We start from the raw sequence: 72089 nt of genomic DNA on the forward strand, positions 1-72089 counted from the left end.
AATGGAATCCGGAAGTGAGTAATATTCCAGTTGTGAGAGACTTCGCGGATGTTTTTCCTGGCGATGTACCTGGTTTGCCGCCGGTACGCGACATTGAGTTTGCTATTGACATCGTACCGGGAACAGGACCGATTTCGATTGCATCATATCGGATGGCACCTGCGGAATTGGTGGAGTTGAAGTCTCAACTTGAGGATCTTCTGTCGAAGGGATTTATCCGACCAAGCGTTTCACCTTGGGGAGCACCCGTCTTATTGGTGCAGAAGAAGGATGGGAAATCTAGACTTTGTGTCGACTATCGACAACTGAACAAGGTGACCGTCAAGAATAGGTACCCACTACCTAGAATTGATGATTTGATGGATCAACTACGAGGAGCTGCGATATTCTAAAAGATAGACCTGAAGTCGGGTTACCATCAGATCAGAGTAAAGACTGAGGATATTCAGAAGACGGCATTCAGAACTCGTTATGGACATTATGAATATCTAGTGATGCCATTTGGGGTGACAAACGCACCTGCCATTTTCATGGATTACATGAACAGGACCTTCCATCCGTTCTTGGATCGATTCGTCGTGGTGTTTATCGACGACATTCTGATCTATTCAAAGAATGCTGAAGATCATGAAGGGCACTTGCGCCAGGTTTTACAAGTGTTGAGAGAGACAAAGCTGTACGCCAACCCTTCTAAGTGTGAATTTTGGCTCGAAGAGGTAAAATTCTTGGGCCATGTGATCTCTAAAGAAGGTATAGCTGTGGACCCAGCAAAGGTAGAGACTGTGTTGTCATGGGAACGGCCAAGGACCGTGACTGAGATCAGGAGTTTTGTCGGTTTGGCGGGATACTATCGTCGCTTCATCGAGAATTTCGCCAAGATCGTTGGACCCTTGACTCAACTTACGAGGAAGGATCAACCTTTTGCATGGACCGAAGCGTGCGAAACTAGCTTTCAGACAATGAAGGAACGTTTGACGACGTCACCTGTACTCGTCCTACCGCAACCAGAGGAACCGTACGAAGTGTACTGTGATGCTTCGCATCAAGGTTTGGGATGTGTGCTGATGCAGCATCGGAAGGTGGTGGCTTATGCTTCACGACAACTGAAGACTCATGAGAAGAACTATCCGACTCATGACTTAGAACTCGCTGCTATTGTATTTTCGTTGAAGATCTGGAGACATCACTTATATGGATGCAATTTCACCATATTCAGTGATCACAAGAGCTTGAAGTACTTGTTCGACCAGAAGGAGTTGAACATGAGGCAACGACGCTGGATGGAATTTCTCAAGGATTATGATTTTACCTTACAATACCATCCTGGAAAGGCTAATGTTGTTGCTGATGCATTGAGCAGGAAAATGCATATCTCATCAATGATGGTTAAGGAGCTGCAACTGCTGGAACAATTCCGAGATTTGAGTTTAGATGTAAGGGTATCCGAAGGAGAACTGAAGTTCGGGATGATCAGGATTACCAATGGATTGATGGAGGAAATCCGAGACCAACAGTTACAAGATGAATTTTTACTCGGAAAAAGGAATTTGGTAATTCAGGGTAAGGACCCGGAATTCAAGGTAGGGAGTGACAATATCCTGCGATGCAAGGATAGAGTGTGCGTACCTAACAACCCTGACTTAAGGAGGTTGATTATGGACGAAGGTCACAAAAGCAAGTTGAGCATTCACCCTGGAATGAAAAAGATGTACCAGGACTTGAAGGTGAATTTTTGGTGGCCAGGAATGAAGAGACAAGTAGCAGAATATGTAGCTGCATGTTTAACCTGTCAGAAGGCGAAGGTGGAACATCAGAAATCTTCAGGTATACTACAGAGCTTGGATGTACCTCAATGGAAATGGGATAGCATATCGATGGATTTCGTCGTGGCGTTGCCAAGAACTCAAAAAGGATATGATTCGATTTGGGTAATCGTGGATCGATTGACTAAGTCGGCTCATTTCATACCTGTGAGGACCACGTACAACGTGGAGAAGCTATCAGAGATATATATAGCTGAGATTGTGCGACTTCATGGAGTGCCAACAAGTATCGTTTCCGATAGAGACCCGAAGTTTACTTCACATTTGTGGGGAGCTCTTCATGGGGCTTTGGGAACGAGGCTGAGATTAAGTTCTGCTTATCATCCACAAACTGATGGACAAACTGAGAGAACTATCCAATCATTGGAGGATTTGCTACGAGCTTGCGTGTTAGACAACAAGGGCAGTTGGGATACCCTATTGCCACTGATTGAGTTCACATACAACAACAGTTTTCATACGACCATAGGCATGGCACCGTATGAGGCTTTGTATGGCCGCAAGTGTAGAACACCTTTATGTTGGTATCAAGATGGAGAGAATTTGTTAGTAGGACCGGAACTTCTGCAACAGACGACTGAGAAGATCAAACAGATCAGAGAGAAGATGAAGGCTTCTCAGAGTAGACAGAAGAGCTATGCAGATCAAAGGCGCAGAACCCTGGAATTCGAAGAAGGAGATCATGTGTTTCTGCGAGTTACTCAGACTACAGGAGTAGGACGAGCAATCAAGTCAAGAAAGCTTACGCCAAAGTTCATTGGACCTTATCAGATTTCTCGTCGTGTAGGATCGGTAGCTTATCAGATCGCACTACCGCCTTTCCTATCAAACATTCACGATGTATTCCATGTGTCACAACTAAGGAAGTATATTGCTGATCCGACACATGTCATCGAGCTGGATGACATTGAGTTGAAGGATAACTTGTCTTTCGAGACACCGCCAATCAGCATTAGTGACACAAGAATAAAGCAGTTGAGGGGAAAAGAGATCGAGTTAGTGAAGGTTATTTGGAATAAGGACACCGGTGATGCGACGTGGGAGCTGAAGGAAAGGATCAAGGAACAGTATCCAGAAATTTTTACTGAACCATAAGTTTCGAGGTCGAAACTTTCTTTTTGGAGGGTAGTAATGTAAGGCCCAAGTTTTAAAGCTTTGGATAAGTGAATAAAATATAAGAGTTTATTTGATTAAGATAAATTTGTGAAGGAAAAAGGTTCAGGAAAAGTCCAGGAATTTATCGAAAAACCGATAAGAGTTATTGCACGATTAACCTACGCCTAACCCTAGGTCAAAGGTATTAGTGAATAGTTAATTTACACTTTAGAACACGATGGAAACTAATTCCAAAAACCTTCAGAGAAATGTTAGAATTTCTCTTTTTCGTCCTTAAACAAGTGGTTCGACGCGGAAACCTAGAAAGTACGAACGTCAAATTCCAATTCTCGGAAGTTTGCCGAAACGGAATCCCTGATAGTTCGAGAAACCTAAGATCGACAGACGATGAAGACTTTTTCTATTCGGAGCTTCAAATGAAGATTCCACCCGCGTTCTCCTATTTCTCTCGTTATTCCTAATCTTTCTTCAGAAGGAAGTTTTCTCATCCGATGATCACTGCAAAAAGTAGTTTTTCGGGATAAACCGACTTAAACCGACTCACACCGACTTTGTATCGTTTGATTTAATTCCAAGAATCCTGTTTTGAGTTCTGGAATTCTGTCGCCAGAACCTATCTTAGAATTCGCAGAGGAACGCGCAGGAAAAATCGGAATCGCAAAAAAATCATTTTTCCGCATTTTCCAAAACCTATAAATAGCTTGAAAAATTAGATTTTTTGCAAAAACTACCCATTTTCCCTCCCCAAACCCGCGAGCATCAAGAGAGAGAGAGAGATCCGGATCTTCGTTGTTTCTTGCCCGTTTGCTTCACCGATCGTTGCTAATCGAAGACCTTGAGGTAGGTAAACTATATCTCTCTTCCGATCGTCGTTTCTGTCGACTTCTCCTATGTCTTTCTGAGTCCAAAATTTTGAGGTTTTTGTAAAACTGTTCAAATAAGCTGATTTCAGCGTCTAAACTTCTTCCCTGCATGCTCCTGAGCGTGTTCTGCGGATTAGATTTTGTCAGATGTCGACGAAATGCCGCCGGGATCAATTTCTACCTTAAATACCCATTTTTCGGTAAAGTCGCAACCTTTAAGCTGAAATCTATCGACTTGGCTTAGTGCTAGTAGGATTTATCGTCATAAACGTCGTTGTGGACGTCTCCATCCAATTTGTTTTTCAAAAATCCAGTTTTGAAATTCTGAGCTAAAAATAATGACCAAACTACCCCTATATCAGTTTTCGACCCGAAAATTTTTCCGAGCTTTGAACCGTCTTAGTTACGGCTTATGTTAACCTAGGAACCAAGTTTGATCGAAGAAAAATCGACCCTCCCAATTAAGGGAAGTGGCCGAGAGCTATATCAAGGGGGGGGGGAGAATCCGATTTTTCGAAAACTTGTCTTAACGCGTTAGATTGTCGTACCAGGGAGTATGTAGTGTACCATGTAACCCTAGGGCTCTTTGATTGCAGAGTTTCTGACTCTTGGTGTTGATTTCTGTGATTTTTGCTTAAGGTTCTTTTGAGGAGATTCCTGGAGATCAAGGAGAAGAGCGTGAAGGACACTGTGAGGAGGAAGCTGGAAGACCCACCGGTGAGGGCTACTCTCTGAATTACTAGATAATGCTCTAGGTGTCGATGAAATTCGACTTGATTTATGTGTTATGCACTTAATTGCTAAATGTCTGAAATGATTTCGGAGGCTTCGACCGATCTTGTTGAGTAATTGATGCCATGACATTGTGTGCTAAATGATTCACATGCTACGTGCTACATGGTTAATTTAGGATGTGTTGGAATATGCTGTTTATGCTTATTGGTTGAGCTGTTTCATTTTATGCTATTCCACTCGTGCCTATGTTTCTGGAAAGTGAGAATTACGGGCAAGTCATGCCGAATTTTTATGAGATTTTGAGAGAGTTTGAAAGGACGAACGGAGTTCGGACCTGGTTATGTTTTAATGGATCGAGACCTTCTCAGGGAAATATTTGGGATTATGGGGTCTCTGAAAACTCATAGGAAGTATTATAGGATTAAATGAAATCTATTTTATCAAGGAAAATTCATAAGACATTAATCAATCTCTAAAATCCCTTGAACAATAATAACATCCTTAGGTAAGAGCTTAGAGCCCGAGTATTAGTTTTGGAAATATGAGAAGTGTCGTCGAGTCCAAGTTTTGAGAAACTTACGAGCTTTCGAGTATGTTGATACTCTTTTGCTCGATGAGCAGGTTATTGTTTGGCTATCTAAAGTTTAGCCGGAAACTATGAGTTTCCAAGTACTTCGGTACCTTTTCGCTCGATGAGCAGTTTATTGATTGGCTATCTAAAGTTTAGCCGGGAACCATGAGTTCCAAAGTACATTCTTTCTTCTTTGATTAATTCATTTTTGTCGCAGAATCGACATTTACCTTAGGGTATTCTTTTAGAGACATTAAGTTATTTAAAACACGTGGCGACGTGTCGGGTGAGGTCGGAGACGTTGTTTGGCTAATCACTTGCATTCATGCACTCATTTTGAGGTTAATACACGGTGGGATGCCGGACCTCGGTGGATTCCAAAATGGTCATAAGACCCGGATTTCCATATTTAGGACACTACGGTGGTCCTTAGTAGCAGACGGAATGGCAGACCTACGGGTTCACTGCTGATCTGACTACTTTTGTGTGGTGTAAGAGACACGCGAGCAGGAAGGTACCCACCGTGGCTGGTGTTAGGGCCGTCTCGTTGATGTCCATCCTTCTTCCGGAATGCATTTTGTTACCCAGCATTGCATTTCATGCAACATACATTCTGACTTAGTTGCTGAGTGTGATTGGTACTTGTTTATCCTACTTGAGGCATGCTAATTGTTATTATGATCTTTTACATTCATTGTGATATATGAAACCCTAGGATGTTATCCCTAAACTTATAAGCCTGAGAGGCGAATATTTATTATCATATATATATATCTAGTTTTATTATTTATATAATTCTTTGGAGTTGACCCTCGCGTCTGCTGAGTGTGTTTGGGCGGACTACGCCATTTGTCAGATGAGTATGGCGGATTGGTTTACGATGGTCAGCCCCTCGGGGGGGACCAGGTACGAGATGCTTGATCAGGACGACCCAGGTGCATGGGTGGTCGACCCCATAGGCCACCGTGCGACCTACACCGGTCGGATCATGGAGGACCGTGTTGACCGATTCGGACGCTTGACGGAGGGGGTGATGAGGAGACACATAGTGAGCTTCAACTTGCCGCTGGTGTGCATTGTGGACCCGGCGTGGGAGGACCACCACCACCACCATCATCTTCGGATGATGAAGACCCCTCTGAGGAGGTGCCAGTGGGTGGGACTTCGGCGGAGTCCAGTCCGTCTGCTGCTGTTGTCATCGAGGATCTTGTTCCGGGCCCCGAGCCCGAGAGGCCAGTGCAGGAGCGCATCAGGGTGGACAGAGAGGGTAGTGTTGTGTATGTCGACCTAGTCGTCCTGGATGCAGATTCGGACGACGACCGCGCTAGCATGTAGGATCGAGTGTTAGTGTGGGCTCCTCGAGTTAGGATTAGTGTAGGAGTAGTGTCGATGCTCTGACCGTCATGCTTTCAGTTTTGGGACAGGGTAGTTTCCTGCCGGTAGCTTTTTGTGTGGTTTTCTTATGAAGATCACAGAGAGCTGGTTAGACTTAGGAGGTCTTTCCTTAGGCCACTGGGCCAATTTGTTCTCAGTTTTGAGGTATGGTGTTGCGGACACAGGTTTACCTTGGTTTGTACATATTGCCTTCGGGCGTTACTTTCTTCCGTCACCCGTCGCTTGAGGTTACTCGCGATGTGGTTGGTACTAGATGGGCATGTATATATATGTAGTTGTATATTAGTTTTCTTTTATCTTTTGTTGAGGAGTTTATTTTCTTTCAGTCTTTAAATTTATTATCGGAAAAAAATAATTCATGTTTTTCCGCTTAAGTTATTCTTTTGGTTACTAAAGTGACGCCACCGAAAATCGGGGTGTTACAAAGGTGATCCACTTGCTCCTTTTTTGTTTTTGATTGTAGCTGAAGGTCTTAATGGATTGTTTCAGAATGCGGTAAGTTTGGAGGAATTCAAGGGGATTACAGTTGGCTCAGGAGGTGGTCTTGTAGTCTCTTTGTTGCAGTTTGCCGATGACACTGTTTTTCTGGGTGAAGCATGCATTAAGAATTTGGTGGTCCTTAAATGTGTGCTTCGTTGTTTTGAGTTGGTGTCTGGCTTGAAGGTTAATTTCCATAAGAGTAAACTTGCTGCTATTGCTACTGCTTCTGGTGTTGTTCAACAGTTTGCTTCCTTTTTGAATTGCAAGGTCATGTGTATACCTTTTGTCTACTTGGGAATTCCAGTGGGGGGAAGGCCAAGTTGTGCTAAAACTTGGGAGCCAGTGTTGAATAAAATTAGAAGTAGACTGTCTATGTGGAAACAAAAATTGATTTCTTTTGGCGGTCGTATTTGCTTGATTCAAAGTGTTCTTTCTGCTCTTCTACTTTTCTTTCTGTCATTTTTTAAAATGCCAGGTTGTGTGGTTCAGGAGTGCATTCTCCTAATGCGTGGGTTCTTGTGGGGTGGGAGTGATGGGGACCGGAAAATTGCCTGGGTAAGCTGGGACCAGATTTGCCTCCCTAAAGAGGTTGGCGGGTTGGGATTGAAAGACTTAGTTTTGTTTAATAAAGCTCTTCTTGGTAAGCGGATGTGGAGATGGAAGACTGAGAAAGATGCTCTGTGGTGCAGGATAATAAAAGCTAAGTATGATGATGGGTCTTTTATGAAGGAGTCTGCGTGATGGCGGGATGTGCAATCAGCTTGCTATTTGGGTGCAACGAATTGGTTTGATGATGGGGTTGCTAAAATAGTAAGGGGTGGGGACTCTACAAGCATGTGGCTGGAGGATTGGACTAGTGGTGGCCCATTCTGGGAGAGGTTTTACAGGCTGTATAATTTTTCCAGGGCTATGTTGTATGCTGTTGATATTGCTACACTTCGTGAGGGAGCTTGCGACAAGTGGACTTGGAGACCTTCTTCGGATGGTTTTTATTCTGTGAACTCTGCTTATGTCTTTTTGCAAGAACCAGCGGTTGGCCCACTAGAACGTGTGTTCAAATTCATTTGGAGCTCTTTTGCTCCTTCAAATGTTAAGGCATTCACTTGGCGTTGTGTGCTTGTTCATGTTCCTTCTATGGAGAATTTGCTCAGGCGTGGTATCATGCTGCAAAACGGGGCGGAGCTGTGCAAGTTCTGTTCGTCGCAGGTTGAGTCGGTTTCCTATTTGTTTCTTACCTGTCCCTTGGCGTCGAAACTGTGGCAGGACTGTTATCATTGGATTGGTTACCAAACAGTGCTTCCGGGGAGCATGAAGGAACATTTTTTGCAATTCCATTTCGGATGGAAGGAGCAACATCAGATGGGTATGTTATCAGTATGGTATGCAATGGTTTGGACTATTTGGTTGATTAGGAATGAGATTGTGTTCAGGAATGAGCAAGCTTGCTGGGCTAGTGCGTTGGAATTGGTGAAATGGCGGGCATGGCACTGGAACAAGGCGAATTTTAGGGGGTTTGGTTATTCTCTGTTTGAGTGGCATTCAAATCCTCTCATGTGTGTGACTTCCTCTTAATTGCTGTGCTGTTTTTTCTGCAATGTGGTGGGCTGTAGCTGTTGTTCCATTTGATAGTATTTGGCTATTTGTTGTGTACCGTGCAGCACTATGTTGGGCATGTGATGATGTTGGTTCATTTGCTCCTTGTCTTCGTGGCTGGGTATCACCTTTCTTGCTTTGATTGATTGGTGGTTTCTTAAGAGGGGAACCTTTGGGTAGCTGCTGTCGTGCTTGGTGCATTGTGTTTTTAGTTTTAATTCTGTTTTGTACTTTGCTTTGTTTTTAACATTCTTGTATTGGGTTGAAGTACCCCTTGTACTTCTTTATCAATACAAATTTTGCTTATCTAAAAAAAAACTACACCTTATTACTACATGTTTACAAAGTTATCGTTTTCTGGAAAGTGGGTAGTGGTTGTGATGTGAAGGCTTGTGAGGATAATTAGCTTCCTTATCAACCTTTTAAGGTGTGGTCTTGGGAAGGCTTGTGAGGATAATTGGCTCCCTATTTCCATGTTTCACATGTGTTACAATCATATTGAAAGGGAAACACTGGTCTGGAATGTTCCTCTGATTTGGAACAATTTTCTTCTCTTTGAGGCAACACAAAATTCCCAATTCCCTTGCTAAACATTGTGGGTCAGTGGTGATGAGGCTATTCACAGTTTTGAAATGGAATTGAAGGAGTTGTAACCGTCGTGATGATTGAGATTGCGAAGAAGAATTTCTCCTTAACGACTTGATCTTAGCTAGGTTTTGATGACGACAACAACATTAATAAAAAAGAAAAAGCTTCAAGACCATGAAGATTCGAAAGATTCAACTTTCATAGACAAGATTTATGACTTTCTAGTCATAGGTCTTTGCCTTTAAAAGTTCACTGAGTTTGATATTGCTTAAGACTCATAAAAACTTATATAATTAAGGGTAATTTTTTTTTTCAAATTAAAACATGAAGAAACCACTAAAATAGGCTTTTAAAATAAATCTGCAAGATTTTATTTAATGAAAGTAAAAAATTTGAGTATTCACAAATTAAGTTCACTAGGTGTTTACTGGGTAATTATAACAAGTTAGTAGCAGAGGGACAAGGGTGACTTGTCCCTTCTTAGTCACCCCTGAATTTTAGGAATTTCTCAACAATTTTTTTAAGTAGAGTTCTACGGTAGTACAACACCACTCTACCATCTATAGAGAATGAATGTCGTGTTTGTATTATCAAAAGCTAGAGAATACAAGTCTTGTGTGTGTATAATGTAAGACCCAAGATTTTAAGCTTAGGATCAGTGGAAGAGATTTCCATTTACGATTAGGGTTGATGTATTGTGAAGGGAAACCTGAACTAGAGTTTACCAAATGAAATAAATTTATGAAGGAGAAAGTTCAGGAAAAGTCAAAGGATTACATCATGATCGATAAAAGTTATAGTACGATCGTTATACGCTTAACCTAGGTCAGAAACCCTAGTATATAGCTAATTTTCACTTTTAGGCACGACGGAAGTTAATTCCAAAAACATCTTCAGAGAAATGTTAGAACTTCTCTTTTTCCATATATCACAATCGTTTCGAGGCGAAACTCTAGGATCTACGAACGTCCGATTCCAATCATCGGAAGTTTGCCGAAACCGAATCCCTGGTATTTCAAAACCCTAGAATTTCTCGACAATGAAGACTTTATCTATTCAGAGCTTCAAATGAATATTCTACACGCGTACACCCATTTCTCTTGATGATTTCAATCTTTCTTCCGAAGGAAGTTTTCTATTCGACATTCGATGCAAAAAGCAACTTATCGGGTAAAATAGTTTTATACCGACTATGCATTAGTTGCCAAAAATACAAGGAGACCTCTTTATAGTTTTGGAATTCTTTTGCCAAAACATATCTATTAATTCACGGAGAATGACGCCGGAAAAATCAGATTCGCGAAACTTTCATTTTCCCGCGAATTTCCAACCTTTATATATAGCAAAGAAAGGAAGAAAAACTCAAATTTTCCTCCATTTTCTTCATCAAGGCCGCGAGTTCTACAAGGGAGGGAGAAGAGAAGATTTTCTTCATCGTTTGCTTGATCGTCGATCAATCAGTTGCTACTTCAAGGCTTCGAGGTATAGTCGCTAATCTTTACCTCTGATCGCTTTTTCCATAGCTTTTCTGTAGAGTTTTCTGAGCGGATAGTTTATGGGTTTTTGCAAAACTATCCTGAATCTTTCATTTCTGATTCTAAACCTCTTCCTTATGCGCCCAAGATCACTTCTGCCGGGTTAGATTTTCCGTTATGTCGCCGGAATTCCGCCGGAATCAATTTTAGCCTTAAATACCCATTTTTGGAATTTTTGAGGTAAAGCTTCAACCTTTAGGCTAAAAACTATCGCCTTAGCTTAGTGTTAGTAGGATTAGTTGTCATAAACGTCGTTAGTAACGTCCCTGCAAAATTTGGTTTTTGGGATTTCAGTTTTGAAATTTCTAAGTTAAAAATCATTACCAAAATACCCCTGCGACAGTTTTTGATCCGATAATTTTTCCGAGTTCAGAATACCCTTAGTTACGGCTAATGAAAGCATAGGAACCAAGTTTGATCGAAGAAAAATCGAGCCCCACAATTGTGAAAAGTGGCCGAGCCCTATAGAGGAGGAGGGGGAAAATTCCTTTTCCGAAAACTTGTCCTTTCGCGCTAGATTATCGTACCTCGGAGTATGAACTACTTCGTGTAACCTTAGTGAGCATTGATAGCTTAGTTTCCGATAGATTTTGATAGAATTCTGTGGTTTTACTTTAAAGGTTCTTTTGAAGAATTTCCTGAAGATCAAGGAGCTCATTGTGAAGGAACGTTTGAGGAGAACGCTGGAATAACTAGAGGTAAGGGCAACTTACCTTACTAGCTAATGCTTTAGGTGTCGACGCATTCGACTTGATTTACTGTTTATGCACTTGTTTGTGTATGATTGGGAAAATGTTTTCTGAGGCTTCGGCTGACAATGTAGATGATGCATCTACTACTATGTTTTTGAGATTGACTTACATGCTATGTGCTATGTGGGTAATCTAGGATGTGTGGTGCATGATTTATATGCTAAGTGCTACGTGTTTAGTCTGAGATGTATTGTTATATGACATGTTTGATGACGGTGATGATTTAAACTATGTCTTGTACTCATATCTGTGATTTTGAGTAGTGAGAATAGCGGGCAGGTCATGCCGATTTTATTTTGAGAGTTTTGAGAAAGTTCGATAGGACGAATGAGATTCGGGCCTTGTTATGGTTTTTCATGGATCGAGACATTCTCTGGAGTCATTTGGGATTTGGAGATCCCGGGAACTTATAAGATTCGCGATAAGATTAAAAGGATATTATTTTGTAAAGAAAACTCATAAGACATTAAACAACCTCTAAATCTTCAAATAATGATAATAAACTCGAAAGGAAGCTTGGGATGAAGATCTTAGTTTTGGAAAACGAGAAGTGTCGTCGGATCCAAGTGTTGAGGAAGTTGAGAAGTAGTGAGTATGTTGATGCTCTTGTGCTGTTGTAGCAGCTGTGTTGTTGGGCTATCCGGGGGATAAGTCCGGGAAATTGATAGTTTCCGAGTATGTTGATACTCTTGCTCGTTGAGCAGTTTTGACCATCGGATGGAGATGAGTCGGATGATTTGGAGATCATCATGAGATAATGTTTATGCCTTCGGGTACAGTTTATGCCTTCGGGTAATTCGGACATCGACGGGGGATATGATCGACCGTGAGGTTAGGATCGACCTGTTGATTGTCGGGCATAGCGGAGGGAAAAGTCGACCCGCAGGGTTAGGACTGATCCGGCTATGTCAAGGTTGTAAGTGACACTCGGGAGTTATGGTCGACACCATGCCAGTGTTAGGACCGACTCAAACGTGCCCAGCCTACTCTTTCCGGAATCGTCGAGATTGACGTTGCATTGACATATCATGCACTCTAATTATATTCGTTGGGGATTTGGATGAGTAGATGTTGATAAATATCGTATGTGCTTTGATGATTGAATTGTACTAGAGATTTGATAACATGCTATGTTCAAACCTTAGGGTAGACAATGCAGAACTTATATGTATATAGACAACATATATATATATACCCCTTATACTTTATCTGGTGTCTTGTATTCTCTATCCTATATTCCGTAAGTTGACCCTTGCACGTGCTACCTGTGTTTGGGGGGCTATGTATGCCCTTTTTGTCAGATGTCGTTGGTGGATTCTTCCGTGATTCCTCGTCGTTCGGGGAAGACCCGGAGCGAAATGACTACTATTGAGCCTTCGACGTGGACCCGGACTTCATGCATGACCAGATGGGAGTCGATGATGGAAGTATGGGGGATGGGTGATTAGAGTCTATTAAGGTTGGGTGTTAGTGTCCTAGCTCTGACTTATTCTTATTTTTGAGGGCTTGTGTTGCTGACACTTGACCTAACATTTTGGGATTGTACATTTTGCCTACGGGCGTTACACTTTTCTACTTTCCGTCATTGGAGGTTACTCGTGACGAGGTCGCTATTTACAGCGGGGGATGCTATATATATTGTATATTAGTTCTGTTGCCTTTCGCATTTGGGTTTTATTTAATTCAGTCTTGTCTTAGTTATTATCAAAAAAAAAATATTTACGTTTTTCCGCATTAAGTTTACTTTTGGTTACTAAAGTGACGCCACCGAAATCGGGGTGTTACAGTGTATATATTAAGGCCGGCCCTGGGCCTGTGCAGGCAGACCCACAACCAAGGGCCTCAAAAAAGAAGTGGCCAAAAAAAAAATTCCCATTAAACTTTCCCAAAAAAAAATTTAGTAGTTTCATTCAAGACTAGTTTTGTACTTGTGTATTGAAGATGTTCACAATTAATAAGAGAGACATGTAGATACAAGTAACTTGATATTTATTGGTCATATTTAAGAGCTTAATTAGCATTGGTATGTGGAAGGTTTCCTTGGGTTCTTCTACCTAATTCACTAGATAAGTGGATATTAATTGGTGAATAGGGATGGCAATGGGTCTCGGACCCATAGGGTACCCGCAAAAAATACCCACTATGGGTAGGGTAAAAACCTGCTAGATGGGTATGGGTAATTACCCACAAAAAGTAGTGGGTATGGGTGCGAGTATGGATACTATAGTACCCAACCCGCCCCATACCCACACACATATATTATTATTATTATTTTGTAATATATTAAGTTATTAACAAATTAACTTAAATGCTTATAAAAAAACAAATTAACTTAAATTATAACTTTCAAACTTACTCTTTTTCTAAAAATATAGGTGAGTATTTAAGATATTGATAATTATTACTAATTTACTCCAACTTATTTTTTAAAGTAGTAATTTAGTAACCTACAATTTATGGCTGTATTATAAATCTAAAATTATAAATTTGAGTTATATCTTTCTCGCTTATTTTTAAAGTTGTATTTTTGTTTTCTATTAACAAAAATAGTGAAAAATTATATTTAGGTTAGCTAATTTGCGGGTAATAGGTTCGGGTACGAACATATAGGTACCCAGAGGGTACGGGTACGGGTACGGGCATTCAAGTTGCTACCCACGCGGGTATGGGGACGGGTACGAGAAATTTTTAAAAACGCAGGTATGGAGATGAGTACTATAGTACCCTACCCAGACGCTACCCATTGCCATCCCTATTGGTGAACCAATTAATTGGTGAAAATTTTGCTTCAAAAAATGCTACTCCCTCCGTTCCAAAACTATTGTAGTTTTAGCTTTTTCACAAAGTTTAAGAGTTCATTAATTAATGTTATAATTTGACTGAAACACCCTTATTTAAATAATTTGAAAGTTTAAGAGTTCATTAATTTGAATGAAAATAATTGGCCAGCTAATTGGTGAGAATTGTGATTGGTGGAAATAAGAGGTGATACTTGGGAGATACAATATTAAATGAGGGCATGAGTGGAAGATAATGAGATAAAATGCTTTGGATATGTAAATTAAACAACAATGGTTTTGGAACAAAACAAAAAAGCTAAAATTACAATAGTTTTGGAACGGAGGGAGTAGGAGAGAAGCTTTTTTTAAGTAGTTAATTTTTTTTTGGATAACATTGACTAGAATATGACGTTTTGTTTATGTTAGTCACATATTTTTTGAAGTTGTTGATGCTATTTACAATTTAAATAGATAATGTTCTTTAAAAAAAATTATTAGGGATCCATTTTTATTATTTACCTAGGCCTTCAAAATGTCGGGACCGACCCTGATATATATATACACGGTAACAAAAGGGTAAAATAACAAAAAGATAACTTCTACCTATACAAAAGCTAAATAATAAACTAATTCAAATTTAAAAATCAAATCATAGCTGTTACTTGTTAGGCTTAATTGCACTTTTGCTCCCTGATCTTTCACCTTTGTGCGATTTACCTCCCTCATCTTTAAAATGAGCGAATTCCCTCCCTCTTCTATTAATATGTGCGATTTAGGCCCTTCCGTTAGTTAGCCGTCCAATTACTAACGGCGGTTGCTATTTTCACCCTCCCTTTTACTAACCACACCCCCATATCAGAAATAAAAATAAAAATAAAAATAAAAAAAGGAGGTAAATTGCACAAAGGTGAAAGATCAGGGGGCAAAAGTGCAATTAAGCTAAAAAATAAAAAAATAAATTAAATAAATTAAATAAATTAATAGAAAATAAAAAAAAAACTGAAAAAAAATATTTTTATAAAAATCAAAGAAAAAATAATAAAATAAATGAAATAAGTTAAATACAAATAATAGAAAATGAAAAAACATTTTTATAAAATAAAAAAAAAAAAGCTGAAAAAAATATTTTTATAAAAATCAAAGAAAAAATGTTTTTATAAATTCAAAGAAAATAAAATATTTTTTTTAATTGAAGATAGAAATTTAAAAATAAAATAATAGAATAATTATTTTTAATTTAGTGTAGGTGGTGCAAATAGAAACAAATTCTTCTTTTATTTTATTTTTAAATTTCTATCTTCAATTAAAAAAAATATGTTATTTTCTTTGACTTTATAAAAACATTTTTTTCTTTGATTTTTATAAAAAAAAATTCAGTTTTTTCTTTGATTTTATAAAAATATTTTTTCATTTTCTATTAATTGTATTTAACTTATTTCATTTATTTTATTATTTTTTCTTTGATTTTTATAAAAATATTTTTTCAGTTTTTTTTAATTTATAGTTTTTTTTATTTTCTATTAATTTTATTTAATTTATTTAATTTATTTTTTATTTTTTTATTTTTATTTCTGATAAGGGGGTGTGGTTAGTAAAAGGGGGGTGAAAATAGCAACCACCGTTAGCAATTGGACGGCTAACTAACGGAAGGGCCTAAATCACACATATTAATAGAAGAGGGAGGGAATTCGCTCATTTTAAAGATGAGGGAGGTAAATCGCACAAAGGCGAAAGATCAGGGAGCAAAAGTGCAATTAAGCCTACTTGTTATGTTTACATCATCACCTACTTGTTTTTTGTTTTTCTTTTAACTAAACAAATATGTGGGACCCACCCTTACAAGTTACAATTTAAGAAAACATTAGTGTAGGAAAGGAACAAAAGCAGAAGTAACAGACAAAAGCTGAAGAAAAAAACAAGGCAAAGAGAAAAATACGTAATTGAATTTTGCTTAACTGAAAAAAAACTCAAACAAGGTAAAGAGAAAGAAAGAAACAAGGGATTTTGCTTAACTTGTGCAATTTTCTATTTTCTCTCTTACTCTTCACTTTCTCACGTATGGCTTTTTATGAATATTCAAATTTCATGATTTCAAACTCAAATTTATTGGTTCCAAAATTAAGATAAGGTAAGTGCTATTAACACACTCTCCAACATTCTTCATGTGATTGTTTCAATTTTAAAAAAGACAACACTTTTGTCTTATTTGTTGACTTTTCAAAAATTAAACCAATCACATGAAATGTGCTGGAGAAAGTGTTTAAAAGAGAGTAGTTCTATTTATGTTGCTTAATTGGTCTGATTATATGAGATTGAATTTGTGGTGCTTGTTTTTTTTTATAGGCTTAAATATGTTGGAGGTCCCTCTTAAATAGGGGTCCTTTGGTTAAGGCCCCTATAAAATTTTTTGGGTGGAATAAGCCCCTAATGTGAAAATAATATATAGTGATAAGCCCCTGCCGTGAGGTTACGTTTAATTTCTGATGATTCTGCAAACGGCACTGACATGGATTATATTTTGTGAAAATTATTCAATTAAAGAGGGTGTCACGTAAGTAAATGAGGGTTGAAAAAAATAAAAATAAAAATAAAATAAAAACCCAAGTAAAAAACCTAAGTACGTTTGGAGATTTTATTTTTTTATTCTTTTCAACCCTAATTTACTTACGTGGCACCCTCATAATTTCACAAAATATAATCCAAGTCAGCGCCGTATGCAGAATCCTCATAAACTAAACGGAACCTCACGGCAGGGGCTTATCACTATATATTATTTTCATATTAGGGGCTTATTCCACCCAAAATTTTTTGTAGGGACCTTAACCAAAGGACCCCTATTTTAGAGGGACCTCCAACATATTTAAGCCTTTTTTATAAGCAAATTTGTGGTGCTTGTGTTTTTATTGGAAAAATAAGTGATAAAAATTATGCACACAAAATATTTGTAAAAAGTCACCTTTATGTTTTTTCCTTCAACAAAGGGGCTTTTGCTGTCGTTGGGTGATAAGTATCAAATTTAATTAATTTCCTTGTCATTTTTTCTGGCACTTATCTAGGTTAGAATTGTGAATAGCTTTCAAATTAACCCTTAATTGGAATGATTTAGTTTGAAGAAGGTTTTGTGTAGAATTTAAGTATTAAATCCTAAATTTTGACGTAGGAGTGATATTTTACATGTATTTGCAAGGAAGGTAGTAAATACTATTCGAGAAGAGATTGGTCATGCAATTTTTTTTTAATTGTTGATGAAACCCGTGGTGAATCTAAAAGATAACAAATGACTCTTGTCATTAAATTTGTTGATAAGAACAGATATGTTAAGGAGCGTTTCTTGGATTATGATACATGTGAGAGATACTACTTAAAAGTGTTCGGGGCCAAGATATGATGGAGCTAGTAATATGCGTGGAGAGTGGTATGGTTTACAAGCTTTGATTCTTCAAGAATGTCCTTATGCATATTATGTACATTGTTTTGCTCATTAGTTACAACTTGCTCTCGTTGCTTCGGCTAAAGAAGTAGTTGATGTTCATGCTTCTTTCAAAACTTGAGTATGGTTGTCAATGTTGTAGGTTCTTGTAAATGCAATGATGAGCTGCAGACTGCTTATGAAAATGAAATTGCACTGCTTATTCTAGTAGTGCAAATCAAATTGGCACACTACAAAGGCCTGAAGACACTAGATGGAGTTCTCGCTTCAATTCAATATATATGTAATATTTTACGATTGTATAATGCAACAACTTTAGTTCTTGAAGACTTAACAATTGAAGGATCTATTTATTCTCAACGAGGCGATGCCACTTTGCTTTTGAAATCATTGAAATCATTTGAATTGGTTTTCATTTCACCTGGCATCTTCTCAAGGAAAAGGCTATTGAATAAAGGTGTTAGTTTCTTTTTATGGTGACAACGTTGTGAAGATCTGGAGGAGTCTGATGAGCACCTTTTTTGGGTTTTTTTGAGTAGAAGCTTGTGGTTTGTCTTGGCTTGGGCATATTATATGAGTCGCAGGCGCAAGTGGGATTCTTTCAATGTGTTACTGATTTCATTCTATTATGCACCACAACAAATAGTAGAGTGGGTGTTTGCTTTATGTTATCATCCGTGGAGAGCCCAAAATCTGTTTTGCTTTGAAGGAAGGATTCCGGTGTGCTCTTTGTTGCTTCCAAGGTTTCTTAGGAGCTCCATGACTACTAGAATCTGTTTTTCTTTCTTTTGTTTTTTGGCTTGGATTTGGTACATGTGTTTGATTTTGCCTCTTTTGTTTTAGGCTTGGTTTTATGATGCACTAATAGTGTAAATGCTACTTTTTTTACATCGGAAAGATAAATTACACCCACCAGAAATTGATCCCAAGACCTCCCCATACCCAACCCATATGTTACTAGCTCCTACCACTTGAGCTATCCTACGGTGACGCTGTTTATATTGACATCAAATCATTTTTTTGTGTCACATAAAATTATATTCTCAGTTACGTTACTTTTTTACTTTAATTAAAATAATAATTTATTTTGTCATGGTGGAATAAAATTGGATGTCGTTTGTGCTGCAAAGAAAGATTACAATGCATATAAATTGAATCTTAATTACTAATGGGTGGTTAGTTCAAGTGATACATACTTGATTCTCCTTAAGCAAGGTCTCGAGTTCGAGTATTTATAAATGGAAAAAAATCCCGCCACAATATGGATGTTCCGGCTCGAACATAACACCTATCTTACAAAAAAAAAAAATTAAATTCTTAATCAATTATAGAACTTGTCCTGTTGGGCTGTGGCAGCACTAAACAACCATGGGTCCATTACATTATGTTTTGTTTTGAGTTTTGAGTTTTGACACACTATTGTCGCCGCATTTCTCAGAGTTGTTGAATCCTTTCACCTTAATATACTAGAAGAAGCAGCTTGTTCGTATCTCTCAGCCCGTTGTTTGTCGGGGATTTCACTACTGTGGTAACGCTCCGTCCTGGATCTCTCTATCAGACTGCGGCATCGTTCTTGTGAGGGTTCAATGACCACGGGAAGTAGCTTCTCTTTATTCATAATCATAAGTTTTTTGTTCTTTCTTCTTAATTTATGGTTTGGTGTATCCATGTATGAAAAAATCTGACACTAATTTGGGCACCCTTTTCTTTCTGTAGCCAATCCATTGAGTCTGTGTATAGGTTTTGGACAGTAACTAATATGGATTAAAGAACGATAGACTAAGACCCAATAAGAGTGGGGCAAGGTGAAAGATGAGGTGCAGCTAAGAGGTCAAAGACTGGATTTCTTCCATCACGTTAGACTTGAAGACTCATTTTAAAAGGTTCAAGCATATTATGAATCTTCATTCTAAGTAGAGTCATAGATCAAGAAGGAAGTGGCGTGAAATCATGAATCTATAGATAAAGGTACATATGCATCTTAATCTTAATTCTTAACAACGTAGCACACAAGAAGGAGAACACTCTTTGAAGACCAAGCTGAAACGCATCCACATCAGACTTCAAAGAAGTTCAAGATAGGATGCTCTGATGATGATCTCTACCAGAATGTGCTCATTTGGCGTCAGCCACGACATCGACGCTAAATTTAGTTGATTTGGGTCAATTCAATTAACGCAAACCCGACGTAAAGAGCTAGAAAAAACTAATTAAACATTGAGTCAGCCGAGGCAACACAACATTTCGATGGATTAATGATCAGTAGCGTTGGTTAAAGCCATCGCTAAGTTCACCGACCAACTTAGCATCAACTCTCGAATGTGTAGCGGCGACTTAAGTGTGACACTACTTTTGCTAGTGAGCTTTGTAGCCAACACAAAGTTGTAAGTATACGGTTTCATTGCACGATGCCTGAGGCTTAGCGTTGGGTTGGCTTTGACAAGCTTTAATGCCACATCGTGCCCTAATGCAAGCAACACATATTTACGGTTAGCGTCGGTCTAGCCGACTCTACCTTTTATTGGTTTCTCCGTCCACTCCCATTATAAGCCTTCTTCTTTCTTCTCTGCCTTATCTCACAAACCCTCACCTTCGCCGCCGTCTCTACCCTTATAGTTACCATATCTGTTGCCGCCTATCTTGCACCGCTACAATTACTTTCAGTGTCGCTTCCACCGATCCTCAACTTGTCTACCACAACCTCTACTGTTGTTGTCTTTTCAAGTGTTGTCTCGCCGCTGCAATAGCCTCCGTTGTCATTGTAGTTGTCGCTGCGTGCCTTCTTTTCCTCGGCCGCAGCCGTCGTTATCGTCTTAACCAGTGACGTTTGGCCGTTGCCATAGTGTCTAACCAACTATCGTTGCTTCCATGTCCTCCACCATTGTCGTCTCTTTAGTTGTCGTTCGACCATTGCCATAGTACCTGCTTCCACTGATGACGACCCCGTTGATGCCTTCACATTTGGCATCATCTAACATGTTTACAAATATTCTGGTTGAAAAGGTTGACACTAAATATTTAGAAGAACAACCCTATAATGCTTTGCGTCGATGCTGATGCAAAATTTGGCGTCGGTGTCGCGGCGACGCTATAATGCGCCTTTCTTGCCGTGAGAAGGGGAAGAAGGGGAAAAAGGAGTACCAAAAGTGATGTGAAAGCCATGTAAGCACCATCACACTATTTGTCCTTATTTAAATTTGTTTTTAAGGACCAAATGATGCTATACAAAAAATTTAACCCAACACTAAGTTATTGTTAGACACAATGATAAAAACAAAGTTTATGAGATATTTTGCATTTGTCTGCAAGAAACTAATTTGTTCAAATTTAATTTGATATTTTTCTAATGCTTGTTATAGAAAACACACCATTTTAGCGCAGAAGAATAGTAATAGCTAGAGGGGGAAAAAGTACTTTCCTAGTGAAAACAAACGGTTGTTCCAAGTCATTATAGAAAAAACTAAGAGGTAAGCACACTTACTTCTTTTCACATTTATTTTTCTATCAATTTCTTACTTCTTTTTCTATCATATCATCTATTAAATCTCTTATTTTCTCTCTCTTTTCTTTCTATCTCTTTTCTCTGAACTCCATTCTAATTTTTAAAGAAGCGTGAATGAAGTGTATTGAAAAATTAACAACAATGATATCTTCACACTACAATTTCTCTTCCATCTTCTTTTAACTTGTTTCTTCCTATCTCTTCATTTCCTATCATATACACCTCATATCTTTCAATTTTCTCTCTTATTTTCGTATTTCTCTCCAATAGGTGGAGGTGAAGAGACATGAATAATTGATTTTCCAAAGGTTAATGAAGGCCAAGATCAATAGGAGCATAGGCATAACAATTGCATAAATAATGTGACACACATAGAGTACAATCAGATCATCATTTTACAAAAGCTACAAATCTTTTCAAAAAAAAAAGAAGCGACCAAATTCCTCATTGATTAGCAGCCTCATCATCATGAGTAACGTTATGGAGTTACAATGTTCTGTCCATGTCCAGAGCGAGCAAGATGGTATGTGCTTCAAAGACTCCATCTCTCTGTCCACTCAAGTATACTGCATTCATCAGATCATGAGACTCTTGTGAATTCTGGAAGGCTTCAATCCCAGCATCATAAAGCCCCTGCAATTCTTCACCTCTTCCTTTCAAAACAGCAGCTAGCTTTGTAACACCCTTGCACCCTTCTTTTCCACTCGAATTAGCAGATCTTGAGGGAGCCTCATCATCAGGAGTAACATGTTGTGGATCAGTTACTTTGTCCATGTCATCCAGAGCAAGCAATAGGGCATGTGCTTCGAGGACTCCATCCCTCACTCCTTGGAAATATACTGCACTCATCAGATCATGATCAGACTCTTGTGATTTCTGGAAGGCTTCAATCTCAGCATCATAGAGCCCCAGCAATTCTTCTCCTCTTTCTGTCAAAACAGCAGCTAGCTTCTTATGCTTCTTGCAACCTTCTTTTCCACTGTCTTTCTGCAAATCCAAGCCACTCAAAGTAGATTTTGAATTATTCCCTTGGTGCTGAGCAGACGTTGAAGATTCTCCTACCTCCATAGGGGACTTCATCTCTTCATGTCCCCCCCTCATACCCAACACATTACTCACTATTGCCTCTACATCCAGTGAGGGAAAGCTCAGCTTTGCTTCCTCAAGTCCGTTGATAATGCCATATTTGTATACCATCTTTTCTAGTTCAAGTTTTTCTACCTCAGACTCTGGGACTGGTGTCCCTTCAAACCTAGTAATATTACAGGCTGCAATATTCATGGTTGCTTCTATATCTAAAGTAGGAAAACTTTTCTTTGCTTCAACAAGTCCTTTCCTCATTCCACTTGAGAATATCGCCATTGTTGCTGCCTTATTTAACAAAGGGTCCAATATTGCCATTAGTTCCAAAGTGGGAAAGCTCAGCTTAGCTTCCTGGAGTGCATTGATAATTCCTTCTACGTATCTCTTCATTTCGGGTGTGGATAGTAGTTTCCCACACTCTGCAGGCACTGGTGGCAATTGGAACCTCATTCCCTTTTCAAGAGTTGCAGCCATAATTGTGTCAATATCTATAGTAGGAAACATGTTCTGAGCTTCAACAAGTCCATCCCTCATTCCCTTCAACAATATGACCTCCATCCTTCTTTCTTCCTCCTCCTGAGGATTGTTCCTCTGTATTTGTAGTACCTGATCTGAATTATTCCCTTGGTACTGAGCAGATGTTGAAGCTTCTCCTACCTTCATAGGGGACTTCATTTCTTCATGGGCCCTCATTCCCAACAACACATTACTCAATGTTGTCTCTACATCCAGTGGGGGAAAGCTTTGATGGCTAGAGCTTGTTGAAGCTTCTCCTCCTACTCCACCTCCTCCATTCACAGTGAACTTTAATTCTGCAAACCCCACTTTACTTAACACAAAATTCAGTATTGCATCTACGTCCAAAGTGGGAAAGCTCAGCTTTGCTTCCCGGAGTCCATTGACAACACCTACTATGTATGTCATCTGTTGAGGCGGCACTAGACCATCTGGGAGTGACCATGCAACCCTATTACCCTTATTTAAGGTTGCAATTAGAGTTTTCAGTATATCAAGAGCAGGAAAGCTTTTCTGTGCTTCAGAGAGTCCATCCACTATCCCCTCATGGAATATCGCCATCATAGGATCTCTTCTCTGTAAATTTATCACATGACTAGAGTTTGAACGTAAAGCTTCTTCTACATCTATAGGTCGATTAAATCCAGTATTTACAGGTACCAACGCGAGATCGCCAAAGTGAATTATCCTACCACTCTTATCTTCCTGAGCGTCTAAAAACTGTTTCAGTAGGGATTTATCATCTAGTGCTTTGCCTTGTGATACATCCTTAGCCTCCCTCGACATCTGCTCCAGATTTTGCAATAGAACATTCATTTGCTCCATAGCAAATTCTTTATCTTCAAAGTTATTATTTTCGAAGCCTCCCATTTGGAGCAAAGTATTTACATATGTGTCTTCTAGGCCCATCTCTTGTATCTTCTTCCTTATCTCCAACATAGGATCTCCACCAGTAGGTACTATTGTGGGTGATGATATGTTGTTGGCTATCATATCTGAGATATACCTTGGGTCAGGACACACGAACTGCACATCTTCCATGTTGGTTTCATTTTTGTACTCGAAAACACCCCAATTACTTAATGTCATGGTTGATGGGGCTTCATATGAAACCTGCACTTGATTCCAATCATGCACTAGAAATTCATCAAGGCCCTGCCACTCCTCTTCGCTGAACAAGAGTCGTAGATCGCAGACTAGTACATGTTCTGCTTCCATTCTGAAGCTGTAGCAGCCTTTGCGAGGCACACGTTTTCCATTGATGACCAGTTGGAGCTCAACAAGTTGATGCCGAGAATTTCTAGATGCTCCTTTCTCTTTACTAAACAACAGCGCTAAAGCAACAACAGGGAACTTCCCACGAGTCCAGAAACGTGGATTTCCTCGTTTGTCCCTCCAGTCAAACCAGTCTGGAATCTCAGTTGGGTGCATCACAACTTCTAATCCCGGTATCTCTTTTTTCACCTGTCATATAAGAAGAAGCTTCCACACTTACACTAAAATAAATAAGGAGAGAAAGAGAGAAATGAGAGATATGATATGTGACGTGATTGGAAAATAAGTTTAAAAACCGGTTTTTTGAATCTGAACCAGTTTGACAAAACTTAAAACAGTTTGGGAGTATAAAAAGTGGTTTGGTTCATATGAAAAAAACCATATGATTAGATTTGAATTGGATGTTGACTGGATTTTCAAAAATCCAAACTATGCACACCCTTACTAAGCACAAGCAATAAAGCAATAACATACCAGAAACCATAACATGTCTAATGTCTCTCTAGTTAAAGAGCAGCAGTCTCTTGCATCCACTTTTTGAATAGTAGATGGCAACTCTGAAATTTCTTCAAGCTTCTTGCAAAGATGGACATTAAGAATTCTCAAGCTTGTGCATTCAGGAATTTTCTGAAGCTCCTTGCACTCACTCACATCAAGACTTGTCAAGTGAACACACTCTTTAATGCATTCAGGGAGGGATACAAAGTTGTTATCCAATGCAATCAACTCTTCTAAGTTTGGAAAACATTTGAGAATTGCATCAAAATCTTCATCCGATAAACCACCACTTTCAAAATACAATGATTTTAAAGTTGAAGGACCATTGGCAGCTGCAGGGCTACGTGCAAAGTTTCTGAAGGATTCTCGAATGTTAGAACATCCTCCCAGTTTAAAAGTGACAACATTCTTTAACATGAATAAGCTATGTGGAATATATCTGAGTTTCCTGCAACCTATCATCTCTATAGAAGCAAGACCAGTAAGGTTACTGATAGAATCTGGCAGCTCTTCAACAACAGTATTTTTTATATCTATCTTCACTAACTGGTTCATCTTGTACACTATCTCTGGAAAATGTTTTAGTCTTGTGCATGAATTAAGGTCAAGGACTTCCAGAGATGGTAAATGCATGCTTCGCGGGAAATCTGTAAGCTTACCGCATCCAGCAGCACTTAAGTGAGCAAGTTTTTGGAGCAATACCACAGATTCATCAACCTTGATTAGGTTCTTGCAATAGTCAAGTCTTATTTCTATCAAATTTGGAACTTCAGACACACTAGGCATTGCAGTGATACATTCATTATGTGAGAAGTTCATGGTGGCCAGACTTGGAAATTTCTGCAAAAAGAAAAAGCCATCCAAATGATTAATAATTATTAGTATGTTTATGTGATTAACAAGTGAAGTTATTGTTAAATTTAAAACTGAAACAATAAGGATATATAGAAACAAGCTATTACCTGAAATGGCTTTTCCAGTGTAAGACAACTTCTACGCAAATTGAAGACAATGATTTTCTCCGGATTGAATTTTGGCGGGAAGGACTTTGAAGGGAACTCCTCCCAATCAAGCACCCTTAAATGATTTGGAAGATCTTTGGGCTCTGTTGAAAAGGACGTATTTCGAACAATGAGAATTCTGAGGCATTTCATCTTTCCAAAGGCGGTACCATTACACCCTACTTTTATTCGTTGGGGAGGATCAAGCATTACCCCTTCAATTTTATCACTTCCCTTCAATAAAGTTAATGAAAATAACATCAGTTCCAATTAGTTTTTCATATTGTCACCAATGACATATATAGACTACAATATATAAATAAATAAAAACAGAAGTTGATGATTCTTACCAAATCTCCAGTCAATACTTTAGTAACATCTTCATGCGACCATAACCTACTTCGTTTTCCAGGATTTTCTGGTGCCTCATCCCGAACAATCTCTCTACCCATATCTTGAATTAGGTCATGCATATTCAAACAACCATCTTCAAAAGTTAGGAGAGATTTTCTACCAAGTATATGAATATTTCGCAGTGCATATAGTTCCTTTAGTATCCTTTTAACATATTCTATTCTCTCCCCTTTGAAGAAGCAAGCTATATCCAAGAAAACTTGCTTGGCATTGGGCTCCAATCTTTCATAGCTTATTTTGAGAACGTCTTGAATCCGAGGATTCAGATTCATCTTGTATATATTTAATACACGCTCCCAATCTTCTTGACTTGATTCAGTGCGCAAATCGGAGCCTATGACTTCTAAAGCCAATGGAAGACCTTTTGCATAACATATTGCACGGGAAGATATATCTTCATAACCAATTTTAGGATCCTTATTCCCAAATGCATGATGACTGAAGAGCTGAAGAGATTGTTCATCATTAAGTTCCACCATCTTGTAAGACTTTTTAACTTGATGATGACGTAGCAAATTTTCATCCCTAGTTGTTATGATGATTATGCTACCCGAACCAAACCAATCACATCCACCTACCAAGTTATTCAATTGTTCTATATCATCAACATCATCAATAACCAGAAGAATTTTTTTCTTGTGAAGCCTGCGTTTTATTTCACGACTTCCTGCACTTGTACTGCCCAACTCAGTTTCTAGCACTTCAGACATCTTTAATAATAGAGTCTTCTGTAGATCTTCTGGGCCATTGGCTTTTTTTGATTTCTCTTTAACATTGGTAATAAAACTTGAGAATTCAAATTTGTCCACAAAATTGTTATACAAAGCTTTAGCAAGTTCAGTTTTCCCTATACCACCAAGTCCGTATATTCCCAGCATGCATACATTATCATCATCAGCCTTCACGTCTATGAGTGACTGCACCTCTTTCATGCGTTGCTCAAGTCCAAATGTGTGCTTAACATGAAGGCGTTTAGAAGCTATCTTAACATAAATCTGATTAACAATCTTTTCAACAAAAATTGTTTCAGACCTACAAGAATACAACACATCATTAGTTAAATTGCAGGATTTATTTCATTAGTGTAATAAGCGTAGTCACTCGATAAGAAATATAAAAACATAATTATTACATAAAATCAAAAAAAGATCAATGTCATTCTCAATAGATTTTTTTCTTCACAATGCAATAGTAAATATTACACATACCCTTATATAGTGATTTATTCATATTTTGACTTTAAGAAAAGATCATTGTCTGGAATTAACTATTGATATGTATAGAAAGAGTAGAGAAGAGAGAAGTTGAGTAGAGAGAATTAAATGAGAAATAAAGTACATTTAGAGGTTGTTTGGTAAGATAAAAAGAGAATAGAGATGGAGGGGAGAGTGTTACTTTTTGCCTTTAAAAACAATTATTTCTAATTTAAAACACCTTATGGCAGTTAGAAGTTAATTACTGGCGGTCTCAAACTGCTAGTAAAGTGCAATTGGGAGAGAGAAAAAAAGTCAAATAAAGTACGAAAAAACGTGATTTCTAGCGGTTTTGATCTAATTAGAGGTTTCAGACCGCAAGTAAAGTACGAAACTCTGAAAAAAAAAATCAAGCACTCACCCATCTCTCTCCAATTTGGAGACACCAAAAAAGTGGTGGGTCCCACCACTTTTTCTCCACCCTATCTTCCTCCTCCCACTCACCAAACACACATACTTCCTAATCTTTCTCTACCCAAACCTCCCTCTACCAAACAAAGCAGAAATGAAATGAGACATTGAATGTGGACTAAAGTGTAGTTTAAGCTTGTTCACCATGCGATGAGATTAGTTATAGCTTAGTAATTAGCCAAATCAGCATAGTTAGTTACAGCTTATCTGAGTTAGCATTGTTAGTTACTAGATGATAGTTATTCTGTAATAAGTTAGTTACTGATGAACAAACTATTAGAGATAAATAGGCATAATACGGGATATTCCTTTGTAATTATTCAACATATTTTGTAATATTCCTTAGCATATTTTGTACTTTTCCTATTGTAAATAACATTGTCTACCTCATGCACAATTTGTGGTGAGAGTTATCATATATTACATGGTATCAAGTTTTGGGCCGCCACCATTCTTCCATTCTCTCCAGCTGCTGCCTTAAAATACGCACCACGCGCCTCGAAATTCGTGTTGCGTCGCCTTGTAATCTGTGCCAAACAGCCGTCAGACACGTGCCTGACAACCACCAGATCTGTCCTCGGCGTCGCCGAAAAGCTCCTCTTGTTTTCTGTGCGTGCAGCCAAAACAGTCCTCGTGCTCCACGCCTCCACCGACAACCTGCTCTCTTTCCGTGCTAGCCGCCGCCACAGACCTCGTGCTCTGCGCCGCCCAATAACAAACTCTTTGCTTTCCATGCGCGCAGCGACAAATTACATTGGATTCCGTGCGCCTCCTTTTTCTTGCGCAAGATATTGCACGCCGTCAATTCTGTATAAGATATCGTGCGCTGCCGTTTTCCTGCACCATATTCCGCGTCGCCGTTTTTCTCCTCAAATTTCAGCGCCTTGACTTTTGAAGGTTGACCGAAGACTTTTGATTGTTGACCAAAAACTTTGACAGTTGATCGGAGACTTTGACCTTTGACTTTTTCCAGACATCGTTTACTGTTGGCTTTTCCAGTCGTTGTTGATCGTTAAGTTTTTTGGTCAATTGTTAACTTTTCCATCAAGCAGTTGATTTTTCCAGCCTAGTTGACTTTTTCCCTTTTCTACTTTGGTGCATATGATAACAGTGAAACTCAAACCTGATAATTTCCTTCTCTGGCGTAAACAAGTTACCGCTCTTCTTCCGGATCAAAACCTGTTTGATATGGTTGATGCAACAATTGATCTCCCGTCAGAGTTTGTGCTGCAGACTTTTGCACAAACTGTCTCCCCAACTTTGCGTAATGGTGTTCCCATTCCAAATCCTCTTTTTGCTCAATGGCAGACTCGCAATCATAATGTCAACAATCAACTTCTTTCCTCCCTGCATGAGGAGGCCTTATCTGAGATTGTCAGTGCAACCAAATATTCTGGCATTTTTTGGTCAATTGTCGACTTTTCCATCAAGCAGTTGATTTTTCCAGCCTAGCTGACTTTTTCCCTTTTCTACTTTGGTGCATATGATCATAGTGAAACTCAAACCTGATAATTTCCTTCTCTGGCGTAAACAAGTTACCGCTCTTCTTTCGGATCAAAACTTGTTTGATATGGTTGATGCAACAGTTGATCTCCTGTCAGAGTTTGTGCTGCATACTTTTTCACAAACTGTCTCCCCGGCTTTGCGTAATGGTGTTCCCATTCCAAATCCTCTTTTTGATCAATAGCAGGCTCGCATTCGTAATGTCAACAATCTGCTTCTTTCCTCCCTACATGAGGAGGCCTTATATGAGACTGTCAGTGCAACCACTACTCATGATGTTCGGAATGCTCTAAACTCTGCTTATGTTTGGCGTAGCAAGGCACATGAACTGCATCTCCGTGATGAACTCAACCTCATGCGAAGTGGTTCTCTCTATGTTTCTGAGCACAGACGAAAATTCTGCAACACTTGTGATCAGTTGGCGGCTATTGGTGCACATGTGGCTAATGATGACAAAGTTCATTGGTTTCTTCGTGGTCTTGGCCCCTCATATGCTAATTTTTCCACAAGTCAGCTTGATCAAGTACTCTGCCTTTATTTACTGATTTCTTTGTAAGGTCGAGAGCCATGCTATTTTTTAGGCTTTTCTTGAGGAATCAGTGACCCCTTCGCCCTGTTGTCTTCCATGCGAGTAATCAGACTCGCTCTTTTGGCAATCAGTCTTCCCATGGTGGTAACTGTGGAAATTCTGGTGGATGTTCCTGTGGTGGAAACCGTGACAACTCCAATGGTGTATCTCGTCAGCGTCGCAACAATGGTGGTTCTGGTCGCCATGGTTCCTATACTCCTCGGTGTCCAATGGTCCTTTGTTTTGTCCATTTGGTGATGTCTCAGATTCCTTGCCAGTTCCTCATGATGATACACCACCTTCGTCGGCTCCTGCTTCTACAACACCGAGAGCCACTCCTCCTACTGTGGCTCAGGCTCCGCCTGCTTCACCGCCGACCACATCTCCTGCTGTGGCTCAGGTTCCCCTTGCTCTGGTTGTTTCTCACCCGCGGACTCAATCTCAGAATGGTATTTTTCGGCTAAATACATGTAATGCCTTGGTTCATGCTTAGCTTATTGGTCTTCTCACTGCTTTGCATACTGTTACTGATCCAAAGGGATTCAAATTTGCTATGAAGCATCCTCACCAGTTGGCAAGCATGGAGGATGAACTTTCTGCTCTTCATAAGAACTGCACTTGGACTTTGGTTCTTCGTCCTTTGACTACAGATGTTGTTGGCAGTATATGGTTTTTTCGCAGAAAATTCAAAAGTAACGGGGTTGTTGAGCGCTTAAAAGCGTGTTTGGTAGCTTAGAGTTTCACGCAGATTCCAGGGTTTGATTACTCCCTTACTTTCATTCATGTTGTCAAAGCGACTACTGTACGCCTTATTTTATCTTTTGTCGTGCTTAATGGTTGACAGCTTCATTAGTTGGATGTAAAAAATGCTTTCCTTAATGGTCATCTCACTGAAACTGTTTATATGGAACAACCCCCTGGTTTTGTTGATAGTCATTTCTGGACTTATGTGTGTCGATTGAACAAGGCTCTCTACGGCCTCAAACAAGCGCCTCGTGCTTGGTTTCAACTATTGAGCTCGTTTCTCATGAGCTATGGTTTTGTGTGAAGTCGGGCTGATCTATCCTTGTTCTTCTTCTACAAAGGACGTATCACTCTATATCTTCTCGTGTATGTGGATGACATCATTCTTACTGGTAGCAATCCCTCTCTTCTGACTCAGTTTATTGTTCGTCTCAATGCTGAGTTCGCCATTAAATATTTGGGTAAGCTTGACTACTTTCCTGGTCTTGAGATCACTTTGACTGTTGATGACTTGTTTTCGGGATAGGCCAAATATGCTCATGATTTTACTTCCCGTGCTATGATGCTTGAGGTCAGTCATGTTTGGACGCCCGTGGCTGCCGGTTCTCATCTTGTCATCTTTGGTGAGGCTTACTCCAATCCTACAAACTATCGCTCTTTGGTTGTGGCCTTGTTGTACATGACTATTACTCGTCTTGACTTATCTTATGTTGTTAATATGGTGAGTAAGTTTCTTCAGGCTCCAACTGTTGACCACTTTCAGACTGTTTAACGTATTATCTGTTATTTATGTGGCACAAAAAACATTTCAATCTTACGTTTCGTCGTACCTCTTCCCCCGCTGTTTTCTGTTATAGTGATGCTGATTGGGCTCGCTGCATGAACACTCCTCGCCCTACTTATGACTATGCTATTTTTCTTGGTGATAACCTCTTGTCTTGGAGGGCGAAGAAACAACCTATTGTTGCTCGCTCTAGTTGTGAATCTGAGTATCGAGCTATGGCTAATACTGCTTCTGAGCTAGTTTGGTTACTTAATCTTCTTCACGAGCTTCGTGTTCGGTTGTGGGAGACTCCTCTTCTTATCAATGACAACCAGAGTGCTTTGTTTATGGCTCAGAATCCTGGTCCTCATAAGCATGTCAAACACATTGATTTGGATTGTCACTTCATTCGCGAGTCGGTTGCCTCCGGTCAATTAATAGCTCGCTATGTCCCTACTTCACTCCAACTTGCTGATATTTTCACTAAGGATTAAGGTGTTGCCTCGTCCGTTGTTTGAACTTTTTAGTTCCAAGCTTCAAGTTGGTCTTAATTCAATGCTAAGCTTGACGGGGGTGTTAGAGATAAATAGGCATTATATCCTACGTGATATTCCTTTATTATTATTCAACATATTTTGTAATATTCCTTAGCATATTCTGTACTTTTTCTATTATAAACAATATTGTCTACCTCACACAGAATTTGTGGTAAGAGTTATCACATCTTACACTAACATTCAGACTTCAGAAGAAGAAGAATGAAAATCTGTTCTCTTTCTTTTCTTCAAGCTGTTTTACAACTTCGTTGATCTTCTTCCATTTATGGGTTTCAATTTAATTTTATGGTATTAGAGCTTCGATGCTAGGACTTTTATTCATGATGTCGTCGAGACCACAAGGTTCTTAGAATAATCAATAACAAAAGGAAATGATTCCATCTGATCATCCATTGAAAAATGCTTCAAGCCACTACTATTTTCCTCCATGAATTCAGTTCTCAAAGGATCGAATTACCATTTTAGGCACTTCTATGAAGAGAGCGACTATCGAAATGAACAAGTAGAGATTCCTCGATGGCAGCATTTAGGTAGCGTTTGGAAACATAACAGAACAGGACATAATAGAACAGAACAATACGGGATGGAACAGGACAATAATGTCATGTACACTGTGTTTGGTAAATACATCACGAACAGATCAGAACCATAAAGATAATTACACATATACCCCTATTATTTATTGTTTTATTAAGCTTTTAAAATTGTTTTCCATTGAATATTGTTTCGTATATACTGTGTATATTATTTTAAAGGCTAAAAAGCATTTTTGACCCCTGATGTTTTAAGTTTGTGCAAATTCTGCCCTACTCTATTTTTGTCGACGTTTCTACCCCTCATGTTTTCAAACAGTGCATCGTCTACCCCTCTGTCAGTCAGACTTTCTCAGGAGAGGTTCCTGAGTGGATTGGAGAGATGAAGAGGAGTATATGAAGTTGATGATGATCAAAGAAATGATATAAATTAAATTTGCTTGATTTATATATCAATTATGTATGTAACTGAATTGGTTAAATGCATGTTTTGCTACTTACAAGTCTTGAGTTTGAATCTCTCATGCCCATTTTTTCTAATTTCACTTGTAATTTTCACGTGGCAGGTCCAAAAAATATTTAAAAAATCCACATCATCTCATTCTGTTAGTTTTTTAACGTCTGACTGACGGAGGGGTAGACGGTGCACTGTTTGAAAACATGAGGGATAGAAACATCGACAAAAATATAGTAGGGGAATAATTTGTACAAACTTGAAACATCAGGGGCCAATAGTGTTTTTTATCCTATTTTAAATGAACTTTTTATTCAAAATTTAGATTGATTATAACATTTGAGAAGGAAAAGATGATTAGGTTTTTCTTCTCCCACACAAAACGTGCAAGCCTGCAACAACAGCTTTTATGGTTTCTACACTTTTCATGGCTATTTTCTCTCACAGCCGTCGGCAAGCTCCCATCGCATGCAATCAATCCGCCACGGCGCCACCGGACCTCCACCACGCCGCGACCAGTGATCACCGCGACTAGGGACCATCACGCCCAGTGGCCAGATCTGCCGCCGTGGATGCTCAGGCCACCGCGCGTCCCTCTTCCTTCGTGAGAGCACTGGTGTACAAAAATGCAATTTGTTTTTTGTCCCAAGAAATAAGACATTGAGCAAAATGAATGCAGAAAAAAAAAACAGAAAGAAGACGTAACAGATAAGGGCTTGATGAGAAACAGAGGAGAGGGAAGGGTAAAGATCAGGAAATATGAGAATAGGTTGGGGTTATTTCTGTCTTTTTAAAATTTTTAATAAGGTGTTTCGTTCCGTTCTCTTCCGTTCCACCTTTTTCTATGGAACCAAAGTGTACCGTTCCTAAAGCTTTTTGTCTCATTCTGTTCCATCTTAAAAACATGACAAACACGGAACGGAACCAATATGTCATGCTCCGTCCCGTTCATATATGTCTCATTGATGAAAGCTCTGTAGTCATTAATGCAACTGAGGTTAGGAAGCCTTATGCATCACATTGATCTTATGGAAGAGGTAAACCTACAAGGGTTTGTTCCTTTTGTGGTTGTGTTGGCCATACTATGGAGGTGTGCTATAGAAAGCACAATTTTCCCACAGGCTCTAAGCTCACGTCAAGTTCTTCTAACATAAATGCAGTTGATGTGGAAATTGAGTAGAATCAGGTTCAAGGTTCATTGGATAATCATCAGTCAAACTTTCCACCCTCCCTGCGCGGCCAACCCCTCATCTCGTCCCTCTTTCCTCACTTCCCTTGACGTACCTTCTTTCACGTGCGTTTTCAAGGGCCTAACATCCAGGGATTTCTCTTCCCTTCTACAGTGGTTGTTGGTCGTGGGAATTTCCTCTATGGCCTCGCCCTTCAGGTACCTCTGTGTCGGCCTCAATCCTTTGTACACATTCATCATTCGCGTGCCTCTCATCGACCTTTGCTATGCTCTTCCTGTTCAGATCGGTGCTTGATGTTTCACAGATTTATGCTGGGATTGTTTGGGGTCGTGATGGTGGGGCATCAGGGGTTGAGGGAGGGTGTTACAGGTTTCTCCTCTATGTCATGATTCTGGCGCGGTGGTTTGTTGGTTATGGTGGCCAGTGATTTTTGGATTTGCTTTGGGCTTTATTTCAAAGGCATCGGTGATGGAGTGGTGTTTCGTGGGGTTGAGGAATGGTCCATGTCGTGTTGGAAAAAAGCTAGTAGGGTACGACGATGCGGCTTATAGGATTCTGTTTAGTTGAACTGTTCGTCACATCTTGTTTCACAGTGGAGGTCGTTGAAGCTACGGTTGCTTTCTGTAGGACTGTTGGGACTTCTCTTTGAGAATTGTAGTTGCGGCCTGAGATGGTTTGAAGGTTTTGATGGGGATGCCGTCAGTTGTTGTTTGTTGTATGGCCGGTCCAGTTTTTTTTTGTCTTTCTTAGTTTTTATTATTTGTATGTTTTTTATATGATTATTTGTTTATATGTTTATTATATAATATGTGTATATTTATAAAAAAATATATTTGAATAAGAAAGAGTTTTAAGTAACTTTTGAATAAATATTCATCAAAGTGAACAAATATAATCATAAATTTTGAAAAAAATATTGACTATATTATAATTTATGAATGTTAAATTAATGCTATAAGTTATATGCGTTGTATTTATTATTTCTTATACATTTTTTATATTGATACACTATAATATCAAAGAAAAAAAGTTAAACAAAAAATCCAATCAATCCAACCATATATATTGGATCAGATTGAATCCAACCCATATATATTGGATCGGTTCAAATTTGAATTTTGAGATAAATGTATTAGATGATAAAATTATAAAACCGATGAAATTCAATCAGATTGTTTTTCCCTTCAAACAGAACTAATTCATTCCGCGAACACCCTATTGAAAGGAGTTTTTTCTCAACTCCTATATATTTTTGCTTTTAAAAAAAAAATTATAATGAACATGAAACTTATGTACCTATTATGTACCAAAAAAACTTATGTACCTATTGGAAGCATGGTGCCCAGATATTTGACATATACCATTCAAAGCTAGTCTCCATGTTTCGACTTTCTCGGAGCTTTGGCCAAATCTCTCCTCGTGGGCAGTCATTGCTTCAGCGTAGTTCGCAGTCTGATGTCGTACGACGGTCGGCTCAATGAGGTAAAAAATTGGAAAAACATGTTGTTCATAGCCAATCCTCCTTGAGTAAATCTTGTAAAGTTCATCAAGACAACGCGTGGAAGACGCGTAATTCACACAAAACACAACAATTAAAACCTTGGATTCTTCAATGGCTTTGGAAACAGCAGGTGAAATAACATCCCCTGCCTCCATTATCTCATCATCAATGAATGTTTTGATCCCCTTCTGCATCAGCTCTTTAAGAAAACATTCTATAAAGGTGTCTCGTAAAACTTCACCTCTAAGACTGATGAAAACATCATAGGTGAAATTGTGAGACTTACCTGCCATAATGAGAATTAAACAACTCCTTATTAATGATCTTCTCCTGTGCGTACGTATGCGTGGAGGATTTGGGTAATGGTTTTAAACTGGTTGGGCAAGTGTTCTGTTTCTCCAGAGGTGAGGATGAGGTTTTCTTTTTTGTCAATGGAAGTGAGATTGAGGAGATAAGGATGAGGTTTTCTTTTGAGGAGATAAGGATGAGGTTTTCTTTTTTGTAGTAGAATTTTGAGGAGATAAGGATGAGGTTTTCTTTTTTGTCAATGGAAGTGAGATTGATTGATAAAAAGGGGACAAAGGCCGAGCCCACAACGGAAGGAGACAAGCTGCACTGCTAGAGCAAAATACACAAAGTCTGGAAAAGTATCACTTTGAGAGAGGCTCTAGTTCTCGCCTCCAGTCTACAGCTGGGCAAATGCATCTTTGCTTCTGACTGCAAGGAATTGATCTCCTTAGTCACCTCCTTCAAAATGGACTGGTCTATCAGTGCTATCCTTCTTGACATACAGGAGCTAAGGAGCTGACTTAGTGAACCTAAATTTGTGTGGGTTGGAAGAGGGTCTAACTATCAAGCTCACCTTGCTCAATCAAATTATTTTGGATCCCAAAGACACGGTAGAAGGTAAAGCTAGAAGGTTGCTTCTGAGTTGGTTGTCCTTTCCCTCCCCTCACTAGTCCTAGTCTCCTAGCCGTACGATGAGCTCCAGTATGAGTAGATGGTTGCTTTTAATTTTCTCTGCTTTAACTATTATGTCAGGTGGCGTAGGGGCCACCTTGCATTAATGCTTGGGCCCATGTGCCATGTACTGCCACTTTCCCAAAGCAACTATTAAGTCTCGATCGGTGTAATGATTCATTCATATGTACCTTGCTGAGTTGCTTTCTGCAAAATGTTCAAACACATGGATGGTATTATTGTTGGAAAATATAGCAATAGATCATGCAGAATGCCTTTTCTTTTTCACTGGAGTCTGGAGTTTACCTCCCTAAATTTGAAATGCATGTGTGATGGGTGTTTGGAGAGTCATGAGAGAGAGATCATATTACCATGCATCAAATCGATCAATGCATAATTAACTAGTATTTAGGCAGTTGACCCGTGCGATACATGAAGAATTTTAATTCGAATCAACTACTAATCATTATCATTGACTATAGATGAGGATTGATATATATGGAATACATGTATTTTTTACTGATCATAATTATTTTCTATTGATGTTTTTACATATCATCTTCAGTTTGGACATTAATTAGATAATTTTCCAATATCAATTGTGCTTCACGCTCTTTGTGTGTTGTTTGGCACAATCTTGCATGTAAATGGCAAGGAAATAATTTGCACAAATAGGTGATCTTGTAGGTGTGATCTCAGGTGCAATCTTGCATGTAAAACTTAAACAAAAATTCATGCCAAGTTGTATATTCATAGAGAGAGAAAATCATGAGAACATTTCTCTCATCCTAGAGACAAAAACATCAGACACAAAATACAATAGACTATTGAATTCCCCTACCATTTAGATAAGACTTAGAAACTACACATTTCCAGTATTCAAAATCAACAGTAAAAGCAACTCAAGGAAGTGATCAGAATCAAGTATAGTTACTCCAACCAAGATCAATTGAATACCTGCATCAATAATCACGGTTGACATTAGTTTATCTCCTAGAAAATGATATATACACATGGAATCAGTCATACTCCTATGAAATAAGTTAACTAAATTACCATGAAATGAATTAGTTTTACCTATTGTCTACAATCTCCATAAGTATTGCAATAATATGCCCTCATAGAGTCTACAACGAATCCAGATAAACAGATTGAAGCCAATACCCACTTGAAACTGATTTAGCTTAGATAATTGCTCAGTAATGAACATGACTGCAAGAGCTTAATGACTTATGCAGTTTGCAACTAAGTAACCCCATGACTACTAACATTTAGTACATGTTATTAGGAATATGCTCCTTATGGTCTAAATTTATTTGCAGGGAAGCTGTTTTAACTTGTTAGCCAGATTTTTCTTGATACAGGATAGAGAAAGTTATACTTTACATAAAAATGCCTTTACATGAAATGTTTTGGGGAATTTAATGTTAGAAATTTGAGAATGAGTGATATATGTGTTTTGGTAAATAACTTATTAAGTGTTTATTGCCTAAGCTCTTTTCACATAAGATATTACTCATAAGCTAATCTAAGAAACTTATTGCAATAGGCCTAAAATAGTTTATAAGTGTAAGATCAAGTTTTGATCTAGTAGTACAACTCTATGTTTTGATGATTACAAGTTAACCTTTTGATATGAACAATTGTGGTACTCTAACGTGTTTTTCTGAGTGTGCTATTTACAGGCTCTGACCCCTATTCAATCTCACACAAATCAGAAGCACTGTGCTTAAAGAGTGTCCCAAGCAACGCTTTCGCATTCACCATGTTCAGTATGAGCAGTGGAAAAGCTTCAGAAGTTCTGAAGTTATACAAACTCTGATGTGGACTCAGTCACTAGAAGTTCTGAAGATCCAGAAGTTCAGACAACCAAGAAACACTGAAGGTTCAGATGTTCTGAAGGTGTAGAAGACTCTGAAGATCCAGAAGCTGAATAGTGGAAACTCTGATGTCCAGAAGCAAGAAACTCTGAAGACCATGTACTTCCCTCTGAGTTCAGAATCAGAAGATACAATGGTCAGAGGATCTATGCTTTCCCTTTGACTCTGATCAACCGGCTTCACAAGTTCCAACATGAAGCATTCCCCTGATCAGAAGTCTCCTAGGTTTAAAGGTCAAGTCGCTATCCAAGTACAAAAGCAACTGTACCTTCCTGACGACCTACCTAACAGTCTCAGACACAGCAGAAGCTGGAATTTCCAGAACTGCCCTCCAACGGTAGCATTTCCATGCAGCGTTCAAACCCTAATCCTTGGAGTATAAATAGAGGCTGAATATTGAAAGATGCGGTTGGAAGAATTTACACAAGCACAAGCTATATTCAAAAACCTCCGAGCATTCTTTCATCTGAAATTCATTGTGTTTACTATCAGCTTTTTAGAAGCAAATTTCTTGTAAACATTTCTTTGATAAACAGTTTGTTTAGTTCCTTTAGGAGATCAAGGTTGATCGGATCCTAGAGAAGACTAAGAGAGTGAATCTTAGTGTGAGCTAAGTCAGTGTAATTGTTAGTCACTTGTAGGTTTCAAGTGCAGTTGTAACTCTTGCCTGATTAGTGGATTGCCTTCATTCTAAGAAGGAAGAAATCACCTTAACGGGTGGACTGGATTAGCTTGAGTGATTTATCAAGTGAACCAGGATAAAATCCTTGTGTGCTTTTCTATCTCTTATCTTTAGCACTTAAGTTCTCGAAAGATTTGTCAAAATCTTTAAGGTGGAAGCTTTATCTTGAAAACGCTATTCAAACCCCCCCCTTTCTACCGTTTTTCATACCTTCAATTGATATCAGAGCGCAAGTTCTGATTACCACACCTAACAGTGTTCAGTGATCCGGGCCGGTGTGAAAAACAATGGCTGCCACCACCAGTGAAACTCAAAGAGATGGTTACAATGCAAAGCCTCCCATGTTCGACGGTCAAAGGTTCGAATATTAGAAAGATAGACTGGAAAGTTTCTTTCTGGGTTTCGATGCAGATCTCTGGGATATTATAGTGGATGACTACGAGCGTCCAGTTGATGCAGATGGCAAGAAGATCCCAAGGTCAGAGATGACTGCAGATCAAAAGAAGCTCTACTCACAACATCACAAAGCAAGAGCAATTCTTCTAAGTGCTATTTCTTATGAAGAGTACCAGAAGATTACAGATCGTGAGTTTGCAAAAGGCATTTTTGAATCTCTGAAGATGTCTCATGAAGGAAACAAGAAAGTTAAAGAATCAAAGGCATTGTCTTTGATCCAAAAGTATGAATCCTTCGTCATGGAGCCAAATGAGACCATTGAAGAAATGTTCTCCAGATTTCAGTTGCTTGTAGCTGGAATACGACCTCTCAACAAGAGCTACACAACAAAAGATCATGTCATAAGGGTTATCAGGAGTCTTCCTGAAAGCTGGATGCCTTTAGTGACTTCAATAGAGCTCACGAGAGATGTTGAGAATATGAGTTTAGAAGAACTCATCAGCATTTTGAAATGCCATGAGCTGAAGCGTTCTGAGATGCAAGATCTGAGGAAAAAGTCTATAGCCTTGAAATCCAAATCTGAAAAGGCTAAGGCTGAGAAGTCAAAGGCTCTTCAAGCTGAAGAAGAAGAATCTGAAGAAGTATCAGAAGATTCTGATGAAGATGAGCTGACTCTGATCTCCAAGAGACTCAACCGCATCTGGAAGCACAGGCAGAGCAAGTACAAAGGCTCTGGAAAGGCAAAAGGAAAGTCTGAATCCTCAGGCCAGAAGAAGTCCTCACTTAAGGAAGTCACATGCTTTGAGTGCAAAGAATCAGGGCACTACAAAAGTGATTGTCCAAAGTTGAAGAAGGACAAGAAGCCAAAGAAGCACTTCAAGACAAAGAAGAGTCTGATGGTGACATTTGATGAATCAGAGTCAGAGGATGTTTACTCTGATGGTGAAGTCCAAGGACTCATGGCCATTGTCAAAGACAAAGGAGCAGAGTCAAAGGAAGCTGTTGACTCTGACTCAGAATCAGAAGGAAATTCTAACTCAGACGATGAAAATGAGGTATTCGCTTCTTTCTCTACCTCTGAACTGAAACATGCCTTGTCTGATATCATGGATAAGTATAACTCTTTATTGTCTAAGCATAAGAAGCTGAAAAAGGACTTATCTGTTGTTTCCAAGACTCCTTCTGAACATGAGAAAATTATCTCTGATTTGAAAAATGATAATCATGCTTTGATCAATTCTAACTCTGTGCTTAAGAACCAGATTGCTAAGTTAGAAGAAATAGTTGCTTGTGATGCCTCTGACTGTAGAAATGAATCTAAGTATGAAAAGTCTTTTCAAAGATTCCTGGCTAAAAGCGTAGATAGAAGCTTAATGGCTTCAATGATCTATGGCGTAAGCAGAAATGGAATGCATGGCATTGGCTATTCTAAACCAATTAGAAATGAGCCTTCTGTGTCTAAAGCTAAATCTTTGTATGAATGCTTTGTTCCCTCTGGTACCATATTGTCTGATCATTTACCTGCTAAAGCTGTTAAAACCCCTCTTAAAAAGGGATCCTTCTCCATGTCTAAATATCATGCAAAAATTCCTTTACATTATCATGTTGAGAAACCCAAGGTGACCAGAACCTCTGGGGTAACTAACAAGAGAGGACCCAGAAAGTGGGTACCTAAGGACAAGATTATCTATGTTGCAGATATCCTTGATAGCTCCACTGAAACACCAATCATGGTATCTGGACAGTGGATGCTCGCGTCACATGACGGGAGAAAGGCGTATGTTCCAAGAGCTAAAACTTAAGCCTGGAGGCGAAGTTGGCTTTGGAGGAAATGAAAAGGGTAAAATTGTTGGTACTGGTACTATTTGTGTAGATAGTAGTCCATGCATTGATAATGTGTTATTGGTAGACGGCTTAACACATAACTTATTGTCTATAAGTCAATTAGCTGACAAGGGTTATGATGTTATATTCAATCAAAAGTCCTGTCGGGCTGTAAGTCAGATCGATGGCTCTGTTCTGTTTAACAGCAAGAGGAAGAACAACATTTATAAGATCAGATTATCTGAGTTGGAGGCTCAGAATGTGAAGTGCCTTCTTTCTGTTAATGAAGAGCAGTGGGTATGGCATAGACGGTTAGGGCATGCCAGCATGAGAAAGATTTCTCAGCTGAGCAAGCTAAACCTTGTCAGGGGCTTACCCAATCTGAAGTTCGCTTCAGACGCTCTTTGTGAAGCATGTCAGAAAGGCAAATTCACTAAAGTCCCTTTCAAGGCAAAGAATGTTGTCTCAACCTCAAGGCCGTTGGAACTTCTGCATATCGACCTTTTTGGACCAGTGAAAACTGAGTCTATTGGTGGCAAGAGATATGGGATGGTTATCGTTGATGACTATAGCCGCTGGACATGGGTAAAGTTTCTAACCCGCAAGGATGAGTCTCATGCTGTGTTCTCTACCTTCATAGCCCAAGTGCAAAACGAGAAGGCTTGTAGGATTGTGCGTGTCAGAAGTGACCATGGTGGAGAGTTTGAGAATGACAAGTTTGAGAGTCTGTTTGATTCCTATGGAATTGCACATGATTTCTCTTGTCCCAGAACTCCTCAACAAAATGGTGTTGTTGAGAGGAAGAACAGAACTCTTCAGGAGATGGCTAGAACCATGCTCCAAGAAACTGGCATGGCTAAGCACTTTTGGGCAGAGGCAGTAAATACAGCATGTTACATTCAGAACAGAATCTCTGTGAGACCAATTCTGAATAAGACTCCCTATGAATTGTGGAAGAACATAAAACCCAACATTTCTTATTTTCATCCTTTTGGTTGTGTTTGTTATGTTCTCAATACTAAGGATAGATTGCATAAATTTGATGCTAAGTCTTCTAAGTGTCTATTACTTGGTTATTCTGAAAGATCTAAAGGTTTTAGATTTTATAATACCGATGCTAAGACTATTGAAGAGTCTATTCATGTTAGATTTGACGATAAGCTTGACTCTGACCAGTCAAAGCTAGTTGAGAAGCTTGCATATATGAGCATAAATGTTTCTGACAAAGGCAAAGCTCCAGAGGAAGCTGAGCCAGAGGAAGATGAACCAGAAGAAGAAGCTGGTCCCTCTGATTCACAAACTCTGAAGAAGAGCAGAATCACTGCAGCTCATCCTAAGGAATTGATTCTGAGAAACAAAGACGAACCAGTCAGAACCAGATCAGCCTTCAGACCCTCTGAAGAGACCTTGCTTAGTCTGAAAGGATTGGTGTCCTTAATTGAACCCAAGTCCATAGATGAAGCTCTTCAGGACAAGGATTGGATTCTGGCCATGGAAGAAGAATTGAATCAATTCTCCAAGAACGATGTTTGGAGCTTAGTGAAGAAGCCTGAGAGTGTCCATATAATTGGAACAAAATGGGTGTTCAGAAACAAGTTGAATGAGAAAGGAGATGTAGTCAGAAACAAGGCAAGGCTAGTTGCTCAAGGCTACAGTCAGCAGGAAGGAATAGACTACACAGAAACATTTGCTCCAGTAGCAAGACTAGAAGCAATCAGACTGTTGATCTCTTTCATAGTGAATCACAACATAGTTCTTCATCAGATGGATGTAAAGAGTGCCTTACTAAACGGTTATATATCAGAGGAAGTCTACGTTCATCAACCCCCAGGTTTTGAAGATGAGAAGAAGCCAGACCATGTGTTCAAATTGAAGAAGTCACTCTATGGTCTGAAGCAAGCTCCCAGAGCATGGTATGAGAGACTCAGCTCATTCCTTCTGGAAAATGAGTTTGTAAGGGGTAAAGTAGATACAACTCTCTTTTGCAAAACTTATAAAGATGATATCTTAATTGTGCAAATCTATGTTGATGATATAATATTTGGCTTTGCTAATCAATCTCTATGCAAAGAATTTTCTAAGATGATGCAGGCTGAATTTGAGATGAGTATGATGGGAGAACTAAAGTACTTTCTGGGAATACAAGTTGATCAAACACCAGAAGGAACATATATCCATTAGAGCAAGTACACTAAAGAACTTCTGAAGAAGTTCAACATGCTGGAATCTACAGTGGCCAAGACCCCAATGCATCCTACATGCATCTTGGAGAAAGAAGATACTAGTGGTAAAGTATGTCAGAAGCTCTATCGTGGTATGATAGGATCTCTTCTATACTTAACTGCATCTAGGCCTGATATATTATTTAGTGTTCATTTATGTGCTCGTTTCCAATCAGATCCAAGGGAAACCCACTTAACTGCTGTTAAGAGGATTCTAAGGTATCTGAAAGGCACCACTAACCTTGGCTTGATGTATAAGAAAACATCAGAGTATAAGCTTTCAGGTTATTGTGATGCTGATTATGCTGGAGATAGAACAGAGAGAAAAAGCACTTCTGGAAATTGTCAATTTCTGGGAAGCAACTTAGTCTCATGGGCAAGCAAGAGGCAATCAACCATTGCACTATCAACTGCAGAGGCAGAATATATCTCAGCAGCAATATGCAACACTCAGATGCTCTGGATGAAACATCTGTAAGATCAAGTTTTGATCTAGTAGTACAACTCTATGTTTTGACGATTACATGTTAACCTTTTTGATATGAAAAATTGTGGTACTCTAACGTGTTTCTCTGAGTGTGCTATTTGCAGGCTCTGACCTCAACTCAATCTCACACAAATCAGAAGCACTGTGTATAAAGAGCGACCCAAGCAACGCTTTCGCATTCACCATGTTCAGTATGAACAGTGGAAAAGCTTCAGAAGTTCTGAAGTTATACAAACTCTGATGTGGACTCAGTCACTAGAAGTTCTGAAGATCCAGAAAGTCTGATAACCAAGAAACACTGAAGGCTCAGATATTCTGATGGTGTAGAAGACTCTGAAAATCTAGAAGCTGATTAGTGAAATTCTGTTGTCCAGAAGCTAGATACTCTGAAGGCCATGTTCTTCCCTCTGAGTTCAGAATCAGAAGAAACATTGATCAGAGGATCTGGGCTTTCCCTCTGACTCTGATCAACCGGCTTCACAAGTTCCAATATGAAGCTTTCCCTTGATCAGAAGTCTCCTAGGTTTAAAGGTCAAGTCGCTATCCAAGTACAAAAGCAACTGTACCTTCCTGACGACCTACCTAACAGTCTCAGACATAGCAGAAGCTGGATTTTCCAGAACTGCCCTCCAACGGTAGCATTTTCCATGCAACGCTCAACCCTAATCCTTGGAGTATATAAAGAGGCTAAAGACTGAAAGAAGCGGCAAGAAGCATTCACATACGCGCAAGACAAACTTAAATTCTTCTAAGCTTTCTTTCATCTGAAATTCATTGAGTTTACTATTAGCTTTTTTTTGAAGCAAATCTCTTGTAAACAAATCTTTGATAAACAGTTTGTTTAGTTCCTTTAGGAGATCAAGGCTGATCGGATCCTAGAGAAGACTAAGAGAGTGAATCTTAGTGTGAGCTAAGTCAGTGTAATTGTTAGTCACTTGTAGGTTTCAAGTGCAGTTGTAACTCTTACCTGATTAGTGGATTGCCTTCATTCTAAGAAGGAAGAAATCACCTTAACGGGTGGACTGGAGTAGCTTGAGTGATTTATCAAGTGAACCAGGATAAAATCTTTGTGTGCTTTTCTATCTCTTATCTTTAGCACCTAAAGTTCTCGGAAGATTTGTCAAAATCTTTAAGGTAGAAGCTTTATACTGAAAACGTTATTCAAACCCCCCCTTTCTACCGTTTTTCATACCTTCAATTGGTATCAGAGCGCAAGTTCTGATTACCACACCTAACAGTGTTCAGTGATCCGGGCCGGTGTGAAAAACAATGGCTGCCACCACCAGTGAAACTCAAAGAGATGGTTACAATGCAAAGCCTCCTATGTTCGACGGTCAAAGGTTCGAATATTGGAAAGATAGACTGGAAAGTTTCTTTCTAGGTTTCGATGCAGATCTCTGGGATATTATTGTGGATGGCTACGAGCGTCTAGTTGATGCAGATGGCAAGAAGATCCCAAGGTCAGAGATGACTGCAGATCAAAAGAAGCTGTACTCACAACATCACAAAGCAAGAGCAATTCTTCTAAGTGCTATTTCCTATGAAGAGTACCAGAAGATTACAGATCGTGAGTTTGCGAAAGGCATTTTCGAATCTCTGAAGATGTCTCATGAAGTAAACAAGAAAGTCAAAGAATCAAAGGCATTGTCTTTGATCCAAAAGTATGAATCCTTCATCATGGAGCCAAATGAGTCCATTGAAGAAATGTTCTCCAGATTTCAGTTGCTTGTAGCTGGCATACGACCTCTCAACAAGAGCTACACAACAAAAGATCATGTCATAAGGGTCATCAGGTGTCTTCCTGAAAGTTGGATGCCTTTAGTGACTTCAATAGAGCTCACGAGAGACGTTGAGAATATGAGTTTAGAAGAACTCATCAGCATTTTGAAATGCCATGAGCTGAAGCGCTCAGAGATGCAAGATCTGAGGAAAAAGTCCATAGCCTTGAAATCTAAATCTGAAAAGGCTAAGGTTGAGAAGTCAAAAGCTCTTCAAGCTGAAGAAGAGGAATCTGAAGAAGCATCAGAAGATTCTGATGAAGATGAGCTGACTCTGATCTCCAAGAGACTCAATCGCATTTGGAAGCACAGGCAGAGCAAATACAAAGGCTCTGGAAAGGCAAAAGGAAAGTCTGAATCCTCAGGTCAGAAGAAGTCCTCACTTAAGGAAGTCACATGCTTTGAGTGCAAAGAATCAGGGCACTACAAAAGTGACTGTCCAAAATTGAAGAAGGACAAGAAGCCAAAGAAGCACTTCAAGACAAAGAAGAGTCTGATGGTGACATTTGATGAATCAGAGTCAGAGGATGTTGACTCTGATGGTGAAGTCCAAGGACTCATGGCTATTGTCAAAGACAAGGAAGCAGAGTCAAAGGGAGTTGTTGACTCTGACTCAGAATCAGAAGGAAATCCTAACTCAGACGATGAAAATGAGATATCCTTGATAGCTCCACTGAAACACCAATCATGGTATCTGGACAGTGGATGCTCGCGTCACATGACGGGAGAAAGGCGTATGTTCCGAGAGCTGAAACTTAAGCCTGGAGGCGAAGTTGGCTTTGGAGGAAATGAAAAGGGTAAAATTGTTGGTACTGGTACTATTTGTGTAGATAGTAGTCCATGCATTGATAATGTGTTATTGGTAGACGGCTTAACACATAACTTATTGTCTATAAGTCAATTAGCTGACAAGGGTTATGATGTTATATTCAATCAAAAGTCCTGTCGGGCTGTAAGTCAGATCGATGGCTCTGTTCTGTTTAACAGCAAGAGGAAGAACAACATTTATAAGATCAGATTATCTGAGTTGGAGGCTCAGAATGTGAAGTGCCTTCTGTCTGTTAATGAAGAGCAGTGGGTATGGCATAGACGGTTAGGGCATGCCAGTATGAGAAAGATTTCTCAGCTGAGCAAGCTAAACCTTGTCAGGGGCTTACCCAATCTGAAGTTCGCTTCAGACGCTCTTTGTGAAGCATGTCAGAAAGGCAAATTCGCAAAAGTCCCTTTCAAGGCAAAGAATGTTGTCTCAACCTCAAGGCCGTTAGAACTCCTGCATATCGACCTTTTTGGACCAGTGAAAACTGAGTCTATAGGTGGCAAGAGATATGGGATGGTTATCGTTGATGACTATAGCCGCTGGACATGGGTAAAGTTTCTAACCCGCAAGGATGAGTCTCATGTTGTGTTCTCTACCTTCATTGCTCAAGTGCAAAACGAGAAGGCTTGTAGGATTGTGCGTGTCAGAAGTGACCATGGTGGAGAGTTTGAGAATGACAAGTTTGAGAGTCTGTTTGATTCCTATGGAATTGCACATGATTTCTCTTGTCCCAGAACTCCTCAACAAAATGGTGTTGTTGAGAGGAAGAACAGAACTCTTCAGGAGATGGCTAGAACCATGCTCCAAGAAACTGGCATGGCTAAGGACTTTTGGGCAGAGGCAGTAAATACAGCATGTTACATTCAGAACAGAATCTCTGTGAGACCAATTCTGAATAAGACTCCTTATGAATTGTGGAAGAACATAAAACCCAACATTTCTTATTTTCATCCTTTTGGCTGTGTTTGTTATGTTCTCAATACTAAGGATAGATTGCATAAATTTGATGCTAAGTCTTCTAAGTGTCTATTACTCGGTTACTCTGAGAGATCTAAAGGTTTTAGATTTTATAATACTGATGCTAAGACTATTGAAGAATCTATTCATGTTAGATTTGACGATAAGCTTGACTCTGACCAGTCAAAGCTAGTTGAAAAGTTTGCAGATTTAAGCATTAATGTTTCTGACAAAGGCAAAGCTCCAGAGGAAGTTGAGCCAGAGGAAGATGAACCAGAGGAAGAAGCTGGTCCCTCTAACTCACAAACTCTGAAGAAGAGCAGAATCACTGCAGCTCACCCTAAGGAATTGATTTTGGGCAACAAAGACGAACCAGTCAGAACCAGATCTGCCTTCAGACCCTCTGAAGAGACCTTGCTCAGTCTGAAAGGATTGGTGTCCTTAATTGAACCCAAGTCCATAGATGAAGCTCTTCAGGACAAGGATTGGATTCTGGCCATGGAAGAAGAATTGAATCAATTCTCCAAGAACGATGTTTGGAGCTTAGTGAAGAAGCCTGAGAGTGTCCATGTAATTGGAACGAAATGGGTATTCAGAAACAAGCTGAATGAGAAAGGAGATGTAGTCAGAAACAAGGCAAGGCTAGTTGCTCAAGGCTACAGCCAGCAGGAAGGAATAGACTACACTGAAACATTTGCTCCAGTAGCAAGACTGGAGGCAATCAGACTGTTGATCTCTTTCTCAGTAAATCACAACATAGTTCTACATCAGATGGACGTGAAGAGTGCCTTCCTAAATGGTTATATCTCAGAGGAAGTCTATGTTCATCAACCCCCAGGTTTTGAAGATGAGAAGAAACCAGACCATGTGTTCAAATTGAAGAAATCACTCTATGGTCTGAAGCAAGCTCCCAGAGCATGGTATGAGAGACTCAGCTCATTTCTTCTGGAAAATGAGTTTGTAAGGGGTAAAGTAGATACAACTCTCTTTTGCAAAACTTATAAAGATGATATCTTAATTGTGCAAATTTATGTTGATGATATTATATTTGGTTCTGCTAATCAATCTCTATGCAAAGAATTTTCTGAGATGATGCAGGCTGAATTTGAGATGAGTATGATGGGAGAATTAAAGTACTTTTGAAGGTGTGAAAAACGACTAGAAGGGGGGGGGTTGAATAGCGTTTTCAATATAAAAACTTTCCCCTTAAGATTTAAAGTAAATCTTTTCGGTTTCTCTACGATAGATGGTGCAGCGGATAAAGATAGAGAGAAGAGAAAAGCACACAAGTATTTTATCCTGGTTCACTTGATAAATCACTCAAGCTACTCCAGTCCACCCGTTAAGGTGATTTCTTCCTTCTTAGAATGAAGGCAATCCACTAATCAGATAATTGTTACAACTGCACTTGAAACCTACAAGTGACTAACAATACACTGACTTAGCTATCACTAAGATTCACTCTCTTAGTCTTCTCTAGGATCCGATCAACCTTGATCTCCTAAAGGAATCACCACTAAGATTCACTCTCTTAGTCTTCTCTAGGATCCGATCAACCTTGATCTCCTAAAGGAATCACCACTAAGATTCACTCTCTTAGTCTTCTTAAGGATACTGACCTACCCGGTCCCTTAAGGAAAATCAAACAACTGTTTGAGGTTGGTGTTTACAAAGGTTTGCTTCTAAATAAGCTGAGTGTAAACTAAATAAGAATAGATGAAGAAAGTAGATGCTTGAATCTTTTCTTGTATTGCAGCTCTTGATCTCTCGCTATTTTTCTTTCTTCTTTTCTTCAGCCTTTTATAGTCCAAGGTGCAAAGGATATTTCTGTTGAGAGAATATGACCGTTGGAGGGCATTTCTGGAACTTCCAGAACCTGCAGTGGCTGAACCTTGGTAGGTAGGCATTTCAGAATAGTACACTGCTCTTGTACTTCTCGATAGAGACCTTTGCCTTTAACCATTGACTTCTGATCAGAGTAATGCTTCGTGTTGGAACTTGTGAAGCTTGGTGATCAGAGTCAGAGGGAAGCTTGGATCCTCTGACCTTCGTTACTTCTGCTTCTGGACCTTCAGAGCTTCTGAACCTTCAGAGCTTCTGATCTTCAGATCCTCTGATCTTCAGATCGTCTGATCTTCAGATCCTCTGATCTTCAGAACTTCTGATCCTCTGATCTTCTGATCTTCTGATCTTCTGATCTTCAGATCCTCTGATCTTCAGATCCTCTGATCTTCAGATCCTCTGATGAATATATCTTCTGGTGTCAGAATCAGAACCTGTTTGTCAAAACACTCAAGACAAACATTAGAGTATCATAGTTGTTCATCCACAAATAAATACTTGTTATCATCAAAACCTAGAGTTGTACCACATGATCAAATCTTGATCTTACAATCTCCCCCTTTTTGATGATGACAAAACCATGTATTTTGATGAACAACTCTAAACAAATAAACTGAATACACTCAGAGTATAAGGTATCAGAGTTAAAACTTATCCTGATGTGTATGGTTTATCTTGCTCCTTCTGAATCCAAGACTCGTGCTTGATTCTGAGCTAAGCTCCCCCTGAATCTAATACTTAATATCAACGTTAGTAATATCTAGATTCTGAGCTAAATAAAATAGGAGTTGTCAAGATACTATAAGTTCTCCCCCCTTTTTGTCATAAGCAAAAAGAATGAAGGTGGAGGGAAAAAAAATAGTAAGAGCATAAGACGAAATACTCCCCCTCAGAAGGAATACCAAGGGATACTTGGCTTCTGATTAGCATATCTTCTGATGAGAGCAGAAGTGTGGTTCTGGTGACATCTCCGTTCTGGACAAAATTTCATCTTTAGATACTTCAGAATGAGAAGCTAGGAGCCTACTCTTCTTTTGATGACGCAAGTCAGAAGTTGTAGTAGCATCTTCTGATGTTGTTGCTTCTGGTTCGACAAGTTCTGAGTCTTTGTTTCTTTCTGAAACGGTCATGCTCATCTCTACAAGCTTTTTCAGCTAGCTTTGACTTGACCAAATCTTACTCTACTGATGCCTCCAAGATTAACTTCACCTTCAGGTTCAAGTTTTGGATCTTGGGACATATGCCTTTCTCCCATCATGTGTTGCTTGCATCCACTGTCCAAGTTCCATGGTTGGAGTTGCGATGGACCTATTGAAGATATCTGCAACATATATAATCTTATCCCTAGGTACCCACTTTCTGGGTCCTTTCTTGTTAGTTAGCCCAGAAGTTCTGACAACTTTGGGTCTTTCAACAGGATAATGTAAAGGAATATTTGCATGATATTTAGTCATAGAGAAAGATCCCTTTTTAAGAGGGTTTTTAGCAATTTTAGCAGGTACAGGGTCAGGCAATATGGTACCAGAGGGGACAAAGCATTCATACAAAGATTTAGCTTTAGGCACAGAGGGCTCATTTCTAATTGGTTTAGAATACCCAATGCCACGCATTCCATTTCTGCTCATGCCATAGATCAATGAAGCCATCAAGCTTCTATCTACGCTTTTAGCCAGGAATCTTTGAAAAGATTTTTCATACTTAGATTCATGCTTACTATCAGAGGCATCGCAGGCAATAACTTCTTCTAACTTAGCAATTTGATTCTTAAGCACAGAGTTAGAATTAACTAAAGCATGGTTATCATTTTTCAAATCAGATATGATTTTCTCATGTTCAGAAGAAGTTTCAGAGGCAGCAGAGAAATTCTTTTTCAACCTTTTATGCTTAGTCAAGAGAGAGTTATATTTATCCATAATTTCAGACAAAGCATCTTTAAGTTCAGAAGTTGAGAAAGAATCAAATACCTCATTTTCATCGTCAGAGTCTGGATCTCCTTCTGATTCTGAGTCAGAGTCAACAGCTTCCTTTGACTCTGCTCCTTTGTCTTTGACAATAGCCATGAGTCCTTGAACTTCACCATCAGAGTCAACATCCTCTGACTCTGATTCATCAAAAGTCACCATCAGACTCTTCTTGGTCTTGAAATGCTTCTTTGACTTTTTGTCCTTTGATGAGCCTTTGAATTTGCTCTGCCTGTGCTTCCAGATGCAGTTGAACTTTCTGGATATCAGAGTCAGCTCATCTTCATCAGAATCTTCTGATGCTTCTTCAGATTCTTCTGCTGCTGCTTGGAGAGCTTTAGCCTTTTCAGATTTGGATTTCAAGGCTATAGACTTCTTCTTTTGATCTTGATGTTCAGCACGCTTTAGTTCATGACATTTTAGTATGCTGATGAGTTCTTCTAAACTCATATGCTCAACATCTCTTGTAAGCTCTATTGAAGTCACTAAAGGCATCCAGCTTTCAGGAAGACTTCTGATGACCCTTATGACATGATCTTTAGTTGTGTAGCTTTTGTTGAGAGGTCTTATTCCAGCTACGAGCAACTGAAATCTGGAGAACATATCTTCAATGGATTCGTCAGGTTCCATTTGGAAGGATTCATACTGCTTGATTAGAGACAACGCCTTTGTCTCTTTCACTTTCTTGTTTCCTTCATGAGACATCTGCAAGGATTCAAAGATGCCCTTGGCGGAATCACGATCAGTAATTTTCTCATATTCTTCATATGAAATGGCACTTTGCAGAATAGCTCTTGATCGATGATGATCTCTGAACTCCTTCTTTTGATCTTCACTCATCTTCTCCCTTGGGATCTTTACACCATGTTTATCAACAGGAGGGGTGTAACCATCAACAACAAAATCCCAGAGATCAGGATCAAAGCCAAGAAAGAAGCTTTCGATTCTGTCTTTCCAGAAATCAAATCTCTGACCATCAAAGATAGGTGGTCTTGCACTGTATTGATATTTGCTTGTAGTAGTGGTGGCATCCATGAGTTTTTCACACCGGCCTGGATCTACTGAACACTGTTAAGTGTGGTAATCAGAACTTGCGCTCTGATACCAATTGAAGGTGTGAAAAACGACTAGAAGGGGGGGGGGTTGAATAGCGTTTTCAATATAAAAACTTTCCCCTTAAGATTTAAAGTAAATCTTTTCGGTTTCTCTACGATAGATGGTGCAGCGGATAAAGATAGAGAGAAGAGAAAAGCACACAAGTATTTTATCCTGGTTCACTTGATAAATCACTCAAGCTACTCCAGTCCACCCGTTAAGGTGATTTCTTCCTTCTTAGAATGAAGGCAATCCACTAATCAGATAATTGTTACAACTGCACTTGAAACCTACAAGTGACTAACAATACACTGACTTAGCTATCACTAAGATTCACTCTCTTAGTCTTCTCTAGGATCCGATCAACCTTGATCTCCTAAAGGAATCACCACTAAGATTCACTCTCTTAGTCTTCTCTAGGATCCGTTCAACCTTGATCTCCTAAAGGAATCACCACTAAGATTCACTCTCTTAGTCTTCTTAAGGATACTGACCTACCCGGTCCCTTAAGGAAAATCAAACAACTGTTTGAGGTTGGTGTTTACAAAGGTTTGCTTCTAAATAAGCTGAGTGTAAACTAAATAAGAATAGATGAAGAAAGTAGATGCTTGAATCTTTTCTTGTATTGCAGCTCTTGATCTCTCGCTATTTTTCTTTCTTCTTTTCTTCAGCCTTTTATAGTCCAAGGTGCAAAGGATATTTCTGTTGAGAGAATATGACCGTTGGAGGGCATTTCTGGAACTTCCAGAACCTGCAGTGGCTGAACCTTGGTAGGTAGGCATTTCAGAATAGTACACTGCTCTTGTACTTCTCGATAGAGACCTTTGCCTTTAACCATTGACTTCTGATCAGAGTAATGCTTCGTGTTGGAACTTGTGAAGCTTGGTGATCAGAGTCAGAGGGAAGCTTGGATCCTCTGACCTTCGTTACTTCTGCTTCTGGACCTTCAGAGCTTCTGAACCTTCAGAGCTTCTGATCTTCAGATCCTCTGATCTTCAGATCGTCTGATCTTCAGATCCTCTGATCTTCAGAACTTCTGATCCTCTGATCTTCTGATCTTCTGATCTTCTGATCTTCAGATCCTCTGATCTTCAGATCCTCTGATCTTCAGATCCTCTGATGAATATATCTTCTGGTGTCAGAATCAGAACCTGTTTGTCAAAACACTCAAGACAAACATTAGAGTATCATAGTTGTTCATCCACAAATAAATACTTGTTATCATCAAAACCTAGAGTTGTACCACATGACCAAATCTTGATCTTACAACTTTCTGGGAATACAAGTTGATCAAACACCAGAAGGAACATATATCCATCAGAGCAAGTACACTAAAGAACTTCTGAAGAAGTTCAATATGCTGGAATCTACAGTGGCCAAGACTCCAATGCATCCTACATGCATTCTGGAGAAAGAAGATAAAAGTGGTAAAGTATGTCAGAAGCTCTATCGTGGCATGATAGGTTCACTTCTATACTTAACTGCATCTAGGCCAGACATATTATTTAGTGTTCATTTATGTGCTCGGTTCCAATCAGATCCAAGGGAAACCCACTTAATTGCTGTTAAGAGGATCCTAAGGTATTTGAAAGGCACCACTAACCTTGGCTTGATGTATAAGAAAACATCAGAGTATAAGCTTTCAGGTTATTGTGATGCTGATTATGCTGGAGATAGAACAGAGAGAAAAAGTACTTCTGGAAATTGTCAATTTCTGGGAAGCAATCTAGTCTCATGGGCAAGCAAGAGGCAATCAACCATTGCACTATCAACTGCAGAGGCAGAATATATCTCAGCAGCAATATGCAGCACTCAGATGCTCTGGATGAAACATCAGCTGGAGGATTATCAGATCCTTGAGAGCAATATCCCAATCTATTGTGATAACACTGCTGCAATCTCATTGAGTAAGAATCCTATCTTGCATTCAAGGGCAAAGCACATTGAGGTAAAGTATCACTTTATTAGAGATTATGTACAGAAGGGCGTACTTCTTCTGAAGTTTGTTGATACTGACCATCAATGGGCAGATATCTTTACAAAGCCCTTAGCAGAGGATAGATTTAATTTTATTCTGAAAAATCTGAACATGGATTTTTGTCCAGAGTGAAGATGGATCAGAACCTCTGACTATGATACTTCTTGATCAGAAGATGTCTAGTCCAGAAGGTAACTCAATCAGAGTGTGTGGACCCATTGGTACTGACTCTGAAGCTGAGACAGCAACACGTGTATCAGTATTTCTGATGCATAGTTCCTTGTGCCCGTATGACAGTCTGTTATGATTGCGTGTAGATGTGCTTCTCTCCTATGTGTGATGTGTGTATTTACTGTTACTATCTATCTTTAATTTTCAACCGTTGATTTTAAATTGCTTTTTGAATCAACAACGGTTATTTGTCAAAACCCACTATACACACACGATCTCTTTCACTTCCGGTTTTTACTCTCTCTCTCTCTGCTATCTCAAAACCGCTTATCCTCGTTTTCTCTCTCGATCTCTCTTCATCTTTCAACCTTCATCTTCTACCTAAACCTTCAACCGCTTCAAAAATGGTGAGTCAAACCAGAAGAGCTACTGCAGATGCAACCCAGTTCCCTCATATGGTAGTTGGTCTAGCAACAGGTCAAAGGGAACCTGAGAATCCGTCTCAAGATCTAGGTCAAGCTCAAGAGCAGATTATTCCGATTGCAGAACGGGGTTGTGCCGTTCACTGCGTATATGCTCCTGAGGAACTTCAAGTCCTGGCAGAATGGAGATTCGACCTCGACAACCTGGCTACAAATGGGTATGATCTTCGTCCTGAAGTCCAAGTTCAAGGTTGGGGAAATTACTTCAACAGACTTCGAGGACCGGTGTATGATAAACTGATCAAGGAATTCTGGAAGCACGCCGACTGCGATGATACTCAGGTGGTATCTCACATTCTTGGAAGAAAGATCATCATCACAGAGAAGTCTTTCGTGAATTTGCTGGGTGCAGACACTGCTTTTGGGTATCGTTTCCAATTCACGGAATCGAAGCTGAAACCCAAGACGAAGGATGAGACCAACAAGGCCCTGTACACCAATTACAAACCGGGCAAGACGAATTACAAGGTAATGGACCTTCATCCCAAGCTCAGGATCTGGCACAAGATCTTGCTCCACTGCATAAACCAGAGACCAAAGGGCAGTTCCCCAGACTACATCAACTTCAACCAGAAGGCGATGTTGTTCTTCATCCAAGACCATAAGAAGATCTGCCTTCCCTACTTCCTGTTCTCCTACTTGAAGGAATGTATCCGGAAGTCTCGTACCACTGCCTCCATCAAGTCCGCGATCAAGTATATTCCCTTCGGGAGACTTTTGTCTGATCTCTTCATTGAGAGTGGCCTCATTCAAGATCTGATAAATGCTGGATGCACAGAGGATCTGACCACCATTGCCAGTGATGTCTTCACGGCAAATTCTCTAAAGAAGATGGGCCTAATTAAGAAGAAGATTGCTCCTGCCCATGAAGACACATCTTCTGAGATCAGAAGTAGAAGGATGCCTCTGAATGACTACCCTCTGTGGACACAGGCAGACAATCCTGACGCCATTAGGTGCTATGTTGAAGACCTAAGGGCTCAAGGATTCGAAATTGATCTCGATGATTTCTTCAGCAGACTGCCGCCAGCTCCAGAGTTTCCTTCTCCTCCCAAGAAGAAAGTTCAGAGGAAGATGATCCTAGAAGAATCTTCTGAGGAATCAGATGTCCCTCTGATCAAAAAGAAGAAGGCTGGTCAATCCAAGAGAAAGCAAGATGAAACCAGCAAGCCTGATGATGGTGATGATGGTGATAATGAGGATGGTCCTCCTCAGAAGAAGAAGAAGCAGGTTAGAATTGTGGTGAAGCCTACTCGGGTGGAACCAGCTGTTGCAGTGATCAGAAGGACTGAACCTCCTGCCAGAGTGACAAGATCATCAGCACATTCAAGTAAGTCTGCAATTGCTTCTGATGATGAATTGAATTTATTTGATGCACTCCCCATATCTGCCATGCTCAAACACTCTTCAAATCTCCTCACTCCTATTCCTGAATCCCAACCAGCTGCACAAACCACCTCTCCATCACATTCCCCAAGGTCTTCATTTTTTCAACCTTCTCCTACTGAAGCACCTCTCTGGAATTTGCTCCAGAACCAACCCTCTAGGTCAGATGAACCAACCTCTCCCATTACCATTCCATACAACCCATTAACTTCTGAACCCATCATTCTTGAACAACCAGAGCCTACCCAAACAGAACCTAGACCCAGAACCTCTGATCACTCTGTCCCAAGAGCATCAGAACGTCGGGCTCTCAGACCCACGGATACAAACTCTTCCACAGCCCTTACACCTGTATCCTTCCCAACCAATGTTGCTGACTCTTCTCCCTCCAATAACTCTGAATCCATTAGAAAATTCATGGAGGTCAGAAAAGAAAAGGTGTCTACTTTAGAAGAGTATTATCTCACTTGTCCAAGCCCTAGGAGATATCCTGGCCCTAGACCTGAACGTCTAGTTGACCCAGATGAACCTATCTTGGCCAATTCTTTACATGAGGCAGACCCTTTGGCTCAACAAGCTCACCCTGCCCCAGACCAACAAGAGCCTATTCAACCAGAACCTGAACCAGAACAATCTGTGTCTAACCAATCCTCGGTTAGATCACCCCATCCTCTGGTTGAAACTTCAGAACCTCACCTTGGAACCTCTGAACCCAATGCTCAAATGTTTAACATTGGCTCTCCACAAGGTGCCTCTGAAGCTCACAGCAGCAATCACCCAGCCTCTCCTGAAACCAACCTCTCCATAATTCCTTACACTCACCTCCGACCCACATCTCTCTCTGAGTGCATCAATATTTTCTATCATGAAGCCTCTTTGATGCTACGCAATGTGCACGGTCAGACTGACCTAAGTGAGAATGCTGAACATGTGGATGATGAGTGGAACAATCTGGGCACTTGGCTAGTGGCTCAAGTTCCAATTATGATGCAGCTCCTGCATGCAGAGGGAAGTCAGAGGATTGAGGCTGCAAAGCAAAGGTTTGCTAGAAGGGTGGCTCTTCATGAACAAAAACAGAGACATAAGCTTCTTGAAGCTATTGAAGAAGCTCAGAGAAAGAAAGAACAAGCAAAAGAAGCTGCACGTCAAGCAGCAGCTCAAGCTGAACAAGCCCGATTAGAGGCAGAACGAATTGAAGCTGAGGCTGAAGCCCTTAGATGCCAAGCACTTGCACCAGTAGTGTTTACTTCTGCTGCTTCTGCTTCCATTCCAGCTCCTTAATCTGCTCAGAATGTTCCTTCCGGTTCTACTCAGTCAAGCTCATCCAGACTCGACATCATGGAACAGCGTCTTGACACTCATGAATCCATGCTAATTGAAATGAAGCACATGATGATGGAACTTCTGCGTCGAACTGATAAACCCTAGTTTTAGGATCTCTTCGCCTTTCTTTTTCTTTAACGTTGTTTTATTTTTGTTAACTTCTGTTTCTTTTTATTTATTTATTCTACTTTGTTCGTTTGTGATTATCTATGCATATCTATATATATTTTTGTCACATGTGTTTGCAAAAATCTTTTTATTCATACTCTCTTTATGTTTACATCATACATTCTTTCCATAGAGTCTAGAATGGAGAATCCCTCCTCATTCTTCTACACTCCTGGCGCTGCTCTGACCTATCCTTCTCCAGACGCTCCAGTGCATGCTGGATGTTGTTGAGCCTGTCCTTTAGCTCATCCCTCTCCAGAATCTCTTCTGCAGTCTTGAGTTTCTCTTCCAAACTCTCTTTTTCTTCCAGCAGCTTGAGTTCAAGCCGGCTGAGTTCTTGCACCTCCTCCACGAAGGCAAGAAATTCCCTCAAGTTTCTCTTCAACTCTGGACGCAGGTCCTCCTCCAGCAGTGTCCGTGTTAGCTCCGAGATGGTCGTTGTACCCTCTGGATGCCTGATGTTAAGGAACAAGTCCTCCTCGAAGGCCTTTTTCCTCAGCTCTCCTAGTGCTACGTTGTATGATGCCATTTTTCTTCTGAAACTTATTCGCGGTGTGAAGCTTACCTTTCTCTCCATCGCATTATATAGGGTTCACTTTCTCTCTGAAAGTTAATGCTCCTACAGTTTCTCGAGGTTAAATTCTTGGTAACTGACCCTTCTCTTTACTCCCTTGACCGGTGGTAAACGTTCTTCTCTTGCATTAACTCTTCTATTCATTTCGCCTAACTCTGATTCTTGCATCGTTTTCATTTTCTTTAAACTTAGACCTTCTCTAAGGGGGAGTACCCTGTACTTCAAACTAAGTTTTTCACACCCCAAGCTTTTTGCTTATGCCAAAAAGGGGGAGTAAACCCAGTTTTTGATGTGTAAGATGTGTTAGTGTGATTTATTTTTTCTCTTTTGGAGAATTTAAGAGTTCCACCTTCATGACCATAAATGTGTCACTGGGCAAATACAAGGAATACATTTCACTTCTTCTGAAGTGATTCCAAGTTGACTCTGATACCCAAGACTCTGATACCTTGTCCGTGACTCTGATTACTTATGCGCTCTGATTACTCGATTTTCATCTATGTCATAAGTTTTTCACTCTGAACTCTTATATCATTTAGCTCAGAATCTAGACCTTACTAATGTTTTCATCAAGTATTAGATTCAGGGGGAGCTAAGCTCAGAATCAAGCAGTGACTTGAATTCAGAATGAGCAAGATAAACTATTCACTTCAGGATAAGTCTTATTCTATATCCCTAAACTCTGAGTGAATTCAGTTTAATGTTTAAGAATTGTTCATCAAAAATCTTAGTTTTGTCATCATCAAAAAGGGGGAGATTGTAAGATCAAGTTTTGATCTAGTAGTACAACTCTATGTTTTGACGATTACATGTTAACCTTTTTGATATGAACAATTGTGGTACTCTAACGTGTTTCTCTGAGTGTGCTATTTGCAGGCTCTGACCTCAACTCAATCTCACACAAATCAGAAGCACTGTGTATAAAGAGCGACCCAAGCAACGCTTTCGCATTCACCATGTTCAGTATGAACAGTGGAAAAGCTTCAGAAGTTCTGAAGTTATACAAACTCTGATGTGGACTCAGTCACTAGAAGTTCTGAAGATCCAGAAAGTCTGATAACCAAGAAACACTGAAGGCTCAGATATTCTGATGGTGTAGAAGACTCTGAAGATCTAGAAGCTGATTAGTGAAATTCTATTGTCCAGAAGCTAGATACTCTGAAGGCCATGTTCTTCCCTCTGAGTTCAGAATCAGAAGAAACATTGATCAAAGGATCTGGGCTTTCCCTCTGACTCTGATCAACCGGCTTCACAAGTTCCAATATGAAGCTTTCCCTTGATCAGAAGTCTCCTAGGTTTAAAGGTCAAGTCGCTATCCAAGTACAAAAGCAACTGTACCTTCCTGACGACCTACCTAACAGTCTCAGACATAGCAGAAGCTGGATTTTCCAGAACTGCCCTCCAACGGTAGCATTTTCCATGCAACGCTCAACCCTAATCCTTGGAGTATATAAAGAGGCTGAAGACTGAAAGAAGCGGCAAGAAGCATTCACATACGCGCAAGACAAACTTAAATTCTTCTAAGCTTTCTTTCATCTGAAATTCATTGAGTTTACTATTAGCTTTTTTTTGAAGCAAATCTCTTGTAAACAATTCTTTGATAAACAGTTTGTTTAGTTCCTTTAGGAGATCAAGGCTGATCGGATCCTAGAGAAGACTAAGAGAGTGAATCTTAGTGTGAGCTAAGTCAGTGTAATTGTTAGTCACTTGTAGGTTTCAAGTGCAGTTGTAACTCTTACCTGATTAGTGGATTGCCTTCATTCTAAGAAGGAAGAAATCACCTTAACGGGTGGACTGGAGTAGCTTGAGTGATTTATCAAGTGAACCAGGATAAAATCTTTGTGTGCTTTTCTATCTCTTATCTTTAGCACCTAAAGTTCTCGGAAGATTTGTCAAAATCTTTAAGGTAGAAGCTTTATACTGAAAACGTTATTCAAACCCCCCCTTTCTACCGTTTTTCATACCTTCAACATCAGCTGGAGGACTATCAGATCCTTGAGAGCAATATCCCAATTTATTGTGATAACACTGCTGCAATTTCATTGAGTAAGAATCCTATCTTACACTCAAGGGCAAAGCACATTGAGGTAAAGTATCATTTTATTAGAGATTATGTACAGAAGGGCGTACTTCTTCTGAAGTTTGTTGATACTGACCATCAATGGGCAGATATCTTTACAAAGCCCTTAGCAGAGGATAGATTTAATTTTATTCTGAAAAATCTGAATATGGACTTTTGTCCAGAGTGAAGATGGATCAGAACCTCTGACTATGATACTTCTTGATCAGAAGATGTCTAGTCCAGAAGGTAACTCAATCAGAGTTTATGTACCCATTGGTGCTGACTCTGACGCTGAGACAGTAAACGTGTGTCAGTTTCTCTGATGCATAGTTCCCTGTGCCCGTGCTGACAGTCTGTCATAATGTGTGTTGATGTGCTTCTCTCCTGCATGTGATATGTGTATTTACTGTTACTATCATGTCTTTAATTTTTAACCGTTGATCTTAAAATGCTTTTTGAATCAACAACGATTATTTGATAAAACCCACTATACACACACGATCTCCTACACTTTCGGTTTTTTACTCTCTCTCTCTCTTGTATTTTCAAAACCGCTTACCCTCGATTTCTCTCTCGCTCTCTATTCATCTTCAACCTTCATCTTCTACCCAAAACCTTCAACCGCTCCAAAATGGTGAGACAAACCAGAAGAGATACTGCAGATGCAACCCAGTTCCCTCATATGGTAGTGGGTCAAGCTACAGGCCAATTGGGTCCTGAGAATCCGAATCAAGATCAAGGTCAAGCTCAAGAGCAGATTATTCCGATTGCAGAACGGGGCTGTGTCGTTCACTGCGTATATGCTCCTGAAGAACTTCAAGTACTGGTAGAATGGAGATTTGACCTCGACAATCTTGCTACAAATGGGTATGATCTTCGTCCTGAAGTCCAAGCTCAAGGCTGGGAAAATTACTTCAACATGCTTCGAGGACCAGTGTATGACAAACTGATCAAGGAATTCTAGAAGCACGCCGACTGCGATGATACTCAGGTGGTATCTCACATTCTTGGAAGGAAGATCATAATTACAGAGAAGTCTTTCGTGAATCTGCAGGGTGCAGAAACTGCTCGTGGATATCGCTTCCAATTCACTGAATCGAAGCTGAAACCCAAAACGAAGAATGAGACCAACAAGGCCCTGCACACCAACTACAAACCGGGCAAAACTAATTACAAAGTGATGGATCTCCATCCCAAGCTCAGAATCTGGCACAAGATTCTGCTGAACTGCATCAACCAGAGGCCAAAGGGCAGTTCCCCAGATTACATCAATTTCTGCCAGAAGGCAATGCTAGTCTTCATCCAAGACAAGAGGAAACTCTGCCTCCCTTTCTTCTTGTTCTCTTACCTGAAGGAATGTATCCGGAAGTCAAGGACTACTGCCTCCATCAAGTCCGCAATCAAGTATATCCCTTTTGGGAGATTGCTGTCTGATCTCTTCATTGAGAGTGGCCTTATTCAAGATCTGGTCAATGCTGGATGCGTAGAGGATTTGACCACCATTGTCAGTGATGTCTTCACTGCAAATTCTCTGAAGAAGATGGGTCTAGTCAAGAAGAAGATTGCTCCCGCCCATGAAGACACATCCTCTGAAATCAGAAAAAGAAGAGTCCCTCTGAATGACTTTCCTGTGTGGACCCAGGCAGACAACCCTGAAGCAATCAGGTGCTTTGTTGAGGATTTGAGGAATCAAGGCTTTGAGATTGATGTTGATGAATTCTACAGAATGCTTCCTCCAGCTCCAGAATTTGACTCTTCTCCCAAGAGGAAGGTTCAGAGGAAGATGATCTTAGAAGAATCCTATGAGGAATCAGAAGTCCCTCTGACCAAGAGGAAGAAGGCTGGTCAATCCAAGAGAAAACATGATGAAACCAGCAAGCCAGATGATGGTGATGATGAGGATGGTCCTCCTTCTCCCAAGAAGAAGAAGAAGCAGGTCAGAATAGTGGTGAAGCCTACCCGGGTGGAACCAGCTGCTGAAGTGATCAGAAGGATTGAAACTCCTGCCAGAGTGACTAGATCATCAGCGCAATCAAGTAAGTCTGCTGTTGCTTCTGATGATGATTTGAATTTATTTGATGCACTCCCTATCTCTGCCTTTCTCAAACAATCTTCAAATCCACTCACTCCCATTCCTGAGTCCCGACCAGCTGCACAAACCACCTCTCCACCACATTCCCCAAGGTCTTCATTTTTTCAACCTTCTCCTACTGAAGCACCTCTCTGGAATTTGCTCCAGAATCAACCATCTAGGCCAGATGAACCAACCTCACCCATCACAATCCAACAAGATCCTATCATTCTTGAACCCTCTGGTCCTGAACTTAACATTACTGACCAACCACAACCACAACCACAACCACAACCACAACCCAGAACCTCTGATCACTCTGTCCCAAGAGCATCAGAACGTCTGGCTCCCAGAACTACTGATACAGACTCTTCCACAGCCTATACACCTGTATCCTTCCCAACCAATGTTGCTGACTCTTCTCCCTCCAATAACTCTGAATCCATTAGAAAATTCATGGAGGTCAGAAAAGAAAAGGTGTCTACCTTAGAAGAGTATTATCTCACTTGTCCAAGCCCTAGGAGATATCCTGGCCCTAGACCTGAACGTCTAGTAGACCCAGATGAACCTATCTTGGCCAATCCTTTACATGAGGCAGACCCTTTGGCTCAACAAGCTCAACCTGCCCCTGACCAACAAGAGCCAGTTCAACCAGAACCCGAACCAGAACAACCTGTGTCTAACCACTCCTCAGTTAGATCACCCCATCCTCTGGTTGAAACTTCAGAACCTCACCTTGGAACCTCTGAACCAAATGCTCAAATGTTTAACATTGGCTCTCCACAAGGTGCCTCTGAAGCTCACAGCAGCAATCACCCAGCCTCTCCTGAAACCAACCTCTCTATAATTCCTTACACTCACCTCCGACCCACATCTCTCTCTGAGTGCATCAATATTTTCCATCATGAAGCTTCATTGATGCTACGCAATGTGCAAGGTCAGACTGACCTAAGCGAGAATGCTGAATATGTGGCTGAAGAGTGGAACAGTCTGAGCACTTGGCTAGTGGCTCAAGTTCCAGTTATGATGCAGCTCCTGAATGCAGAGGGAAGTCAGAGGATCGAGGCTGCAAAGCAAAGGTTTGCTAGAAGGGTGGCTCTTCATGAACAAGAACAGAGACAGAAGCTTCTTGAAGCTATTGAAGAGGCCAAAAGAAAGCAAGAGCAAGCAGAAGAAGCTGCATGTCAAGCAGCAGCTCAAGCTGAACAAGCCAGATTAGAGGCAGAACGACTTGAAGCTGAGGCTGAAGCTCTTAGATGCCAAGCACTTGCACCAGTAGTGTTTACTCCTGCTGCTTCTGCTTCCATTCCAGCTCCTCAAGCTGCTCAGAATGTTCCTTCCAGTTCTACTCAGTCAAGCTCGTCCAGACTCGACATCATGGAACAGCGTCTTGATACTCATGAGTCTATGCTAATAGACATGAAGGAAATGATGATGGAACTTCTGCGTCGATCTGCTAAACCCTAGTCTTAGGATCTCTTTGTTTTTCTTCTTACCCTTGTTTTATTTTCTTTAAGTTTTTTTATTTTTTTTTGTTATGTCTTTTCGTTATTTATTTTTGCACATCATACATATATATATTTGACATTATGTTTGCAAAATTTTCTTTATTCATAATAAACTACGTTTACATCATACATTTTTTTTCCCTAAAATCCTAGAATGGAGGATCCCTCCTCATTCTTCTGCACTCCTGGCGCTGCTCTGACCTCTCTTTCTCCAGACGATCCAGTGTATATTGGATGTTGTTGAGACTGGCTGTAAACTCAATCCTCTCCAGAACCTTTTCTGAAGGCTTGAGCTTTCCTTCTATGATCTCTTTTTCTTCCAGCAGCTTTAGTTCGAGCTGGCTAAGTTCCTGCACTTCCTCCACGAAGGCCAGGAATTCCCTCAAGTCATTCTTCAACTCTGGACGCAGGTCCTCCTCCAGTAGTGCTCTCGCAAGCTCTGAGATGGTCTTTGTACCCTCTGGATGCCTAATGTTAAGGAACAAGTCCCCCTCAAAGGCCTTCTTTCTCAGCTCTTCTTGTGCGATCATGTTTGATGCCATTTCTGATTATGAAATTGATCGAGTTGTGAAGCTTACCCACTTCTCCATCGCTTTATATAGGCTTCACTTTCTCTCTGAAAGTTAATGCTCCTACAGTTTCTCGAGGTTAAGTTCTTGGTAACTGACCCTTATCTTTACTCCTTTGGCCGGTGGTAAACGTTCTTCGTTTGCATTAACTCTTTTCTTTAATTCGCCTAACTCTGATTCTTGCATCGTTTTAATTTTCTTAAAACTTAGACCTTCTCTAAGGGGGAGTACCTTGTACTTCAAGCTAAGTTTTTCACACCCCAAGCTTTTTGCTTATGACAAAAAGGGGGAGTACAACCCAGTTTTTGATGTGTAAGATGTGTTAGTGTGATTTATTTTTCTTTTGGAGAATTTAAGAGTTCCACCTTTATGACCATAGATATGTCACTGGGCAAATACAAGGAATACATTTCACTTCTTCTGAAGTGATTCTAGTTTGACTCTGATACCCAAGACTCTGATACCTTGTCCGTTGACTCTGATTACTTATGCGCTCTGATCATTCTTATTTATCTATGTCATAAGTTTTTTCTTTCACTCTGAACTCTTATATTTTTTAGCTCAGAATCTAGACTTTACTAACGTTTTCATCAAGTATTAGATTCAGGGGGAGCTAAGCTCAGAATCAAGCAGTGACTTGAATTCAGAATGAGCAAGATAAACTATTCACATCAGGATAAGTTTTTTTCTATATCCCTAAACTCTGAGTGAATTCAGTTTATTGGTTAAGAATTGTTCATCAAAAATCTTAGTTTTGTCATCATCAAAAAGGGGGAGATTGTAAGATCAAGTTTTGATCTAGTAGTACAACTCTATGTTTTGATGATTACAAGTTAACCTTTTGATATGAACAATTGTGGTACTCTAACGTGTTTTTCTGAGTGTGCTATTTACAGGCTCTGACCCCTATTCAATCTCACACAATCAGAAGCACTGTGCTTAAAGAGTGTCCCAAGCAACGCTTTCGCATTCACCATGTTCAGTATGAACAGTGGAAAAGCTTCAGAAGTTCTGAAGTTATACAAACTCTGATGTGGACTCAGTCACTAGAAGTTCTGAAGATCCAGAAGTTCTGACAACCAAGAAACACTGAAGGTTCAGATGTTCTGATGGTGTAGAAGACTCTGAAGATCCAGAAGCTGAATAGTGGAAAATCTGATGTCCAGAAGCAAGAAACTCTGAAGACCATGTACTTCCCTCTGAGTTCAGAATCAGAAGATACAATGGTCAGAGGATCTGTGCTTTCCCTCTGACTCTGATCAACCGGCTTCACAAGTTCCAACATGAAGCATTCCCCTGATCAGAAGTCTCTTAGGTTTAAAGGTCAAGTCGCTATCCAAGTACAATAGCAACTGTACCTTCCTGACGACCTACCTAACAGTCTCAGACACAGCAGAAGCTGGAATTTCCAGAACTGCCCTCCAACGGTAGCATTTCCATGCAGCGTTCAAACCCTAATCCTTGGAGTATAAATAGAGGCTGAATATTGAAAGATGCGGTTGGAAGAATTTACACAAGCACAAGCTATATTCAAAAACCTCCGAGCATTCTTTCATCTGAAATTCATTGTGTTTACTATCAGCTTTTTAGAAGCAAATTTCTTGTAAACATTTCTTTGATAAACAGTTTGTTTAGTTCCTTTAGGAGATCAAGGTTGATCGGATCCTAGAGAAGACTAAGAGAGTGAATCTTAGTGTGAGCTAAGTCAGTGTAATTGTTAGTCACTTGTTGGTTTCAAGTGCAGTTGTAACTCTTGCCTGATTAGTGGATTGCCTTCATTCTAAGAAGGAAGAAATCACCTTAACGGGTGGACTGGATTAGCTTGAGTGATTTATCAAGTGAACAGGATAAAATCCTTGTGTGCTTTTCTATCTCTTATCTTTAGCACTTAAGTTCTCGAAAGATTTGTCAAAATCTTTAAGGTGGAAGCTTTATCTTGAAAACGCTATTCAAACCCCCCCTTTCTACCGTTTTTCATACCTTCAATAAGTGGATGTAAGTGTCAATTCATAAGCTAATCTAAGCAGCTTATAAAATAAGTTCGAACATTATCATAAGTTTCATAAGTTCACTCAAACACTTGCATTAGTGTTTATGTCGTAAGATAAGTTTAAATAAGCTCTTCCAAACGTGGAATAACATGTAGATTGATGAGAAAATCACCTGTTAATGGTGACAGTAGAACTTTAACACTTGATGGTACATTAGCAGTAAAGAATGAGCCTGCAACAGTGCTTGTTTTATCAATGTCATTCTCTTTTGCAAATTTAAATGTTGCTTCCTCGTTGAGAAGCTTTAAAAGTGCATAAACCTACAGTCATTGGAAAAAAAAACCTAAGGAACCAAAATTTGTTATAGTACTAAGGAACAAGGAAAACCATTAATTAGTTACTTACCCATCCACTTGCTTTTGTATTACACACATTGTTTGTTTGGATTTGACAACATTCATCAACAAAAGGTTTCCACTTTCCATTGCTGTCTTTTGCAGTAATTGTACTTATGGAAGATGTGAAAACAACCCTTTTCACAGAATTGGATTTCAAACAGGACCTGAGTAGGTTTATAGTTCCTTTGATTGCAGGGTCAATTATATTTTTTTGAACAAATGGCTCAATTACAATACAGGCTCAGTTACCATTCCAAAATATCTAAAGATGCTTGTACTACATAATCATGTCTATAGAAAGCATGAATTCATGAAATTACCAGTGTTTTCTTTTAGTAGGCATGCTAAAATCAGTCCTTATGAACCCTGACTAAAAATAGCAATTAATATATGAGAAAGAAGAAAACCAGAGTTGTAATTATAAGCTTGTTTGTTCAATTTTAAATTGAAACTATAAAAAATAAATTGGAGAGTGATTATAAGCTGAGGAACCTGTGCTTGGTTTTCATCTTAGCATGACTTGACACTGAAACATAAATAAAATACTTTCCAGAGTATCATGCCTAAAAAAATATGGCTAATCCTCAGCCAGATTATAACTCTGGAAGAATTCTTGTACCAAGGAGATTTCTAACATACATACATAAACACATCTTTTTATTGAGTCCTAAATTATCCAAGACCCTTCAATTTCTCATATCTTAATCTCCAAGTAATTCTCTATGCAAAAAAGTGTTAACCCGTGCGCACAGAGCAACCATTCTACAATTTGTTAAAATAATTTGAGATCATTAAAATAAGAGTTGTTAATATTTGAAATTGGATCCCAAGGTAAGAATTTTAGTTCTTGAAAAAATATATGCATCACCCATGATTCAATATCAGCTCCACCAAATCATAAAGAATGACAGAATCTCATAAATCAATCACAGATAGTTTCTATACTAATTAATCTTCAAAAGCAAACACCAATCCACAACTAAGACAGCGAAAGTCTCCCTATAGTCCTAGCCATACAATTGAGATCAATAGAAAGTCTTTAAGGCATAAAAGCAAAACCATACCTTCTAGTATCTTTTAATTCAAATTTTCCTAAAGGTATAAAAACCTACTCCTGGAAAATGAGAAAAGAGATGTGACAATGACTCCTACAAAGATGGGTGACCTTCATATTAACAATTACACTTATTCTTACCCTCGTGCTAAATCAATCTTTGGCATGGCTATCATAGTTAATCAATAGAAGTACTAAGTACTAACCTTATCTTTTAATGGAAATTTTGACAGTCTATCTAATTCTGCTAACCACACTTAACAGTAATAACGTTTAATTGCTCAAAAAAGAACTTCAATGGATGATTTGATAGGTCCTATTCTAGTGGTGCAGCAATATACAGGGCCCTTACAACAACTTACATTCAAGATGAAAGACTATAGTGAAATTTCTGAGAAAGTTTATCAATATTTAATCAATCTTTATTCTTTTTCTTAATGTATATACATAACAGATGAAAGGATATATCAATGTACTTTTCATTATGTTTCATTCCTTTATATTAATTGAAATCATCCATTCAATGAGTTTAAATAAGTTCTTCAAAAATTTAAATAAATATACTCACTCAGACACACAGATATATATATATATGTGTGTGTGTGTGTGTGTGTGTGTGTGTGTGTATATGTATATATATGTGCCTGCATGCTGTTATAACCAAACCTGTGATAAGTGCAAAAAAATGAAGTTCTTTGCTGTTGTTGGATTGTGATTGTCTTGTCATTTTGTCCAATAGAAACGTACCTATATGGTTTAGAACCAAATTACTGTTAAATGAATGGAAATGTCACCATCAACATTTCTGTAATAAGCACTCTACTGTTTTAGAATTAGACTGAGATAGTACAATTAGACTGTTTTAGAATTAGGCTGAGATTGTACAATAAGGAAAAATGTTGCAAATAGTACAATTAAAAATACATCAAACTTTAGAATTAGACTGAGATATATAGCATAAAAGCATATGATAAACAAAGTAAACATTGATAATGCCTAAAACCAGATCAGCCCTACTCTACTCTTTTGATTTCCAGATCTCCAAATAATGTTTTAACAGTATCTTGTAAATTCATGGGATAAATGGTTTCTCTAGCAAGCTGTAACTTCTAGCACTGTGAACTACATATCCTATAGAGAGTACAATAAAAATAAAATACAGAGCTCAGGGTAAAAGGGTAGCAAGCCTTGAGGGAAAGTAAGAATGTCACTTACCATTATTACTTCATCCAATCCTAATATGAACCTCCCACTGAATAGACTTCACAAAGCTCTGAAGCTTGTTGATGACCTCAACAATGTCCTGGACAATAACTTTTCCCCCAGGCCTATGAGCATCCTATCAACCTCCTCCACTACAGCTTCAAACTTGCACCTATGTGACCAATAAATATAGAAAATGAGACGAAAAATACTGATTGTTTCTAATATGAAAGCCAAGATTTACTTGCTTCCTCACAATAATGGGAAAAAAAAACAGGAGGAAAATATATATAAAACATAGAGAAAGAAAAGAGCTCATGAGGAATTACTCGCCATAGCCTTTAAAGCAAGTACTGAAAATCCATATATAGAACAAATCCGAGGCATTTTTCCTTTTATTCCAAGTGGGTCTAAATTGCATAAAAAAAAGCCATGAGGGGTAAAATATGAAGCAACTACATGACACAATCTCCCAACAATTCCCAACAACACATCAAAAGTAGCTACATATCATCAATAAATGATGCTATAGAGGAATGAGTACATTAGTTAAGCATCTTACTGATAGTATGAACTGTATCATCTTTCCAAGCTCCAAGAGGTAAAGCTAATGAACTTGTTCATTGCAAGTACCTACAAACAATTCAGAAATTTGAGAAACATCAAGCTTAGTATCTGCCGATAAATTCACTAACGCAGTTGGAGAATGAGAAAAACAACCAAAGGATGACAGTATTTATAGAAAACGAAAAGAGAGAAACCATTACTCTATGAGCAGTAGGGCATCATTTGATTATTAATAGGGAGACTATTTGAACCATAGATGAACTGTAGGATTTTAATGGGAACGTGATGAATTGGATAAAGAAAACGAAGCTGCTGCAACACAATTGGTTCCACCATTACCGGCCCTCTGACATGAATCGACGGCGGGGCAACGTAATCGATGATGAAATCTTCAAAACGAAACTTAGGGTACACAAATGATGAAATCTCGCATGCTCTTCACGTCTCCTTCTGATCCTCCCCTAACCCTACACAGTGAATGTTTCGTCCTTCTCCTTCAACCATCTTCTCATCTCTTCTGATTCTCACCAAACCGTGACGAAAATCTGGCAAGAAGATGACATTTTCCGTCGTCGATGGTTGGTGGAGACGTGCACGTATGCGAATTATGGGCAAATCCGCCGCCTATTCAACGCAAATCCCATGATTTGGGGGAAGCGAGAAATCGAGAGAAAAAAGGACTGATGGAGGCAGAACGGGGAAGCTCTCGTGTTGGAGAAGAGAGAGAAGAAGGTAGGGTTGTGAGATCTGAGTCTCATTTTTTGAACGGCCCAGATCAAAAGTAATAGATAAAATGAAAAAAGCCAGGCAAGCAGGACAGGTGGCGCAATGTCTTTGGAGATCTTTTAGGAATAGTAACTGAAGAATAAGAAGTAGTAGATGTGTGTTTGCATATTATTTCATTTTTCAAGAAAAACCAAAACAAGATATTTTTATGCATGACTATTAATTTTAAAGGCAAAACGAATTGTAGGAAGAATCTTATACAAATAAATAGCTTTAAGATGTGAAAAATGATTATGAGAGAAAATAGAAGTAGATATTAGCATATGGCTCATGTGCATTCCTAATTATTTTTCTCCCAAAATGTATGCATGTGTTTGGATCAACATTGTAAATTGACTGTGGATAAAAATTATTAAGAAGTCTCATATTGATTAGAAATATGGTCAAATAGGTGTTTATAAATGGTATAACAGCTTTCATCTGTAAATTAGCTTTTGGTGCAAGAAAATCCGTTGAGCATTCCCCTCCCAAGGCACCCTCCGCAACCTGACCTCCCAATCCCGACACATAAGATTTTTTATCTCCACTGAGATCAGAACAAAAGAGGCTCCGCACAATCTACCTCACTCACCACCTTTCTATAGCCTCGGTTCCAAGCTAGGTTAAGACATGTGTACAATGCATTTGCTTCCATCAAGAAAGCGTTACCTCTCATTGCATGAGAAGAAACCCCGCACAACCACCTCTTCCTCACATCACGCAACACACCGTCCAACCCATACAGTCAAACTGCTCTCTAAAACTACCATCTGGGTTCACTCTGATGAAGCCCGACAGGGGAGGCTTCCAAGTGGTAGACATCCCAAACTCACGAACCTGGTTTTGCTGTAAGGAAAAGACTCGAGCAAAGAAATCATGGTTGTGGCAAATCCGGCGCCAAAGCCTCATCAAGGGGCCAAGGGTGATCCTCAAAGATCATATTGTTTCTCCATTTTCAAGTACCCCCGTAGGATAGCTCAAGTGGTAAGAGCTGGGGACATATAGGTTGGGAAAGGGAGGTCAAAGATCATATTGTTTCTCCATTTTCAAGTAACCTCAAAGAAATCATGGTTGTGGCAAATTCATTTGCTTTAAATATCAAATGAGCATGCTCGGGCCTTTGTGCCTTGTATTCTTGTTCCTGGCTTCAGCCTTAATGGAATACCTTTCATCAACCAAAAAAAAAGAATAAGGCCAAATCACGTCAGAACACAACAAAGCTTTTTATTTTTATTTTTTTGGTACATCGGAAAGATAAATTGCACCCGCCAGGAATCGATCCATTGACCTCCCCTTCCCAACTTATATGTCCCTAGCTCCTACCACTTGAGCTATCCTACGGAGACACACACAGCAAAGCTTTGAATAGTTTCAACCATTTTCACAAAGATCCAAATGCAATAATGTTAATTGAAATGTCAGTTGTTGTAAAAAATGGTGATATTTCAAAAGTTTAAAGTCCCACATTGCTTGTGCCTTCGACATTCTAAA

At 39.5% G+C, this 72089-nt stretch overlaps 1 protein-coding gene across 1 annotated transcript; it reads right to left on the reverse strand.

Moving 5' to 3' along the window:
- Positions 1-21490: 21490 nt before the first annotated feature.
- LOC130749512 (disease resistance protein RUN1-like) lies at positions 21491-36523 on the reverse strand. The gene is made up of 5 exons (XM_057602875.1): positions 35251-36523; positions 25887-26982; positions 25498-25770; positions 24512-25375; positions 21491-24226 (listed from the first exon to the last, which is right to left on the reverse strand). The coding sequence occupies exons 1-5, from the start codon at positions 35718-35720 to the stop codon at positions 21650-21652; spliced, it is 5280 nt and encodes a 1759-aa protein (XP_057458858.1). The 5' UTR covers positions 35721-36523; the 3' UTR covers positions 21491-21649.
- Positions 36524-72089: the final 35566 nt, after the last annotated feature.

The sequence above is a fragment of the Lotus japonicus genome, chromosome 3, assembly GCF_012489685.1.
Source record: "Lotus japonicus ecotype B-129 chromosome 3, LjGifu_v1.2".
NCBI classification, from domain to species: Eukaryota; Viridiplantae; Streptophyta; class Magnoliopsida; order Fabales; family Fabaceae; genus Lotus; species Lotus japonicus.

Excerpts from the sequence above, each read along its gene's own strand:
- LOC130749512 (XM_057602875.1), bottom strand. The coding sequence starts at position 35,720 with ATGGCAGGTAAGTCTCACAATTTCACCTATGATGTTTTCATCAGTCTT. Across the intron at positions 25,771-25,886 it reads AAGTATTGACTGGAGATTTG|GGAAGTGATAAAATTGAAGG; the intron begins GTAAGAATCATC and ends ACTTTATTGAAG. Across the intron at positions 25,376-25,497 it reads CACTGGAAAAGCCATTTCAG|AAATTTCCAAGTCTGGCCAC; the intron begins GTAATAGCTTGT and ends TTCTTTTTGCAG.